At 43.3% G+C, this 70,818-nt stretch overlaps 6 protein-coding genes and 1 long non-coding RNA gene across 8 annotated transcripts; all 7 read left to right on the top strand.

The window, feature by feature from the left end:
* The first annotated feature begins 3,238 nt into the window (after positions 1-3,238).
* LOC112199153 lies at positions 3,239-3,754 on the top strand. Its single transcript, XM_024340210.1, has one exon. It carries the CDS (start codon positions 3,239-3,241, stop codon positions 3,752-3,754), a length of 516 nt encoding a protein of 171 aa, XP_024195978.1.
* Positions 3,755-3,814: 60 nt separating this feature from the next.
* LOC112199152 lies at positions 3,815-4,183 on the top strand. The gene has a single exon (XM_024340209.1). It carries the CDS (start codon positions 3,815-3,817, stop codon positions 4,181-4,183), a length of 369 nt encoding a protein of 122 aa, XP_024195977.1.
* Positions 4,184-33,914: 29,731 nt separating this feature from the next.
* On the top strand, positions 33,915-35,644 carry LOC121052697. The gene is made up of 3 exons (XR_005809817.1): positions 33,915-34,106; positions 34,537-34,601; positions 35,508-35,644. It is a non-coding gene; the product is annotated as an uncharacterized LOC121052697 (long non-coding RNA).
* A 5,309-nt stretch (positions 35,645-40,953) lies between these two features.
* LOC112197527 (importin beta-like SAD2) lies at positions 40,954-51,471 on the top strand. Its single transcript, XM_024338252.2, has 22 exons — positions 40,954-41,280; positions 41,512-41,647; positions 41,740-41,827; positions 42,006-42,155; positions 42,816-42,978; positions 43,678-43,862; positions 43,950-44,123; positions 44,995-45,140; positions 45,219-45,342; positions 45,427-45,607; positions 46,164-46,323; positions 46,396-46,437; positions 46,518-46,636; positions 46,723-46,921; positions 47,564-47,695; positions 48,077-48,180; positions 48,370-48,549; positions 49,190-49,329; positions 49,398-49,537; positions 50,096-50,256; positions 50,398-50,524; positions 50,620-51,471. The coding sequence occupies exons 1-22, from the start codon at positions 41,191-41,193 to the stop codon at positions 50,778-50,780; spliced, it is 3,102 nt and encodes a 1,033-aa protein (XP_024194020.1). The 5' UTR covers positions 40,954-41,190; the 3' UTR covers positions 50,781-51,471.
* Positions 51,472-55,601: 4,130 nt separating this feature from the next.
* Positions 55,602-61,350, top strand: LOC112197607 (NKAP-like protein). 2 transcript variants are annotated; one of them, XM_024338343.2, is made up of 3 exons: positions 55,602-57,179; positions 58,489-59,293; positions 61,069-61,350. In XM_024338343.2, the coding sequence occupies exon 1, from the start codon at positions 55,671-55,673 to the stop codon at positions 57,171-57,173; it is 1,503 nt and encodes a 500-aa protein (XP_024194111.1). In that variant the 5' UTR covers positions 55,602-55,670; the 3' UTR covers positions 57,174-57,179; positions 58,489-59,293; positions 61,069-61,350. The 2 variants fall into 2 exon arrangements, with proteins under 2 accessions (XP_024194111.1, XP_040374129.1); XM_040518195.1 differs by lacking the exon at positions 61,069-61,350 and having other exon boundaries at positions 58,489-58,547; positions 59,154-59,168.
* On the top strand, positions 59,454-60,377 carry LOC112197608 (pentatricopeptide repeat-containing protein At1g12620-like). The gene has a single exon (XM_040518728.1). It carries the CDS (start codon positions 59,454-59,456, stop codon positions 60,375-60,377), a length of 924 nt encoding a protein of 307 aa, XP_040374662.1.
* Positions 61,351-62,380: 1,030 nt separating the features above from the next.
* LOC112200714 (MDIS1-interacting receptor like kinase 2) lies at positions 62,381-64,979 on the top strand. The gene is made up of 2 exons (XM_024341722.2): positions 62,381-64,702; positions 64,786-64,979. The coding sequence occupies exon 1, from the start codon at positions 63,737-63,739 to the stop codon at positions 64,460-64,462; it is 726 nt and encodes a 241-aa protein (XP_024197490.1). The 5' UTR covers positions 62,381-63,736; the 3' UTR covers positions 64,463-64,702; positions 64,786-64,979.
* Positions 64,980-70,818: the final 5,839 nt, after the last annotated feature.

The following is a 70,818-nucleotide window of genomic DNA, read 5'->3' as shown; positions in this document are numbered from 1 at the left end:
AAAATTTTCAACCTATAAGATCACTATTATCTTCTGAAAGTACTATTATCTTCACAACATCTACATACTATTTACTAAATGTGACAATACTATAAAGAATGTGGAATAAGGATAATTAAGCGATATTACACATTTGGATTGATTAAGCAAAGTCTTATTGTAGAATTTGGAATAGGAAGATGGCTTTAAGCTACATTGTATTTTCTTTTGTTATTCATTGCTTTTCATGTAAGTTCTAATGTCATATAGCTCTTAATTTTGAATGACTAAAAAAGAATGTTATCAAAAAGAATACCTAATCCAAGTGATGATGAGCTAATGAGATATTTTTCGATATGGGAAGATAAAATATTTTAGTCCTAGTGTGGGAACATAGGGATGGAGAAAGAACATTACGTTAGACTTGATGAAATGTACACGTATAACCGAGTGTGGCAAAGTGTGGCATTGTAGTCCACCAAAACATATCCAATGTGTCACTAATAAAACTCGATCACATTTTCTCCAATTAAACTATAAGCATCTGATCCTAAATCTCAATTATGGTACGTAATATGAGGACAAATCATATGGTTTTATAGTCTTCTCTAATGCCTTAAAGGCTACTAGAACTCTATCACCAGAAATCTTCAAACGAACACGTTTCGTCTTTAAATAGAAAAACATCTCTCTTAGTGTTCTTGGAACTATATTTAGTGGTATTGTGGTAATTAATCTCCACATACTCTTATAATTTTTCACAACTTGAATAGGAATGTCATCTTCATCTTGTTCACGACATCATGAACTCACATCTTACATCCTCTCAAGTAATCTTTTCCTAGCCTCAAAGTATTATTTTCATATCCTTCAAGTTTCCTAATCCTACAAGGTTTCCTATAAGTAAACTCTTAAAACCAACAACACCAACGTAGGAATTAATATTCTAAAAGTGCATTCAATAATTCAAACTGGAACTGTGCAAGCCTTTAGTTCCCTCTATAAGATTTCATTTTGTAGTTCTATAATCACATACATGTCCTAACTATCAGTTTTCTCCTAACTTCATATCCATATTGTTCATTACATTTTCAGAAGTGATTTGTGTTTGTTAAAAAATTAGATATTTAATTAGTTGGGTTATAATTAGCGGTCAATGTTTACAGTTATCTCATAAATAAGATTCAGATATGATCAACTAGCAGCAGCTTAGTGATGTAGCAATTGAGTTAAGATTAGATTCTTTATCTTTTATTTTTTTAAATAAACATGCACCATAGCATGCAGATAATAAAAAAAAAACTAGCAGAGCCCACGCACTATGTGTGTGGAGAGAAGTTAAAGATAGTGGAGAAACTTCTCGTACAACTACCACATTTATTGTTTTTTTTTTATTCTTTTGTTTTCTATTATACAATTTACCATATTATTTTTATTGATTAATTAGATGAATCTAAAACTGAAATTTTTTACCAATTTAACTTTAAATGAGATAAATTTCGACTATTTTTAATAAATCTATACTATAATATTCTCTATTCTCTTAATAATAGTATAAATTTATAGATGAATATTATAAGACTTTAAATGAAGCTAAAATTTCGATTTAAACAAATTTGTAAGTATCTAATAATACATATTGTCTGTTAATCAATAGTAGTTCATATCAAAATTTAACGAGGGAGTCTGGCAAAGAATATGGAGGTGGGCATGGAGCAAGTACAACGTGGCAAATATTATCAGAGAGAATACTTAATCCAAGTGATGATAAGCCAACAAAATATTTTCCAATATGGGAAGATAAAATATTTTTAATTGCTTGTGCATTTGGTGTCCTCCTTAATTCTTTTGTCAGCTACATTCCTATAATTGTTGAGTATAAATTGTGTTTCCAATGCGACGTGACATTGATGTGGATATATGTTGCTTTACGATTAGCCATTGATATGTTTTATACCATGAATATTTTTATTTTTTACTTGACGAATTTTTGGCAAACGGGATGCAAATATGATAGTTAGGGCACGCATGTTTCAGTGGTTACCTACTATGTCGCGCATTTATCTCATTCTTCCCATTACACAGGTATGTAGAAGTCTTTCTAGCTCAATTTCGTATTTGATTTTATTATAATCTTCCAAAGTTAGTATATATTTGACAAGTTATGTGAAATTTGTAAACTTCAAGTCATAAAGTTAAATAATTCAAAATTTTCAACCTATAAAATCACTATTATCTTCTAAAAGTACTATTATCTTCACAACCTCTACATACCATTTACTAAATGTGACAATACTATAAAGAAGATGGAATAAGGATGATTAAGTGATATTGCACATTTGAATTGATTAAGCAAAGTCTTAACATAGAATTTGGAATAAAAAGATGGCTTTAAGCTATATTGGACTTTCTTCCATTATTCATTGCTTCTCACATAAGGTCTAATCTCATATATAGCTCTTAATTTTGAAAGACACAAAAAGAAATTAGAAGGAAAACAAAAAATATGTTTCAATCTTCACCTTGCTAGTGCTTTTGGCACAGCTGCGAGAGAGAGCATGGCTGAAGATGAGAGTTTATACCTAGGGTGGATGACAGTGTCGTAAAAACTAAAATAATGAGGGCAAAACCGTCTTTTTCGATATCAGCTCCGCTTAACCATCACTGTTAGAGCATCTCCAACCATTTAGTCATAAGCCAAAGCCATATGCAAAATTTGACTCCCCTAGTGTCATCACTATTCATTCAATTTTTCCATCTCCAACCATGTTTAGTCAAAAGCCAAAGTCATTTAATAAATTAATCATTTTAGAGAATTAATTAACTACAATATGAATTTATTTATCATACATAATTATGTTATATAATATATCGTCATTAATTGATTAAAAAAATTATTTATTTATTTTTGGGAATCTATATATTCGTGCCACGTGTCAATGCTATTCGGATTCGATATCTTATCTCTATCTCGGTTGAGATTTTATTTATCACGTGATAAGATAAGATTTTCTAGCTCAACTTTATTACCGATTCTAATGCCACGTGTCAGTCATTGAAAGGCTGGTTAGATTGCGTTTTTGATTTTTATCTGCCACGTGTCGTATCCTATCTTCAGATATCCTTTTCCAACCCTCCATAAATACGGAGTCATTCACTCCATCATAGCTCACCAATTCACAAACACATCTCTTCTCATATCAGAAGCTTAGAAATTCTGAACTTCGTTTTCATTTTATATTTTTGGTTCCTTGTTGCAATGAATAGGTTACGGAAATTACTTATGCAAGAGGAAGAAGATGCCATTACAAGAAATCGTCAAAGAGCCCTGGTGTTGCAGGCAGCTTCCTCTCATATCTTGAGGATCCAAGAGGAAGAATCACAGTGGGGTGGTTCACAGCCCGGGCGCCAGTACATCGCAAGAGATCGAGAAGCTATGGATCGACGATTGAAAGCTCTATACTTCACTTCGCCGTGCAGGTTCCAGGGCGATATATTTCGCAGAAGGTACAGAATGCGACCTCATGTGTTTGACCAAATGATGCATGATGTCGCCAACCATGATCCGTACTTCGTGCAAACTGATGATGCCTCCGGCAGAGTTAGTTTGTCTACCGAACAAAAGCTGACTTGTGCTATGAGGATGCTTGCTTACGGGCTTCCGGCTGACCTGTGTGATGAGTTTCTAGAAGTAGCTGAATCTACAGTTTTGGAGATCTTGTCACACTTTACTAGAGCAATCTGGAATGTGTACCACGATCAATACCTTCGTTGACCAACTCCGGCAGATTTGCAGCGGTTGCTCAATGTTGCAGAAAAAAGGGGGTTCCCCGGAATGGTGAGAAGTCTCGATTGTATGCACTGGCAGTGGAAAAACTGCCCAACCTCATGGCAAGGGCACTTCACTGGTTATAAGGGAAAACCCACAATCATTCTGGAGGCTGTGGCATCATATGATGCTTGGATTTGGCACGCCTATTTCGGACTTCCAGGTTTCCTTAATGATATTAATGTACTTGGAATGTCTCCATTATTCAACGAAATATGCACAAGTGAGGCTCCTCAAGTTTCTTACTATGTAGGTGATAGAGAATATGGCCAATGCTACTACCTAGTCGATGGGATCTACCCTAAATGGGGATCTTTTGTGAAAGCAATTAAAAATCTAATTACTCCAGAGCAAGCTCATTTTACAAAGATGTAGGAGTCATACAGAAAAGACGTGGAGAGGGCTTTTGGCATTCTCCAAGCTCGTTTTGCAATAGTAAGAGGACCCGCCCGTGGATGGGATAGGGAGGATCTATCATACATCATGATGACCTGCATTATTTTGCACAACATGATTGTCGATGATGAGCGTGAAGAAGATGAAGAGTCGCCTTTTGACCCCGATGATATCCCCACCAGACCAAGGAAAGCACAAATATATGAGAGGTATGAGGATGATCATGAGGTTGAGCGCAACCGTCCTGAACTTGAGGAGTTCATGACCCGTTACCAGGGGGTTAGATGCCCAATTGTGCATAGAGTCCTTCAAGGAGATTTGGTTAATCACCTCTGGAACATGAAGCTGCAAGCAGAGTGGAACCGCAGATGAAGAGATTGTATTTTCACGCTTTCAATAATTGGCAATGTGGCCATTGTGTGGTTTGATTGTTTGTGTGTTTATGCTTTGTAATGTTGTGTGGTTTTATTTTATTGTTAGTGTGTTTATGCTTTTGTAATGCAGTGTGTTTTATTGTTATGAATAAAAGTGAGATAAAAACAAGTTTTTGTTTTTATTTGTTAACTATAAAATATAGCAACAATTTTATTTCATAATTGAAAAACATAAGTGAAAAAGTACAACCAATAAAATATTTCTAATTTCTCCCCATCCATTGAGTCTCTTGAACTGGCACGTAGAGGTCCAAGTTAGAGTCATCTTCACTATGTGGTTTATATTCTTCTAGAGAAAAGGAGGGTTGACGAAATGCACCAGCACTAGAGCTTTGTTCCTCCCTCTCAATAATCTGTGCTTGCTTCCTCTCCCAATAACTCCTTTTTTTGGGTGTGAAAATTGACGGATCCACTTTCATTGTGCGAGCATCATCCGCGTGCTGCTCAGCTAATTTAGTCTCCTCCCTGAGTCGCAGCCTATATTCGAGATCGCGCTCTCCTTGGTCTGCAATCCTTTGCATTTGCAATAAGAGTTCACCTGTTTCGTCTTGCCTGGATTTTTTCTTAGCAGCCTTTTGAGCTTTTTGACCTGGGGGGCGTGCATGCACATTTGAAGAGCTTGGGGAGTCACTCGCGGGAGTGCCGTCATCCTCTAAGTTGATAGAGGTAGGAAAACTTGAGCTACCGACATTCATGCCCGGAGAATTGCTAAACTTTTTTGTATCCTTTAATATTGGCCAACAATGCTCAAACACAAACTCCTCTCCTTTAGCTAAGGTACGATAGATTGACTTAGCTTGTAATACCTATAAATAAGAAGATATTAATCATGTACTATATATATTTATACGAAAGTCAATATACATAACATGCTAAAATAACGGTAAAATTAATTTTAAAAATAAGAATAAAACGTTAAGAATAAGGATGATTACCTCGTCGGTGGCGTTATCACCACTTCCTCGAAGAAATGCCGCTTTGTTAAGAGCTTGACGCCATCTTTGGCATGCCGGTCTAATCTTTTTCCAACGACCGTCACACCCTCCTCCCAATCTAACCACACCTCCGGCAGGCTTGCAAGTCTCGTATACTTCATGTATACGCTCCCACAAATTTTTTTTCTCTTGACTAGTACCCTTAGAGCTGTCTTCACCAACGGTAACTACAGCTATGCACAAGGCTATATCTTCGGCGTCCTTCCAACACTCTTGTCTTGGGTTAGGCATCTTCTAAAAAAATTGAAAGCTAGCTAGATGAAGAACAAAGGTGAAAAAGAATGAAGTTTGGAGGAGATTGGAGATGTTTTGGAGTGAAAAATTATGAAGAAGAGGGTTGGTATTTATAGAATTTGTTAAAGTTACTGTTCCAACGGGCAAAAAACATTTTTCTGATTTTTTAGAAAATTTTCTTTTATTTTTTCAATTTTTTTTTGGTTTAAAACACATTTACTTTATTATTAACCGTTGATTTTAATCCACACAGTTTTTTGAACCGTCAGATTAGATATTCCCTAAATTTATATTTACTTTTTGATTTTTAGAACCAATTAATCTCAGCCTTTCATTTTAAATTGAATTAATGAATCATGAATCTCAACCGTTGGTTTTCAGTACCGTTGGAAGCCCCAACGGCTTCTGTCACTGGCGGGGCCCAGTGTCGGCCAAAGTCTTGCGCGTGTATGGCGCGTTTCTCCCCCTCCAGCTGTTATTTTGTCCTTTTGCGCGTTTGAGGGATTCAGACTCCCCTCTGCGCGTTGTCTCTGTGTTCCACAGAAAACCCATGTGTAGCTGGGGCCCAGCCGATTCCTTCCTCATCCAATATGGCTTTCGTTCCAGCTCCCTTCGTCAAAATGACTCCCATTTTGACTAATAAGCCAAAATGGCTAAACTGAGTGAGTTGTTGGAGATGGCTTCCGGAAAAGCCAAAGCCATTTTGGCTTTTGACTACAACCGTTGGAGATGCCCTTACTAAGCAAGAATTGTTCCTACGCTATAGTAGCAAACCTTTAAATAGTATATATATATAATTTTGAATTCAAAAGATGTGTAAATTTAACTAATTACACAGTATACAAATAGATTGATTAAGCAATGTTCTAACGTAGAATTTGGAATAAGAAAATGACTTTAAACTACATTGGACTTGCTTCTATTATTCATTGCCTCTCATGTAAGTTTCAATCTTATATAGCCCTTAATTTTGAATGACACAAAAAGAAATTGAAAGGAACAAAAAATGCTTTTCAATCTTCACCTTATATTTATCTTTATTTTGTATTCAAAAGATGTGTAAGTTTAATTGATTGCATAGTATAGACAAACATATATGATGACATATTGGTCTATTCTAGGAGTGAGAGGGAGCATGCATAACACTTGACAAGGGTATTGCAGATCTTGAGGGAAAAGCAGTTGTTTGCTGTACCTACATGTACGTTTGCAAGCATAATTAGCTATAATGAGCCACGCTCATTGTACCGCCAGAGGTACCGACTCTCACCAAGGGGGCGACATGTGGAGACACGGCCAGGCGGGCTACCGCCCGAGCCCGTGGTCGCCCCCAGATCACTGCTGACGCGCCGCACCAAGGTAGCATCAGAAGCTCCAGATGCTGGGAATTGAAGCACAGCAGTCCCACATCGAAAACAAGAAAAAGATCAACATTCTCCTCACCTATAAAAGATTCTCTCCTCTCTCCTCATTAATTACGCATTTACTACTCATTTATTGTTATGCTGCCTATATGCGTTGACTGACTTAGGCCTCGGAGAAGTGAAGACCACCCAACGCGGTCTCCCTCTGACGCCCTGTCTCTCGTGTGACAGCTAGCGGAGGCCATCAAATCCTCATAGTAGTGGTCCGCCCACCGGACCCGCGTTAAACTAAAGATCGGCTACCGCCGGACTTTGAGCATTAACATTGGCGCCGTCTGTGGGAAGTCTTGAACAAAAGATCATCCCGCCACAATCACCATGACTAACGATAGCGAGGGAAACGCTGAAGAGCAGGCAGACCAGTCAGCCATTCCCCAACATACCCACCCGGCGGTAAACATCAACCGCGCACTATTCAGCACCCCGGTAAACCCTGGAGGTGAGACAAACCCAGGTAGCAGCCGCCCACCAAGCCAAGACCTCACCTCCCTATATGAGCTAGCATTGGCGGATCTTCATACGGCAAACAGAGAACGTGAACAAGAGCGCAAAGAAAAGGCCGAGGCCCAAAAGCAGGTGGCCACGTTAGTATCACGTTTTGATGAACTAAGAAGAACACTGGAGGCAACCGCCAACCCTGCACGGAGTGAACAGTCACGGAGCACCAAGCACAGCCGACCGAGTACAGGCGCATTGATACCAACACCAGTCGTACATATGCAGGTCCCGCTGAACCCACCAGAGCTATTGGGAATGGGGCCGCCCCCCGCGCCCCAGTTAATGTTAGAGCAGGAGGCAGAATCATCTCTGCAACCCCACAACTCGAGACCAGGGGCAAGAATCGAGGGAAACCCACCGGTCCCCAGGCGAGGATCAGTCCAGCGGAGTGCACGGCCGAACCCCGCTAGCTATACAACCGCTCAAATACTGGAAAGGATGCAGCAGTTGGAGCAAAGGTTAATCCGAGCGGAGTCAGGTACCCCAGCGCCAATTACAAATCTACTTTTCGCGTCCAGGCCAGGACCATTCACTGCTGCAATACTGCAGGCTGTAAGACCGGCCTAAGCAAAGACTCCAAAAATGTCACATTACAGCGGTAAGACTGACCCCTTCGTCCATATGGACACCTTCAAGAAGGTCACCAACAACAAAGGATTCGATGACGCCACCCTATGCCACTTGTTCAGCGAAACGCTGGACAATGAGACAATGAATTGGTTCTTCGAATGCCCGCCGGGATCCATTGACTCATTCCAGGCATTGTCACACGCTTTCCTTTCTCGGTTCATCCTACTGTCCGCCGGGCACCACAATACAAGCCAACTGTTCAACGTTAAGCATGGTACAGAGGAAACACTAAAGGCATTCGTCACAAGGTGGCGGGCGGCAGCATCTCAATGCCGTGATCTTAATAAAACAATGGCTTCGGTGGCTTTTAAGCAGGGACTCCTCAAAGGGCCATTCCTCTATCACCTCAACTACAATCATCTAAATGCGGTATACGACCACCTCATGAGTGAGGCGGTCATTCATGCCCAAGCAGAATTCATCACATATGGAGAAACCCCACCGCCACCAGCAGCACTAGCAAAGTCGACACAACCCTCATCCAGTCAGCAGGGGACTCAAAACCTCCAACACACCGCCAACTGATAAAAAGAGGGAGTGGCAGCAGGGCCAGTACCAGAACAAGCTACAGAAGGACCAACACTACAAGGGAAACCGCCCATCCCATGGGGACAACCGCAACAAACATACGGAGTCCTCTTAGCGGTATGCAGTATTTACGGTCCTCACAGCCTCGTATGAGGAAATATACAATCAGTGCAAAGATCAGATCCCAGCGCCGCCCCCTGGAAGATACCCAAAGGCGGGCAAACCAAGGAACACAGGCAGGTGGTGCAAATACCACGAGGACAGTGGTCACAACACCAACAGCTGCAATGCTCTCAAAACGGCCATTGAGACCTTGTACCGTGATGGCAAGATGGAGCAATTCAAGGTGCGCCAACCACCACCTATGATCGCCGACATTGAACCCTTAGGCCGCATCAACACCATCAACAGGGGTGCTCCAATCACCAACATGTCTCACAGGGCAAGAAAGCGTTATGCGCGAGCTAATCACCCAAAGGAAGTCTGCAACATCCGCTACGAAAGATCCGCAAAACTCCCAAAGTCTGGTTGGGAGCCCATTACCTTCTCAGAGGAGGAGGAACGCGGAGTGCATCTGCCACATGACAACCCATTCTTGATCGACGCCATTCTCGGCAAAATGTCAGTCGGAAGGATTCTGGTAGATAGCGGATCCGCTGTCAACGTCATATTCAGCGGTTGTTATAACAACCTTAAGCGAAACAGAAAACTACTCCAAGACCATGAACCACTGCTCAGTTTCTCCGGTGATGTCACGCAACCGCTGGGTTCTGACTATATGCGGCTAGTTATCGGTACTAGTCCATGTATGGCGGAGATACATACGGAGTTCATAATTGTCGATTGTTTCAGCTTATATAACGCCATCATTGGTCGGCCAGCACTCAACAAACTCAAGTGCATCATCGCCGGATACATGCTGCTCATGAAGTTCCCCACACCCAACGGCACAGGCTGTGTCAGGGGAAGTCAGCAGTTGGCACGCGAATGTTATTCGACTACTATAGCACGATCAACCCGCTGCCATGAGATCCTAGCAGTAGGGAGTCTGGTACCGCCACCAAATATCTTTGAAGACCCCAGGGATGAAGAAAAGAAGTACGTAAAGAAGGAGCCGGTCAACCCGGAAACATCATTGAGGGTTGTCAGCATCTTTGACGAGCACCCTGAGCGGACAGTCCGCATAGGCGCTCAATTAGACCCAGAGCTGGCGGCGGAACTAACTCAGTTCCTACGTGACAACGCTACGGTCTTCGCCTGGTCATATGCAGACATGCCAGGTATCTCCCCTGAAATCATCACGCACAAGTTGAGCATCAAACCATCCTTCTACCCTATCAAGCAGAAGTGCAGAGCCTTCGACGAAGAGAAATACCGTGCTATAGGAGAAGAGGTTGCCAAGCTGCGAAGCATTGGATTCATCCTCCAAGTCATCTATCCTCAGTGGATTTCCAACCTGGTTATGGTCAAAAAGGCTAGCGGCAGGTGGCGGATGTGTGTCGACTTCAAAAATCTTAACAAGGCATGCCCCAAAGATAGTTTCCCACTACCCCGCATTGATCAACTTGTTGATGCAACCGCTGGACACGAGCTCCTCAGCATGATGGATGCTTTCTCCGGCTATAATCAGATCAGGATGCATCCTGACGACCGAGAATGCACCACCTTCACCACCGACAAAGGCCTGTATTGTTATAATGTTATGCCTTTCGGTCTGAAGAACGCAGGAGCAACTTATCAGCGACTGTTGAACGCCATGTTCGCGGAACATCTGGGCAAGATAATCGAGGTCTACGTAGACGACATGTTGGTCAAGAGTATAAAAGCCAGCGGACATGTGGCAAACCTAAAAATCATAATAACCATCCTCTTGGCCTGCGGTATGCGCCTCAACCCAGAAAAATGTTTCTTTGGCATCACCGCCAGCAAATTTCTGGGTTATATTGTCCGTGAACGGGGCATCGAGGCCAACCCTGACAAGGTGCAAGCCATCCTCGACTTAAAGGACCCAGAATGGAAAGTGCACGTCCAATGCCTCCAGGGTAAGCTAACCGCCCTATCTCGATTCATCTCCAGACTGACCGAAAGGTGCGCCCCATTTTTCAAAGTCCTTGAAACAACCCACAAGAAGGTCATCGATTGGAACCCAGAGTGCTAGGCGGCGTTCCAGGGCCTGAAGGAGTACCTGGCGGCAGTTCCACTACTTTCCATTCCTGTGCAAGGCGAGACACTATACATATACCTAGCCGTATCGCAATCAGCGGTAAGCTGTGCCATCGTCCGGTGGGAGAACCAAGACGAACTCCCAGTGTTCTATGCCGGCCGAGGCATGAATGGAGCGGAAACACGGTATCCTCCCTTGGAGCAACTTGCTCTCGCACTCATCGTTGCCGCCAGACGCCTCCGCTAGTACTTCCAAGCCCACACAATCCATGTGCTAACCAATCAACCATTGAGACAAGTAATGCAGAACCCTGAACACTCGGGGCGCCTCAGCAAGTGGGCCATTGAGCTCAGCGAGTTTGACATCGATTACAAACCAAGAACCGCCATGAAGGGCCAGGCGGTGGCAGACTTCATTGCTGAGCTTACCGAGTGTCAATCCAAAACTGATGCACAACCCGCAACAAAAATGATGACCACTGAAAATCCAGCTCCCCAGCAGTCAGACTGGAACCTGCATGTGGATGGCTCCGCTAGCGCCAAGGCCAGCAGCGCCGGGGTCATCTTGACAGGTCCTGGGGGGCTAAAAGCGGAGTACGCGTTGAAATTCAACTTCAAGGCTTCCAACAATATGGCGAAGTACGAAGCACTCATTGCCGGCCTACTCTTGGCCATCGATTCAGGGGCCGACAGTGTCAACATATTCAGTGACTCTCAGTTAGTCGTTAACCAGGTCAACGACAGCTTTCAGGCCAAGGACCGGCAGTTGGCAGCATTCTTAGGGTACGTCAGGACACTGCTTAAAAAATTCAAATTTCACACCATCACACAAATCCCCAGGGAAAAGAACGCCAAGGCTGATTCACTAGCAAGACTGCCAACAGCCCAGCCACACCAAAGTCCAGCGGACACAAGAGTAGAGTGTCTCGACAGGCCAAGTATCACGAAAACCCTAGCGGAGATCTTCAACATTGAGGTCAATCCTAGCTGGATGGACGAGATTATCAAATACAAGCACAACGGGACATTGCCAGAGGACAAAGTCAACGCACAACAACTCAAGCGGAGAGCAACCCGCTACAACATCCAAAACGATAAACTTTACCGCCAGGGGTTCACTCACCCTAACCTCCGCTGTCTAACCCCAGAGGAAGGCAAGGTCGTGCTGGCAACAATACATGGCGGAGAATGTGGAAACCACTCGGGCTCCAGATCCTTGGCCAATCGCACAATGCAACAGGGCTACTTCTGGCCTACACTCGGTGACGACGCCCGACAAATATCGAAATCTTGTCACAAATGCCAACAATATGCTGATCTTCCACATGCCCCGGCGGAACCACTATCGATCATCATCGGTCCATGGATTCACTCCACGTGGGGCCTTGACCTAATGGGCAAATTCCAAACCGCAAAGGGCCAGTTCAAATACATCATTGTTGCTATCGACTACAACAGCAAATGGATAGAGGCGGAGCCCCTGACGGCAATAACTACTGCCAAAGTAATTCACTTCCTCTGGAAGAACATCTACTGTCGCTACGGTATCCCGCATACAATCATCATAGACAACGACACACAGTTTAATAACAAGGAACTCATATCTTTCGCCGCCAACCTGGGTACCAATAAGATGCGTTTTGCATTTGTCGCTCACCCCCAAACCAACTGCCAGGTCGAAGCGGCAAATAAGATAATCAAGAAGCTGTTACAGAAGAAACTCGACGAGGCCAAGGGTTTGTGGGCGGAGAAACTCCCGGAAGTTCTATGGGCCATCAGAACGACCCCAACTTCCGCCACTGGTGAAACCCCCTTTTGTATGATGTTCGGAACTGAGGCCGTCCTGCCCATCGAGGTAACTCAACCAACCGCTAGGGTCGAAGGCTACCGCCCCGAGAACAACAGCGACGGCGTCAACCTTGACAGGGATTTCCTAGAGGAAAAACTACATAAAGCCCATCTGCACAACCTCCAGAACAAGCAACGGGTATCGCGTTTCTACAACGCCAGGGTCAAAGCCCGCAACCTTCAACTGGGGGAGTGGGTAATGAAGGAAGTCATACCACCGCCAACGAAACTCCGCCCAACTTGGGAAGGTCCATACAAAATTGCAGAAGTCGTTAGCCCAGGCACCTTCTACTTAATGGACAAGGATGGCGTCACAACGACACACCCTTGGAATACCGAACACCTTCGATATTACTACAAATAGTCATACCGCTACCCAAGAGCATCTTGACTTAGCTAAATTTTTGTTAAATATTTAGTTAAGGGAAGCTACCCAACGGGTACGACCCCGCTTTTGTAAACGTTGTTCAGGCAGCTATCAATGAAACGAGGAATTATTCAAACCATTGTTACCAAGTCTAGCACTAGAGGCAACTGGCAACGCCAGTCAGCGGACCATGTCCGCTACATTGTGCACTTAGACCAATTTTAATTCCTTTAATGTTTCATTTGTTGGCAAAAGCAAAACTGTCAAAAACTCTAGCGGTACAGACATCATCACAAAAAAAAAAGAGCCTAAATTCCAAAACTTCATATATTTAGGGCTGGGCTCCCCTACCCAAAGAGAGTTAATTACATCAAAAGTTACGCCTCAGCGGCTACAAAATTTTTTCTAACTTCCATTTCAGGGATTGGCGGGGTTGGCTCCACCACCTTCAGCATCTCCACCTGCGGCTTGCGGCAGATGTGAACGGCTTGTTTGGTCGGACCCTCTGGCTGTAGGACTGGGGATCTCTATTGTACCATCCGCCCGGGTGTGGGCTCTAAGAACCCAGCACGGGACACCTCAGACTGGGTAGGAGTCCGCTGAGAGTCGCCCTCCGGGAGTCCGCCACTCTCCCCACTACCCGAGCAGGCACCTTCAACCTGACCAGGGGCGGTAGCAGGGGTAGTACTTGTTGTTGGCGGAGCTTCCTTCGCTGGCGGCACGACCAGCATCGACGCATTCGCCCAGTCAATGGCACCCTTCTGCTGCAGTATTTCCACGTTGGCTAGGGCACCGGCCTTCGCCGCTTCGGTCAGCGCCTTCTTATATTCCGCCGACTGCTTGTATGACTCCACAGCGGCGGCCGCAGCACGGCTCATCTCAGCTCCCGGCCGAGCGACTTCACCCTCCAACCGTTTAACCTCAGCCAGCCTAGCGGCAGACTCCCGCTGAAGGATCTCAACCTTCTTATCTTTGGCGGCCACCCGATCTTGCAGCAGGGACATATCTTGCCCCAATTGGGCGAATTGTTCGTTCTGTGCCAGGTCCCGCTCAATGGCAACAACCAACTTGCCACGGGCATCTGCTGCATCACAGTCGGCCTTTGTCAAGCGTCGCTCCACATTAGCCAACCTTTCCTAAGCCTCCCCCAAGTCCCTCTGCAGGCCCGCCACCTACTCCCTGAGTTCCCGCTCAACCAAGGGCTGCTTCGACGCCGCCAGGAACATCTCATGCAGCCCAACGGAGATGTGCCCAAATGCCGTGCTAAAGGGCGATTGGTTAACGGCGGTCGACCGTACAATCCCCTCCAAGCCACCGAACCCCAGCCGCTGGCAGAGGTGATAAAGGAACTCCTGCTCACCGTCATTTAGGAACTCGGCGTACGCGGAAAATGAGTCCAGGTCGCTCATGGCCGCCGCTTTCGCCACGTCCGCAGGAGCCTCGGACGGAGCCTGCCTTGCCTTCTTCTGCTCGCGGGCCCCAGTAATCTCCACGGCATCCTCCTCTTCCCCGCCGGAGTAAGGTTGACGGTGTTTTCGCTGCAGGTGCTTCCAGCGAGGGCAGGCCTCGAACCCCTCGTCGGCGGCTCCAACCCCGCTATAGTGACACCCTCCGCTGGGCGCACTGTTTTCTTTTGCACACCGCGCCGGGTGGCAGGCGCTCTCTCTTTCTGCGGCATCGCCTCACTTACCATGCCGGTCCCCTCCTGACCAGCAGGCAGCCCGTCACTGCCAAGATGGGAGTGGTGCGGCATTGATAGCACCACAGGAACCTCGGACGGGCTCAGCGCCAGCGTCTCTGGGTTCACCACCGTCTTCTGAGCTGCCAGCCCGGAAGCATACATGGTCTCCAAGAAGTTGTCAATCTCAGCGCGGTCCATGGCTTTCGCAAAGGCGTCACGGCTCGCTTTGTTTCCCGGCGGAGTTTCTACAAAAAGCAACAAAACAGTCAGCATGGAACAATCTCTTTAAAGGTGCGGTATGGCAGAGAGTGCTTACCAACGGCACGAGTCAATTGTTGATCGACCAACAACTCCCAGCCCGTAAGGAGACGAAAATCCAGCAAGTTGCGATTCCGCCAGCAACCTCTGATACGTGCCACGCAGCACTCTTCTTCGCGAGTCAGGTTATACCACAACCCCGCTGCACAAAAAAGGTCATTATCAGTACAGAATACAAGGCTGTGAAAAAAAAAAAAAAAAAAACCGCCAGTCATGTTCGGCGGAGGCCGACAAACAACCTCTGATAGGCTTAAACTCCGACTTAATCCTAAACGTCGTCTCCCCCTCGTTGGACCCCGCCTGGTATTCCCACCCCGTCGTGGCAACACAGAAGGTCCCCCGCCAATACGACATTGAATCCCTCAGGTTCTCGATCAGCTTTGGCTCTTCCTGGTAGTGACTCAGGTTTACCTGCCCTCTGCAACCTTGGCACTTCACATACACCAGTTCGTAGAAGTGCAGCACCTCCGCTACAGTCGGTCCCTCGCAACCCGACAACGGCCATAGCGAGTTCAACGCCAGCATCAATCTCCACATGTTGGGGCAGATCTGCCCAAAGGCAACGCCAAACTTGCACACCAAAATTTGAAGGTTGGGCACCAGCGGGAAGGTCACTCCCTGGCGGAATATCGCCTCGTGCACGGCGGCAAAGCCCGCTGGCAGGATCGAGGCCTTCTCCTCCACCGTTGGCGGGCGTAACTTCACTACGCCGGGCAACCGGAACATTCGCTTCAGCCGGTTGACTGCAACAATAGTCATCCGACCTCCCGCCTCGTCGACGGGGGTGCCGTCCTGGATGACCCACGTCGACTCAGCATCCTCTCCCGCTACATCTCCCCCGTCCGCAGAACCACTGGCGGCACTATTGCTTGCTAACCGCTCTTCACGCATATTGTGGGCGGCGGCAGCCTCCCCTGCCCTAGAACTCTCTGGACGCGAGGCACGACCCATAACTACTTCCCACGGTATGGTTTGTAGCGGCTCAACCTCTAGTGGTTCTAGCAGTGAGCTTCCTGCACGGGCAGACGGACTCAACGAGTCAATAAAAATTCTATCCGCCGCGCCGAATGACACTTCAGATCCCGAATCCTCACTGCTTGAAATCTCTATGACGTCGGCCATCCCAAAACCCTAAAACCCAAATCAATTAGCTCACACAAGATCTAACCTATCCCTATATCAGTTAGTGCCCAAGAACATCAAGAACAGTCACCTAGAAAATACCAAAACAAGAACAAACACACTCAACCCAGATGAGACCATCTAGCAAATCCCTAAAAGCCCCAACTCTGTCAAACACAGTAACCCATCCCCAAACCCACTCTCACACCTTCACAACATGTCAACGAAGAACATATCAACAAGATAACCCAAAACCCAGAAACTGGCCGTGCTAGACAACCAATGAAACAGGGATACAGAGTGCTAACCTTGGTGATGGAATCTCTGGTGAGATCGTGAGAGCTTTATCCTCGAGGCAGGAGATCGTCGTCCCTCCGGGTATGATAACTCCACCAGGTCATCGCGGTTTTTTCCTCTCGAATCTCAGACGAATAGAGCTTGAAGACGAAGAATGCAGTTTGAAGCTTTAGCAAAGTGTCACATCTCGCTCACTTCCCCTCCCTTTTATGTCAACGTCAAACAGTTCTACGCCGTCCACTGAAAAACGACATCACATACCACCTGTACACGTGTCCCACGATTCCACTTACTCTCCGGATTAACCGAGGCGTCGCCTCAGTTACGAGATCCATCATTAGTTAGCATTAATGGCAGGGAGACGGCTAGGTGGAGGAGACACGCCTCCGCACGCTAACCCTCTAGGGGTTCGCCACGTGTCAACCACTATCAGACGAAGCGTCTAATGGAAGCCACCACTTTTGGGAAGAAAGCGCCAATCGTTGGCATTATCCGTTGAGGGAACCCCACTAGCAGAACTTCTCACTTGTCACCTTCCAAGTGTCAAAGTCCGCTGAGCGAAACCCCGCTAGCGGAACTTCTTGCTTGTCACCTTCCAAGTGTCGAAGTCCGCTGAGCGAAACCCCGCTAGCGGAACTTCTCACTTGGCACCTTCCAAGTGTCGAAGTCTCCGCTGAGCGAATCCCCGTTAGCGGAACTTCCACTCATCAACTTGCAACAGGCAGCCTCTGCTACACGCAACACTGCAGGCACAGCTCCCTCCATCTTGAAAACCCCGTGCTTTGCTGAGTGCAACACCGCTCAATAACTACCGCTAAACAAGTCTACGCGACGCTGTTTCCTGCTACAACCAGCGGGGGCGGATCACTCTGAGAACGACCGCCACGCGACGTTACTGTCAGATCGTCCCTACGGGATACGGGGACTTGTCAACAGTCTATGACGACCCTGATCAGGTACGCTGACCCCCGTCACTTGGGTACTAAGATTGGGCTCGCTACCCAACACCCTCTGCTCCATGCAGCTCCCTTTCAACAAACAATTTGCCTACCATCCGGAGGTCCATCTTGGCTAGGGAGTGGGGGACTCCTTGGCGGGCCTAGCAGGGGCCCACCCGAAAGGGTATAAAGCGTTCGCTCAGTAAATCTATGGTTGACAACGCACTGACGCTAATTATGCTTTTGTAAGTCTAAGCGGAGATAACGCTTCACACCGCCGATCAACTCCCCAACCAAGATTGCCCTCCTTGACGGGGACTTGGGGGACTTATACCTACATGTACGTTTGCAAGCATAATTAACTATAATGAGCCACGCTCATTGTACCGCCAGAGGTACTGACTCTCACCAAGGGGGCGACATGCCGAGACACAACCAGGAGGGCTACCGCCCGAGCCCGGGGTCGCCCCCAGATCACTGCGGACGCGCCGCCACGCGCCGCACCAAGGTAGCATCAGAAGCTCCAGACGCTGGGAATCGAAGCACAACAGTCCCACATCGAAAACAAGAAGAAGATCAACCTTCTCCTCACCTATAAAAGGTTCTCTCCTCTCTCTTCATTAATTACGCATTTACTACTCATTTATTATTATGCTACCTATATGCGTTGACTGACTTAGGCATCGGAGAAGTGAAGACCGCCCAACGCGGTCCCCCTCTGACACCCTGTCTCTCGTGTGACAGCTAGCAGAGGCCATCAAATCCTCAGAGTAGCAGTTTGCCCACCGGACCCTCTTTAAACGAAAGATCGGCTACCGCTTGACTTTGAGCATTAACATTTGCCAAGTTCAGTAAGTGTGAGTTTTGGTTAGATAAGGTGGCATTCTTGGGGCATGTGATCTCAGCGGATGGAGTCCTTGTTGATCCACATAAAGTTGAAGTAGTGGTTAGGTAGGAGAAGCCTACTAGTGTTATGGAGGTTAGGAGTTTCCTCGACTTTGCTGGATATTATCATCGCTTTGTTGATGGATTTTCTAGAATAGTAGGACCTCTCACTCACTTAACTAGGATAGGCGTTAGATTTATGTGGTCAGAGGAGTGTGAACAAAACTTTCAAGAGCTTAAGAAGCATTTAACTTCTGCTCTAGTGTTGACCCTTCCAGATGATAGTGGTGAGTTTGTCATTTATAGTGATGCATCTCTACGAGGTTTGGGTTGTGCATTGATGCAACATGGTAAAGTCATATCTTATGCTTCTAGGCAACTCAAGACACATGAATTAAACTATCTGTTGATGTCTAAAAGTCCAGCGGTAGCTGGATCTTAGCTAACGCTGATCCGGTGGGCGGATCGATACTTGTGTTGTTCTCGAGGTTCCCGTTACCTGTCAAGTAAAATACAATGGGCGTCAGAGGGAGACCGCGCCGGGCGGTCTTCAACTCTCCGATGCCTAAGTTAGTTAATGTATTTATGTTGACATGATAACAGTATGTAAGTATTGAATGCGTAATTAATGAGGAGAGAGGAGAGAACCTTTTATAGGTGAGGAAGAGGTTGATCTTCTCTTTGTTTTCGATGTGGGACTGATATGCTTCAGTTCCCAGTTTCAGAAGCTTCTGATGCCATCTTGGCGTGGCGCGTGGCGGCGCGTCGACGGTGATCTGGAGATGGTCCGACGCTGAGGCTGTAGCCTGCCTGGTGGTGTGTCTGCGTGTCATTCCTTTAGTTGGAATTAGTACCTTCGGCGGTACAATGAGCGTGGCCCATTATAGCTAATTATGTTTGCAAATGTACATGTATGTACAAGTCCCCCAAGTCCCCAGTCAAGGAGGGCAATCTTGGTTGGGGAGTTGTTCGGCGGTTTGAAGCGTTTTCTTCCGCTAGACTTGCAAGAGCATAATTAGCGTCAGTGCGTTGTCAACCGTTGGTTTTACTGAGCAAACGCTTTATACCCTTTCGGGCGGGCCCCTGCTGGGCCCCCCAGGGAGTCCCCCACTCCCCGGCGAAGATAGACCTCCGGACGGTCGGCAAATTGTTTGTTGAGGGGGAGCTGCACGGAGCAGAGGGTGTTGGGTAGCGAGCCCAATGTGACACCCAAATGACGGGGGTCAACGTGCCTGATCAGGGCCGTCGTAGACTGTTGACTAGTCCCCGTGTCCCGTAGGGACGGTCTGACGGTAACGCCGAGTGGCGGTCGTTGTCAGAGTGAGGCGTGGCCTCGGGATTCGCAGTTTGGCGGATATCCCCCCGCTAAATGTAGCAGGAAGTAGCGTCCTGTAGACGCTGCTGGCGGTATTTTGTTGAACGATATTGCGTTGAGTAAAGCACGCAGTTTGCAAGATGAAAGGGGTTCCGCCAGAGATGTATAGCGGAAGACACCCCGCTTGCAGGATGGCTATGGAGAAGTTCCGCTGTCGGGGTTCCGCTCAGCGGAGACTTCCTCACTTGGAAGAGGACAAGGGAGAAGTTCTGCTGGCGGGGTTTCGCTCAGCGCAGACTTCATCACTTGGAGGATGACAAGGGAGAAGTTCTACTGGCGGGGTTTCGCTCAGCGGAGACTTCGCCACTTGGAAGAGGACAAGGGAGAAGTTCTGCTAGCGGGGTTTCGCTCAGCGGAGACTTCATCACTTGGAAGAGGACAAGGGAGAAGTTCTGCTGGCGGGGTTTCGCTCAGCGGAGACTTCATCACTTGGAAGAGGACAAGGGGTTTCGCTCAGCGGAGACTTCGTCGCTTGGCGGATGACAAGGGAGAAGTTTCCACTGGCGGGGTTTCGCTCAGCGGAGACTTCGTCGCTTGGAAGAGGACCAGGGAGAAGTTCTGCTGGCGGGGTTTCGCTCAGCGCAGACTTCGTCGCTTGGCGGATGACAAGGGAGAAGTTTCCACTGGCGGGGTTTCGCTCAGCGGAGACTTCGTCGCTTGGCGGATGACAAGGGAGAAGTTTCCACTGGCGGGGTTTCGCTCAGCGGAGACTTCGTCGCTTGGAAGAGGACCAGGGAAAAGTTCTGCTGGCGGGGTTTCGCTCAGCGGAGACTCGGACGGTTGGTGAAGTTATCGCGGTGGTTACTTCCACCAGACGCTTCGTCTGGTGGTAGTAGACACGTGTCCAACCCGCAGGGGGTTAGCGTGCGGAGGCCTGTCCCCTAAGCCTGGCCGTCTTCTTGCATTTAATGACAGTAAATGTGGGTTTCGTAACCGAGGTGACGCCTCGGGTACTCCGGAGAGTGAGTAGAGGGTTACGACACGTGTACGACTGGTATGTGATTTCGTTATGGAGCGGATGGCTTAGGATGCGTTGATGTTGACATAAAAGGGGGGGGGAACTTTGAGAGATTTCATCACTCTGAAAATTTGAAAACCTAGTCATCGTCTTCAAGCTCCGTTTGTCCGAGACCGAAGAAAGAGTTTGCCGAAGCTTGGGGATACCGTTCCCGGAGAGACGACGATCTCAGCCCCCTAAGATTACCGTGCACCACCGTGTCGTAGACTTCACCACCGAGGTTGGTACCTGGATTCCTCCTCTTTTATTTTTGTTTCAGTGGGTTTGCTATTTTCTGGGTCTTGTTTGTCTTTTTTGGAATGATTGCTGGTTTTGTTGGGCGTGTTCTGAGGTGTAAAATGAGATTTTGGGGGGGGGGGGGGGGGTTGAATTGCGGTTGGCAACGCGTTAGTGGTTAGGGATTTAGATGGCCGAATCTGGGTTGAGTGCGTTTGTTAGTGTTTTGGCATTTTCTGGGTTTTTTTTTTTTTGTTCTTGATGTGCTTGGCTACAACTGATGTGAGAATAGGCTAGATCTGTGTTTGTGCTAACTGATGTGGGTTTTAGGGTTTGGGATGGCTACAGTCATAGAGATTTCGAGCAGTGAGGATTCCGGGTCTGACGTGTCGTTTAGCGCGGCGGATAGGATTTTTATTGACTCGTTGCGTTCGTCTGGCAATGTAGGAACCTCACTGCCAGAACAACTAGAAGTTGAGCCACTCCAGACCATCCCCTGGGAAGTAGCCATGGGTCATGGTTCGCGTCCAGAAAGCTCAACGGCGGGTGAGGCCGCTGCTGCCAAAGCTAGGCGCGACGAGCGTTTGGCGAGCAACAGTGCTGCTAGCAGCTCCGCTGGAGAAGGAGAAGCAGCGGGGCAAAATGCTGAGTCGGCGTGGTTCCTCTCGGATGGCACCGCCGTCGACGAGGCAGGAGGGCAGATGGACGCCGCCGGTGTTAACCGAATGAAGCAGACGATTCGGTTGCCGGGCTCCGTGAAGCTGCGCCCGCCGACAGCGGATGAGAAGGCCTCGATTCTCCCGGAGGGACTTGCTGCCGTTCACGAGGCGATATTCCGCCAAGGAGTGACATTCCCGCTGGTGCCAAATCTCCAAATCCTGGTGTGCGAATTTGGCCTTGCCTTTGGTCAGATTTGCCCCAACATGTGGCGGTTGATGTTGGCCATGAACTCGCTCTGGCGGTTGTCTGGGTGCGAGGGGCCTACTGTGGCGGAAGTGCTTCACTTCTACGAGCTGGTGTACGTGAAGCGCCAAGGTTGCAAAGGGCAAGTGAACTTGAGCCGCCGGCAGGGAGCCCCCAAGCTGATCGAAAATCTAAGGGACTCAATGTCCTACTGGCGGGGGACCTTCTGCGTCGCCACAGAGGGTTGGGAGTATCACGCCAGGTCGAACGAGGAAGGGCCGACATTTAGGATTAAGTCGGAGTTCCAACCCATTCGAGGTTGGTAACCGGTTTCCACTGAACGTAGTTGGCGGGTTTACGTATTTGCACTTGTATTGTCACTAACGATTATCGTTTTTGTGCAGCGGGACTGCGGTACACGCTAACGCGCGAAGAAGAGTGCCGCGTAGCGAGGATCAGAGGTTGCTGGCGGAACCGCAACTTGCTAGATTTCCGACTTCTGACCGGTTGGGAGTTGCTGGTCGACCAGCGGCTAACGCGTTCCATTGGTGAGAAATCTCCGCCAGACCGTTTTCTCCCTTTTTTTTTGTTAAAGTGTGATCTGGACTGACTAAATTTTTTTTTTTTTTTGTTTAGAAACTCCGCCGGGTAATAAATCAAGTCGCGACGCTTTCGAAAAGGCCATGGACCGCGCGGAGATAGACGACTTTCTGGAGGCCATGTACGCCGAGGGGCTGGCGGCTCAGCAGACGCTGGTGAACCCCGAGACACTGGCACTGAGTCAGTCCGAGGTTCCCGTGGTGCTGCCTATGCCGCATCACTCCCATCTTGGTGAGGATGGTCTGCCGGTAGTGCAGACGGGGACCCAAGCGGCTGGCGGGGAGAGGGGAAGCGTTGCGGCGGGGCAACAGAAGGAGCGGATGCCTGCTCAGAGGCGTGGCCCTCAAAAGGGGAAGGTGGTGCAACCGGCGGATCCGCCAGTGAGGGTGACGAGGACCGTCGCCGGGAACCAAAGGGCGCTGGAGAGAAAACGCCGGCAGGTTAACTCTCCTGACGAGGAAGAGGAAGAGGAGGTTGAGGTAATCGGGGCCCGCCGACAGAAGAAGGCCCGCCAAGCTCCTTCGAAAACTGTTGCGGTGGAGGGAGAGGCGCCCGCCGTTAGTGATCTGGACTCGTTTGCCGAGTACGCCGTGTTCATGACAGATGGTGAGCGGGAGTTCCTCTTCCATCTATGCGAACGGCTAGGGTTCGGCGGCCTAGCGGGTATCTCGCGCCCCACGACAATTGACCAATCGCCCTTCAGCTCGGCGTTTGGTCAAATATCGGCGGGACTGCACGACATGTTCGTGGCGGCGTCGAAGCGGCCCCTGATTGAGGGGGAGCTCAGGGATGAAATCCAAGGTCTCCAGAGGGAGTTGGCGGAGGCGAAGGAGAAGCTGGCGGAGGCGGAGCGGGGGTTTGCCAAGGCGGAATGTGACTATGCCGACGTCCGCGGTAAGCTCAACGTAGCCATTGAGCGGGACTTGGAGAGGAATGAATATGTCTCCAAGTTGGAGCAAGACATCGTCCTGCTGCAGGAGCGGATAGCCGCCAAGGATAAAAAACTCATTATTGTGCAGCGGGAGTCCGCCGAGAGAATGGCTGAAGTGAAGCGGCTGGGGGGTGAGGTTACCCGGCTGAGGGCTGAAGGGAGTACCGCTGCGGCCGCCGCCGTTGAGGCGTTCAAGCAGTCGGCGGAGTTTAAGAAGGCAATGACCGAGTCGGCGAAGGCTGGGGCCCGAGCAAATATAGATATGCTGAAGCGGAAGGGCGCCATTGACTTCGCCAAAGCGTCACAGCCTGACGCGCCGCCGGCTGAGAGTATACCGCTGGAGACAGACGTGCCTGTCCCAGCCGGAGGTGCCTGCTCGGGCAGCGGAGAAAGTGGCGCTCATCCGGCAGAAGGGTCCCAGCAGACTCCCCACCCCACCCCGTCGGAGGTGTCAGGTGCCGGATTCCTGGAGGCGCACGCCCGGGCGGATGGTACCATGGAGACCCCCAGTCCGACGGCGCGAGGGTCAGACCAAGCGAGTCGATCGATCGTGTCGCCGCCCGCCGAAGCAGAAAATGTCGAAGGCAACCCCTGAAGCCGGCCGAGGCCGCTGGAGACTTTCCTAGTTTTTTTTTTTTTTTTTTTTTTTTTTTTGGCCGCTGAGTCACGACAGCTTGTAAAGAATACTGAAAGTGAAATAAATTTCTGAATTGGTTTGCCATGATGTGTTTGCAAGTGCTAGTGTTTTCAGTTATATATATTTCTTCTGTCGATCAATGAAACATTAAAGGAATTAAGATTGGTCCAAGTGCACCACGTAGCGGACAAAGTCCACCGACGATTGCTGGTGTTGCCAGCTGCCCTCAGTGCTAGACTTGGTAACAATGGTTTGAATAATTCCTCGTTTCATTGATAGCTGACGGATCAGTGTACAACAGTGGGGTAGTACCCGTTGGGTAGCTTCCCTTAGCTAAATATTTGAACAAAAAATTTAGCTAAGTCAAGATGCTCTTGGGTAGCGGTTTGACTATTTGTAGTAATACCGAAGGTGTTCAGTATTCCAAGGGTGGGTCGATGTGACGCCGTCTTTGTCCATTAAGTAGAAGGTGCCTGGGCTAACGACTTCCACAATTTTGTACGGGCCCTCCCATGTTGGGCGGAGTTTTGTTGGTGGCGGGATGACTTCCTTCATGACCGAGTCCCCCAATTGGAGGTTCCGGGCTTTGACCCTGGCGTTGTAGAAACGCGATACCCGTTGTTTGTTTTGTAAATTGTGTAAATGGGCCTTGTGTCTTTTTTCCTCTAGGAGGTCCCTGTCCAAATTGACGCCGTTGCTGTTGGTCTCTGGGCAGTAGCCGTTGACCCTAGCGGTGGGCTGAGTTACCTCAATAGGAAGGACAGCTTCTGTGCCGAACATCATACAAAAAGGAGTTTCGCCGGTGGCGGTAGTTGGAGTTGTCCGGATGGCCCATAGGACCTCCGGAAGTTTTTCCGCCCACAAACCCTTGGCGTCGTCGAGCTTCTTTTTTAGCAGCTTCTTGATTATCTTGTTTGCTGCTTCGACCTGGCCGTTGGTTTGGGGATGGGCGACAGATGCGAAACTTAACTTGGTGCCCAGGTTGGCGGCAAATGAGATGAGTTCCTTATTGTTGAACTGTGTGCCGTTGTCTGTAATGATTGTATGCGGGACGCCATAACGGTAGTAGATATTCTTCCAAAGGAAGCGGATTACCTTTGCGGTAGTTATTGCCGTCAGTGGCTCCGCTTCTACCCACTTACTGTTGTAGTCGATGGCGACAATGATGTATTTGAACTGACCCTTGGCGGTTTGGAACTTTCCCATCAAATCAAGGCCCCACGTGGAAAGAATCCATGGGCCGATGATGACTGACAGTGGTTCCGCCGGCGCGTGGGGGAGATCTGCAAACTGTTGGCATTTGTGGCAAGACCTCGAAATCCGCCGGGCGTCATCACCAAGCGTGGGCCAGAAGTAGCCTTGTCGCATTGTGCGGTTGGCCAAGGATCTGGCGCCCTAGTGGTTTCCACATTCTCCGCCGTGGATTTCTGCTAGGACGACCTTTCCCTCCTCTGGGGTTAGGCAGCGGAGGTTGGGATGGGTGAATCCCTGGCGGTAAAGCTTGCCATCCTGGATGTTGTAGCGGGTTGCTCTGCGCCTGAGCTGTCTTGCGTGGACCTTATCCTCTGGCAAGGTGCCGTTGCGCTTATATGCCATGATCTCGTCCATCCAGCTGGGATTGACCTGAATGTTGAAAATCTCCGCCAGGGTCTTTGTGATACTTGGCTTGTCAAGGTACTCCACCCTTGTGTCCGCTGGACTCTGATGTGGTTGGGCGGTTGCCAGTCTCGCCAGTGAATCAGCCTTAGCGTTCTTCTCCCTGGGGATCTGTGTGATGGTGTGAAATTTGAACCTTTTTAGCAACGTTTTGACGTACCCCAAATATGCCGCCAACTGCTGGTCCTTGGCTTGGAAGCTGTCGTTGACTTGGTTAACGACTAGTTGCGAGTCGCTGAATATGTTGACGCTGTCAGCTCCTGAGTCAATGGCGAGGAGTAGGCCGGCGATAAGTGCCTCGTACTCTGCCATGTTGTTTGAAGCTTTGAAGTTGAACTTCAACGCGTACTCCGCGTTCAGTCCCCCGGGTCCTGTTAAGATGACTCCGGCGCCGCTGGCCTTGGCGCAGGCGGAGCCGTCCACATGCAGGTTCCAATCCGATTGTGGGGGAGTTGCCTCTTCACCGTTTACTATTTCTGTTCCGGGCTCCGTTTGAGTACCGGGTTCCGGCTGACGCTCAGTAAGTTCAGCGATGAAGTCCGCCACTGCCTGGCCCTTCATGGCGGTTCTTGGCTTGTATTCTATGTCGAATTCGCTGAGCTCAATGGCCCACTTACTGAGGCGCCCCGAGTGTTCAGGGTTCTGCATCACTTGCCTCAGCGGTTGATTGGTTAACACATGGATCGTGTGAGCCTGGAAGTATTGCCGAAGGCGTCTGGCGGCAATGATAAGTGCGAGGGCCAGTTATTCCAACGGTGAATATCTTGTTTCTGCTCCGTTCATGCCTCTGCCGGCGTAGAATACTGGGAGCTCATCCTGGCCTTCCCGCCGGACAATGGCGCAACTTATCGCCGTTGATGAGACCGCTAGATATATGAATAGTGTTTCGCCTTGCACAGGGACAGAAAGGAGAGGGACTGCCGCCAGGTATTCCTTTAGGCTCTGGAATGCCGCCTGACACTCTGGGTTCCAGTCAATGACCTTCTTGTGAGTTGTTTTGAGGAGTTTGAAGAATGGGGAACACTTATCAGTGAGTCGAGAGATGAATCGAGAAAGGGCGGTTAACTTGCCCTGGAGGCACTGGACGTCCACCTTATACTCGGGGTTCGCCAGGTTAAGGATGGCCTGTACCTTCTCCGGGTTAGCCTCGATACCTCGCTCGCTGACGATGTAGCCGAGAAATTTGCTAGCGGTGACTGCAAAGAAACATTTTTCTGGGTTGAGGCGCATATTATAGGCCAGGAGGATGGTTACTATGATCCTGAGGTTTGCCACATGTCCACTGGCCTTTATGCTCTTAACTAGCATGTCGTCCACGTAGACCTCGATGATTTTTCCCAGATGCTCAGCGAACATGGCGTTCATCAACCGTTGGTACGTTGCGCCGGCGTTCTTCAGACCGAAAGGCATGACATTGTAGCAGTAGAGGCCTTTATCGGCGGTGAAGGTAGTGCATTCCTGGTCGCTAGGGTGCATCTTGATCTGATTGTATCCGGAGAAAGCGTCCATCATGCTGAGGAGCTCGTGTCCGGCAGTTGAATCAACTAGCTGATCGATACGAGGTAGCGGGAAGCTATCCTTTGGGCATGCCTTGTTGAGATTTTTGAAGTCGACGCACATCCGCCACTTGCCGCTGGGCTTTTTGACCATTACCAAATTTGAGATCCACTGGGGATAGATGACTTGGCGGATGAATCCAATGTTCCGTAGTTTGGCGACCTCCTCTCCGATTGCCCGGTATTTTTCCTCATCAAAGGCCCTCCGCTTCTGCTTAATAGGATAAAAGGAGGGCTTGATGGTCAGTTTATGAGTGATAATTTCAGGGGAGATACCTGGCATGTCCGCGTAGGACCATGCAAAGACGGCGGCGTTATCACGTAGGAACTGAGTGAGTTCTGCCTCCACCTCTGGATCTAGTTGGGCGCCTATGCGGACTGTCCGCTCAGGGTGCTCGTCTGAGATGCAGACAACCTTCAACGACGTGTCCGGGTTGACCGGCTCCTTCTTTACATATTTCTTCTCCTCATCTCTAGGATCCTCAAAGATGTTTGGTGGTGGTGCCTCGTTACCCACCGTCAGGATTTCATGGCGGCATGTTGACCGCGCTATAGTCGTTGAATAACATTCTCGTGCCAGCTGCTGGCTTCCCCTCACACAGCCCGTGCCGTTGGGCGTGGGGAACTTCATGAGAAGCATGTACCCAGCAATGATGCACTTGAGCTTGTTAAGCGCTGGTCGACCAATGATGGCGTTGTACGAACTGAAACAGTCGACAATAATGAACTCTGTATGCACCTCCGCCATGCACGGACTAGTGCCAATAACCAAGCGCATGTAATCCGACCCTAACGGTTGTGTGACGTCACCGGAAAAGCTGAGCAGTGGCTCGTGATCCTGGAGTAGTTTTTTGTTCCGCTTGAGATGGTCGTAGCAGCCGCTGAAGATGACGTTGACAGCGGACCCGCTATCCACCAAGATTCTCCCCACTGAGAATTTGCCAAGAATGGCATCGACCAAGAATGGGTCGTCATGGGGTAAATGGACTCCGCGCTCCTCCTCCTCTGAGAAGGTAATGGGTTCCCAACCTGATCTTGGGAGTTTGGCGGATCTTTCGTAGCTGATGTTGCAGACTTCCTTCGGATGATTAGAGCGTGCATAGCGCTTTCTTGCCCTGTGGGACGTTGGTGATTGGAGCACCGCCATCGATGGTGTTGATGCGGCCCAAGGTCTCGACGTTGGCAATTACTGGTGGTGGTTGGCGCACCCTAAACTATTCCATCTTGCCGTCGCGGTACAAGGTCTCAACGGCTGTTTTGAGAGCATTGCAGCTATTGGTATTGTGGCCGCTGTCCTCGTGGTACTTGCACCACTTGCCGGTGTTCCTGGGTTTACCCGTTTTTGGGTACTTTGGAGGGGGTGGCGGTGGAATCAGATCCTTGCACTGATTATAGATGTCTTCATACGAGGCCGTTAAGACCGTGAAAACTGCATACCGCTGCTAGGACTCCGCCTGCCTGTTGCGGTTATCCCCATGGGTTGGGCGGTTTCCCCTGTTGTAATGCTGATCCTTCTGCTTCTTGTTCTGGTGGTGGCCCTGCTGCCACTCTCTTTTCTTGTCAGTTGGTGGTGCTGAGGGGTTCTTGTTAGCGGTTTCCTGGTGACTGGAGGATGGCTGTATTGACTTTGTTGGCGCTGCTGGTGGTGGTGGGGTTTCTCCATATGTGATGAATTCCGCCTGAGCGTGAATGACCGACTCACTCATGACGTGGTCATACGTCGCATTGGGATGATTGTAGTTGAGGTGATAGAGGAACGGTCCCTTGAGAAGTCCCTTCCTGAAGGCCGCTGATGCCATAATTTTGTCTAGGTCGCGGCACTGAGACGCTGCCGCTCGCCACCTTGTGACGAAGGCCTTTAGTGATTCGTCCTCCCCCTGCTTAACGCTGAATAGCTGACTCGTGTTGTGATGACCGGCGGACAATAAGATGAAACGGGAGAGGAAAGCGTGTGATAGTGCATGAAATGAGCTGACAGACCCCGGCGGACACTCAAAGAACCAGTTCATTGCCTCGCCATCCAACGTTTCGCTGAACAAGTGGCACAAGGTGGCGTCGTCGAACCCCTTGTTGTTGGTGACCTTCTTGAAGGTGTCCATGTGGACGAAGGGATCAGACATTCCGCCGTAATGCGACATCTTTGGGGTTTTTGCATGTGCCGGTCTGACAGCCCGCAGAATTGCAGCGGAGAAGGGCCCCGGTCTGGAAGTGAAGAGCCGATTCCGAGTTGGTGCTGGGACGCCCGATTCCGCCCGGATCAACCTCTGCTCCAGTTGGTGCATCCTTTCCAATATCTGGGCGGTTGCATCGCCGGCGGAATCAGCCTGAATGTCCTGCTGGGATGGCCTGCGCCTTGGCACAGGCAGATTGCCTTCAGTCCTTGCCCTGGCTCCCGAGCGGTTGGTGTGCGGGAGTGATTCCGCCACTTGCTCCAGCAATAGTTGAGGTATGGGCGGTGGTCCCAACAACTCAGGTGGGTTCAACGGTACCTGCATCTGTATGGCCGGCCCTGGTACCAATGTGCCGGTGCTGGGTCGACTATGCCTGGTGCTATGTGACTGCCCGCTCTGTGCTGGGCGGGCGGTGGCCGCCAGCGTCCTTTTCAGTTCCTCAAAACGTTCCATAAGCGTAGCCACCTGTCTTTGGGCCTCGGCCTTTTCCTTGCGCTCCTCCTCAGGTTTTCTATTTGCCTTATGGAGATCCGCTAGTGCTAGCTCGTACATAGTGACGAGGTCTTGGCCCGGCGGGCGACTGCCGCTTGGATCTACCTCACCACCGGGGTTGACCGGGGTTGTGAATAGTGCGCGGTTAACGCCCACCGCTGGGTCGGAGGATTGGGGGATGGAGGGATGGTCTGCCTGCTCTTCAGCGTTTCCCCCGCTACCGTTAGTCATGGTGAGTGTGGTGGGATGGCCTTTTGTTCAAGGATTCCCACAGACGGCGCCAATGTTGATGTCTAAAAGTCCAGCGGTAGCTGGATCTTAGCTAACGCTGATCCGGTGGGCGGATCGATACTTGTGTTGTTCTCGAGGTTCCCGTTACCTGTTAAGTAAAATACAATGGGCGTCAGAGGGAGACCGCGCCGGGCGGTCTTCAACTCTCCGATGCCTAAGTTAGTTAATGTATTTATGTTGACATGATAACCGTAGGTAAGTATTGAATGCGTAATTAATGAGGAGAGAGGAGAGAACCTTTTATAGGTGAGGAAGAGGTTGATCTTCTCTTTGTTTTCGATGTGGGACTGATATGCTTCAGTTCCCAGTTTCAGAAGCTTCTGATGCCATCTTGGCGTGGCGCGTGGCGGAGCGTCGACGGTGATCTGGAGATGGTCCGACGCTGAGGTTGTAGCCTGCCTGGTGGTGTGTCTGCGTGTCATTCCTTTAGTTGGAATTAGTACCTTCAGCGGTACAATGAGCGTGGCCCATTATAGCTAATTATGTTTGCAAATGTACATGTATGTACACTATCCTACCCACAATTTGGAGCTTGCTGCAGTGGTCTTTGCACTAAAGATTTGGAGGCATTATCTATATGGGGCCACTTGTCAGATTTTCACAGATCACAAAAGCCTCAAATATATTTTCTCCCAAAAAGAATTGAATTTGAGACAAAGGAGATGGATGGAGTTGATTAAAGACAATGATTGCACCATTGAGTACCATCCTGGAAAAGCTAATGTTGTTGCTGATGCTCTTAGCAGGAGGGTAACAACATATGGTTCCTTGGCACATATGTAGGTGCATCACTTGCCTCTTTTAGTTGAGTTTAGAAAGTCAGGAGTTAGCCTTTCGGTGAATCATTCGGGTGCGTTATTAGCTAGCTTCCAAGTAAGGCCTATGTTAATTGATCAAGTGAAAGAAGCACAACAACATGATCCTTTACTAATGAAGCTATGGGAAGAAGCGAGTAATGATGCAAGGGTGGACTATACAATTAGAGATGATGGAGCTTCGATTATGGGTACTAGATTGTGTGTTCCAAATGATCAGGTACTTAAACGAGAGATTCTTGAGGAAGCTCATAGTTCGACTTATGCTATGCACCCAGGAAGTACCAAGATGTACCATACACTCAAGGAGCATTATTGGTGGTCGGGTATGAAGAGGGAAATTGCCGATTTTGTGAACAAGTGTTTAGTGTGCCAGCAAGTCAAAGCTCAACGTCAACAACCTGTTGGTTACTTGCAGCCATTGCCCATTCCGGAATGGAAGTGGGAACATATTACCATGGACTTCTTGTTCAAGCTTCCTCGTACTTAGAGTGGTCATGATGGAATTTGGGTGATTGTTGACTGACTCACTAAATCTGCATATTTCTTGCCAATCGTAGAGACATACTCTCTAGAGAAACTGGCGAAGTTGTTTGTTGATGAGACATATTTCTTGCCAATCGTAGAGACATGCATGGTGCTCCTGTAAGTATTGTGTCAGATAGGGATTCTCGGTTCACCTCTAGATTTTGGGATAGTTTGTCGGATGCTTTGGGGACTAAGTCAAAGTTTAGTACTGCATTTCACCCACAAACAGATGGACAATCTGAGAGGACTATTCAGACATTGGAGGACATGTTGATATCGTGTGTTCTCCATTTCAAGGGAACTTGAGATGTTCATCTGCCCTTGATGGAGTTTGCTTACAACAACAGTTACCACTCAAGTATTAGAATGGCTCCCTATGAAGCTTTGTATGGGAAACAGTGTAGAACCCAAGTGTGTTGGAATGAGGTTGGTGAGAGAAGACTTTTGGGACCTGAGTATGTACAAATGACTACAGACAAAATCCATCTTATTAGAGAGAGACATAAGACAACTCAAAGTAAGCAAAAGAGTTATGCAGATGTTCGAAGGAGGGATCTTAAGTTTAGTGTGGGTGATCAAGTCTTCTTGAAGTTGTCTCCTTGGAAAGGAATTGTGCGGTTCGAAAAGCGGGGAAAGTTGAGCCCTCGTTTCATTGGTCCTTACAAGATTACAGAGGAAGTTGGTCCTATAGCTTATCGCTTAGACTTACCTCCTCACCTTTCTAGGATCCGCGATGTTTTCCATGTGTCCATGCTTTGGATGTATATAGCAGACCCTTCTCATGTTATGGAATCACAACCAATTCCGTTAGAGGAGGATTTGACTTATGAGGAGCAGCTGCTCTGTTGTAGATCTTGGATCGAAGGGATCAAGTACTTCGTACTAAGACCATCCCTTTGGTGAAAGTATTATGGAGGAACCATGCAGTGGAAGAAGCCACTTGGGAACCCGAGGAGCAAATGCGGTTTGGTCTGCACACGGATTATGTTGGATCGGTTTTGACTCTAAACCTTTTCTATACTAAAGTAAGCGGTTTAAGCATTTTGGACAACCGGTCATTAAAAAAAAAAAAGCTTAACTTGATCCAATCCAATTCAATTAAAGATGGTTTGGTTCGGTCGGTTAGGCAGTTTTAACCTATATTATATAAACATACTATTTATGAAAAAAAATTCTAGTAAAATTCAATCTAACTAATAAAATTATATTAAATAAGCGTAATCTAAATTTAAAAATACAATAATCAAATCCAAAACTAAAATTTAGAATAGATTCAAAGTGATTGACTTATTTGATGGCTTAGCTATAAATACTAGCTTAATAAGTTAATATGGTAGTATTAAAGGTTGGAGAATGAGAGATTGAGATGTGAAATGAGAGGGTCAAATTAATCGTAGCGACTATATATTAGACTTCTAGGCCTTTGGGCATTGGATTCGATATGGTAGTATATCATTTGAGAATAAAGTTATAATTGGATATTAAGAACTTACTGAGAATAACTGGACAAATAAATACATATATATATATATATATAAATATAAAAAAATTTCTTATTACATTTTAAACATACTGGTCAGTTTGGTTTCTGCGGTTTATGCAAAAGAGAAACCAAACCAACCCAATTTATAAATGGTTTGGTTCGGTATTGAACCGGCTTTCAATTTTTAAAGTTAAAAAACCTTAACCAAACCATATTTACCGGTCGGTTTTGATCGGTTTGTACCGTGTTTTGCACACCCTTAAATACGGGCTCAATACCCACATCTCTTCTGATGTTCAAGTATTAAATTTCAAGGACGAAATTTCTTTAAGGAGGGTAGGTTGTAACACCCTGTACCCGGAAATACTATCCCTTAATATATTTGCATTGCATTTAGATATTTCAAGTCATCATATCGTTAAATTAGCCGTCCTAATAGGAATATATTTTTATGGAGTTTCAAAAACTATTTTCTTAGCATGGAATAATAGAGCACAACAACACGAGAGTGTAGGCGCAAACGGTTCGTTAAACGGATTTGTAACGAGAAAGTTATGAGTATTTTCGTGTGAGGGGCATTTTGATCATTTCATCTTACCCCTAGCTTAATTATATCAGATCCTCCCCCACCCCCAAAACCATTTTCACGCTAAAAACAGAAGGAGAGAGAGAGAGAGAACACCTTAGCCTTGCCGCCACCAAACTTCATTCACCGGCGCCAAATCCGGTGATAATTTTTACACCATTCTCTTCCTCTCTTCACGGGCTTTCTATTGATATATGTTTCAAGACTTATCATCAAGTATGCGCGATGAATCAAAGGAGAGAAGATTGAGTGATTTTCCGGAGAATTTGGAGAAACCCTAAGGTATAAAGTTGTTATTTACCTCATGGGTTTTCTTTTGAGTATAATATTGGATATATATTTGTGGAGTTTGGAAATTGAAATTCCGACCAACATGAGCCACCGCGGCTTTGCCGCCTCCGGCGGCCTTTCATGGCCATTTTGAGTGTTACTATGCTTCCTAGGATGTGTTAGTACTAGCTTAAGTAAAATTGTTGAATTTTGGATGAGGAATTAGAATTTGGTGTTGGGATTAAATTGGGAAAGATTATTTTTGGAGGTGTTGGAGTTGGGGGAAAGCTAGTAGAAGAGGCTTGAGATGATTATTTGAAGATAAGAAGACTTGGGTGACTTTACATCGAGGAGAGGATACGGTTTCCTAGGATGCATTCACGTTTCTTTACTTAGTTTATCGGGATTGAGCTTAATTTATTTATAAATTATTATTGGCTAGGTAATCCGGTTGAGCAAGCTTCTGAAGACATTCCCGAGACGGGACTCACTTAGTCACCCTTCATTGTAAGTTGGACTTTGTTTTAAAGAAATGCATGCAATTATTTCGATTCTTTGATATTTGATTTCCTTAATTACCTATTTATTATTCAAGAAGTTTATTGTGATCTCTCGTAAATTAATTGTTGTGGACATTATGCAATTTTATAATTTATGTTTTGAAGTAAATTGCTTATTTTTGGGAAAGGAAGAAACTTTTCAAATGATCTATTAGATATGAAGTTTTAAATGTTGTCACGTGTACGAAAAGAAAGAACCTTTTATTTTGGCAAAATAAATTGGATTTCTACTTATCTTACGAGTACCCAACCCCAGCAAGATACAGCGTACTTCATCAGTTTTCCAGTTACATGCACTTATACCCTCACGCTTTGCTTGTGTACTGGTGGATGCACAAGTGTATGACCAGTTCCCCCCGCTTTGCCTGATGCGCACAGGTGTACGACCAGTTCTTCCCCCTCCCCTCCTCATGTTGAGTTCGCTCAACAAGGGTGCATGACCAGTTGTTCGTCACACTTTGCCTATTATGATTTAGATCATTGTAGGTGTATGACTAGTTTTTGGGTATAAGTTTGGTAATGCTTTTTGGTTTTGAAAGTTATGCAAAATGCTTTTAGACTGAGTCACCTTTGCAAGCAAGTATCGAGTTTATTCTCCAGTTATACCTTTAGTTTTCTTATGAGACCTTTTAAAAGCAAAGTGCTTATTTTGTTACAAGTTTACCTTATAATTTGGTATGTGAAAGTATTCATGATTTGAACTTGTCTTTTTACCGTAAGTGGTTAATTGCATGCCAAAGGTTTACGGAAGAGAAATGGCTTTAAAAAAATAAGATTTATCAAAGTGGTTTTAAATATTAAATTATTTTTGTCCTCTCACTGAGTTTGTCTCACATTTTCTATGTTTTCTCAGGGCTCTTTGGATTTCCGTTTTGCCCAGGTAGTAGATTTCGCAGAGGTCAGACCGCACTACGTTGAGGCATTCTCCTTATCCACCGTCATCCATCTTGACTTGTAGGATTTGTTTCCTTTCGTACTTTTATATTTCTTACTTAATTAGACCATGTAACTTATGCTCTGATGTAACCATAAATTGACTATTGGGTTCCTAAGATGTAATTGTTGGGTTAGAACCCCTTGCTTTGGTTGGTGGTGGATGTTTTTTGTGAAGGACATGAGGTCCTAATTGGAAGTTATTGGAGATTTATGATTTTGGAAGTGTATTATTGGATTTACAGGTTCTTGGGTAGTCCATTTTTGGGTAAGGTTATATCGAATTTTCGATAAAAATCTTTCTCTAACTTGGTCTATACAGATCCACCTTAGATTCCACCGTGGAATTCGGGAGTGGGTCTGTCACGTCCCCTCAACTCTGACGGTTAGCATACTTGAGGATTAAAGGGAGAGAACAGGACATGTGTCATGATCATGCGGTTGGCAACTCTTTGTGTTCTACGATTAAGATTCACCCTGGCTAGAATTTAAGAGGGAAAACTGATACTCCGCTTCACTTTTAGTGAGTTCTCAAAAAAACACTCTTGAAATTCTAGCGCTTGCTTCTGTTGCTGTGCATTTGGAGAGGAGAGACGAAAGACTGAGGCTATTTGGAAAAGCTTGGGGGGAGCGAGCGACTGCAGTAGAGAAAGGTAAGAAGATCTGATTTCCCTCTTATGGGGAGTTGCTCGGTTTTCCTTGGTATTTTGTTTTGCATCTTTCTGGGTTTGTGCTTGTTTGTGTGTGTGAGAATTTCTTTTCTTCGAATTGTGTTTGATGCTGAAACTATGTATGTCCTAACATGAATTGGATGCGAAAGTGGGTAGAAATCCTTGAAACAATGATTTGGGTATAATAGTATTTTTTATATATATATTTTTTTGGGTTTCTGGGTTTTGAAGTTGGAGTGGGGAGTGATCCACACTTCAATGGATCCCTAGATACGTGATTCTAGGCTGATTCTAGATACACTAGACACCTAGGCTAGATACCCGTAGGATTTCTTTTAGGATGGAATTATAAACAAGAGCTACCGTTGGGGAAGAAGGATCATCTTACAGAACGTCTGCGAGGCAAGCGGAGCAAGCTATTGATAGCTATTTGGCTAGCAGCGGTACCCGGGGTGGGTACCAGGCTGAGGAAACAATGTCCTCGACAGGGTTGGTTTCGGAAAGTTCATGGAGTGAGGAAGTCAGCGAAAGCGAAGGGCATTCGGGGTCCGGGGACGATGTAACTGTTGCTATTCTCGAAGGTATACCCATACGTAGGTACACGCTGGTTGACAGGACGATATGAGACAAGCCTGGTAGGAGAATGATGATGAAGGAGATCAGTTCCCTCAGACGATGGTGGGTAATACCGGATGAAGTGGAACTTAGGCTGCTGGGTCCCGGTGAGATGACCTGCAACCCTTCGCTTGGGTGGGTGGCGCTCCACGAGAACTAATTTAACCATGGGCTCTCATTGCCGTTACCGAGACCTGTGCAATATATGCTTAGGATGCTAAATTTGTCACTGGGATAATTAACTCCCAATGCATGGAGGCAGCTCCTGAGTATGATGGCCATGTGGGACTTGTGCGAGCAAGGTTGGTTGATAATAAATGAGTTTCGGGCCATGTATAGAGCTATGTACTTGAAGAAGAAGAAGTGCGAAAGTACAGTTGCGTTCACCGCTCGGGACTACGAGCCCCTCGTGACCGACTTACCTACTTCGCAAAGCAAGAAATGGAAGAACAAGGTGTTCCTTGCTTGAGGGCGGTGGCAGATAAGGAATAGGAAGTGGCAGCTGACCAGTACCTTTCAGGCCATCAGGGACCAGACGTACACTCTAACTGACATAGAGAAGAAACACATAGCAAGGGTGTACGCCTTATGGACTGATCCGGAAGAGAGGAGTTCATATAGGTTCATCCGACATTATATACTTGATAGGTTAGGACTTGGAAGAGTACCTGGTGAGATGGCTTATGAGGAGTAATTTTTTTTTTTTTTTGCAATAACGGCTCTTAACTGTGATATACTACTCTTCTTGCAGCCAAAGTATCGAAGAGGAAACCGAGGAAGGGAAAAGAAGAGGATAGGATGGACGACCTGAAGCTGATGGATAGGTTGATAAGCCAAGGGGAGGATGCTGTCAAGATCGATGTTGATCTTGCGGGCAAGAAGACTAGGCCTTCGATTGAAGACATTCTGTTAGTAATACCGGATGAAGGATATGAAGAACCAGACCCTAATGCTCAGATATAGAAGAGGGAAGATCCAGCCAGGACTGCCGTCACTGTAGTGGACCTAGAGAAGTCCCATGCCTTCCTCTCCAGCGGGTCCCTAGGTAGTGAGGGGCTAATGCTTCCTGGGAAGAAAAGGAAGAGGGTTCACTGGCACCGTCACCACAGTGGTGATAAGAAGGATGTGAGGATTGAAGTGAAGAAGGCCAAGAAGGGCCCTCAAGTATTTCCGGAGTCCACCCAGTCTATGGGCCTGTTGTCTCCGATAGTGTCGCTGATCCTGAATAAGCTAATGAAGCAGCTGCTTTCTGAATATGGGATGGCAGACGAGAATTCTGTGCGATCCATGTTGGTAGACTTAAAAGATATCGACCTCGACCGGGTATGCGCAAAGGACAACACCCCGCAAGAAAACAAGCTGCTGGCTCGGGAATCGATGATGCTGGTACGTTTACTCTAATGCTGTGAACTATTTTTTTTTGTGTTTTTTTTTTTAATACGTAGTGCTAATGACTGGTTGTACAGACGTTGTATAATGTCTATGCCATCGATGCTAGCGAAGAGGACACCAAGCTGAAGGAGGAAGTAAATAGTCTGTCCGGGCAGGTGAAGTATCTCCACGAGGAGAAAGGGAAGATGGAGAAAGAGCGGGACTCGCTGAAACAGAATGTCGCCTCTTTGTCTGCCAAGGTTGAGAAGCTAGAGGAGGTTTAAGAGCGAGTCTCCGAGCTGGAAGGGATGGTGGGTGAGCTGAAGAAAGAGCTTAAGCCTCTTCGTGATGATGAGGAGAAGGAAAACAGTTGGAGAGCCAAAGCCAAGTTCTTGGAGGGTCATGTTCCTGAAGAGCGTCGGGAGGCAGTTGAGGAGTACAAAACTTCCGCCAAGTTGAAAGACATGCTCCTTGGTGCCCAGGACAGGGCTGTGATCCTCAAGTTTCGGGAGTGGGTTGATGCCGGGTACCTGGACGAGGCAAAGTTCAAGCAGGCATAGCTTGAAAAGAAGAAGAAGCAACAACAGGAGGCTGAATAGAACGCAGCAGAGCTGGCTGGAGCTAAGGGTGATGCCGGTGGGAGTCAATCTGAGGCCCAAGGATGAGAAACCTTGTATATTTTTTGTTTTAGTTTCCCTTATTTTGAACAATGGCTATTTAGCCAATACCTAGGTATCTGTTTAAATATTTCCCTTTTCTTAGAAAGGCAAGTTTTTTTTTTGTTGTTGGCTGTGATTTTTGCTACTTGAATGGGAATATTGAAAGGGATTAAGATTGCTTGTATTTTATGCCTTGTCAAAGCTTGTATGCTTAAACTACTTATTACCGGAATAGAGTAATTAACAGTATAATTGATTCTGGAAGCAATGGTTTGAATAATTCATTTTTCCATTCAAGCACCACATGGTGACCCATACAAAAATAAGTACCCGGTGGGTAGCTTGCCATAGTTGGATGATCAAAAGCTAAGGTAAGATGCTCTGGGAGCTATTTGTAATAGTACTAGAGACGTTGTGTGTTCCATAGATGTCGGGAGGTTACTCCGTCCATGTCCCGGATGTAGAAAGTAGTTGGACCCACTTCCTCAACGATTTCATAGGGACCTGTCAAAGAAGGGTCCAGTCCTTTTAGCTCCAGGTACACTTGTTTCATGACCCAGTCCCCCAGTTTTAGCCTCTGGGATTGTACTTTGGCGTCGTAGTAGTGGGTTATTCTCCTTTTGTTTGCGAGATTATGTATGTGCGCTACATCCCGTAGTTCCTCCAGTATGTCGGCATCTAGCCAAAGGCCCTTCGCATTGGTACCCGAGTCAAAGTACTCGATCCTTATGCTTTGGATTTGTGTCTCGATGGGTAGGATTGCCTCTGTTCCAAAAGCCATATATATAGAAAGGAGTTTCTCCGATAGCCTCCGTTACTGTTGTTCTGATAGCCCACAGAACCTCTTGGAGCTTGGAGGTCCAAAGGCCCTTGGCGTCGTCCAGCTTCTTCTTAAGAATCTTCTTGATTATTTTGTTGACAGCTTCCACTTGGCTATTAGTTTGTGGGTGTGCCGGCGAGGCGTACAGGATCTTAGTGCCCGTGTTCTCAGTGTATGCCCTTAACTCATCATTATCAAATTGGGCCCCGTTGTTCGTGACAATAGTGTCCGGGACTCCGAATCTGCAATATATATTATTCCACAAGAAATTCTTCACTTTTTCTGTCGGGATGGCCACGAGCGGTTCTGCCTCTACCCACTTTGTCTGATAGTCCATCGCCACAACGGCGTACTTGAACTGTCCTACCGCCGTAGGGAGCTTACCAATTAAGTCCAAGCCCCACTGGCATAAAAACAAAATGCATTTCCGGTACCAAGTTATTTAGCTTTGTCGGGGCATTTTAGGTTTCCTTATATCTTAAGGGTTTGGATATGATGATCGGAGTTTGTGTGCTATCGCTAACTAGATGATGAGGTGTAGTTACTCAAGTAATGGCTTTTTGTTGTATTTGTAATCTTTCTAATAAAATGAAGTCATCGTTTTCCGCTTAAAAGAAAAAAAAAAAAGAATGTTGAAGTGACCTAGTAATGATTGGTTTGGTGGTTGTAAGCGTCTCATTTGTAAATTACTCTTCCAAAATCCTGACTCGTCTTTTGAGTATTAAAGATAAATCTTCCATACAAACTCAGCATGTTTGAGCAATCCCTAAAGTTGGTGCATGTCAAAGGTGCATGTCAAAGAGGAAAGACAACAAACCTGCTCAGTCACACAAATCGAACCCACATATCATTCAACGCATTAGTTAAGGCTCGCAAAGCCAATGATGATTCAATTGATTGTTTCCAATTTTTGCAGCTCATCTCAACGATCGTCCTACCAACCAAACTCCAGTAGCGTCAAGAAGACCGACACTTTTAGTGTAACCAAACTCCAGTAGCGTCAAGAAGGCCGACCCTTTTAGTGTCGGTGAGAATCAAACTTAGACAACCATAATCTCGGCCAAACCAAGTAATCAACCTAAAAGAGTAAAAGAATTAAAAAAAAAGAAAGAAGAAGTTTTAACAAAAAGAAAAGAAAAAAAATGTAATATAAAAAAGTAAATTTGTGAACGTGCAATTGGTTTCTTTCATAGGGCCCTGGAATGATTAGTTTTGAGTTAGAAGCGTAAACCCTAGTGGCTTTAAATAGCAGCACACTCAACAGAGTTGTATCTCTGTGCAAAAAGCCTTGTCTAAACCCTAGTGGTGACAACCTACTCTTATCCCCCTCGCCTTTCTGGTTTCGCCCCATCATCCCCTTTCTTCAATTTCACCTAGGGTTTAGGTTCCGATCAATTTTGATTGGCCGACCTCTTAATCCTATTGGAGTTTCGATTATCATCGAAATTCTGGAAAAACAAAAAAAATATGGATCTTCCTGGCCTTGCTGTTGTACTCCAAGCTGCTCTCAGCACCAATCCCGATGAGCGTAAAGCCGCCGAGCACAGCCTCAATCAGGTTCTTGTAATTTCTTGATCATCTTTTCGGTTTGATTGGATATGTGAATATGTAATCTTGACCCGTGTTGATCAGAATTGTGTAATTCGAGACTGGGTTTTGAGTTCCTTGTTTGATTTGATTCGTAGTGAATTGGTGTTATGTGGTTGGTGATGAGTTTGATTAGGGTTTTATATGTATGTGGGGGGTTTTCATCTGATGATGTTGATGTTGGGGGGTTTTGGTTTGCAGATTCAGTATACACCGCAGCATTTGGTGAGACTGTTGCAAATTATTGTGGATGGTAGCTGCGACATGGGTGTGCGTCAGGTTGCCAGCATCCATTTCAAGAACTTCATTGGGAAGAACTGGTCACCTCATGAGCCGGGTATGTAATGATTGGTTTGCGATTGTATATGAAATCCGTGGATGAGTCTAGCTGTGCTTATTCTTCTTTGCCCTGTTGATTGTTGTGTGTAGATGAGCAGAATAAGATATCACAAGCTGATAAAGAGGTGGTTAGGGAGCACGTTCTCGTGTTTGTTACACAGGTTCCCCCATTGTTGAGGTACTTTGTTTGCTGTTTCGGCTACTCTAGTTAATGTGCTTATAGCTAGATTAAACAACTGTGGGCCTGTGACTCTGCACGCACATTGTCTTTGTGTTTTGTTTCAAGTTGTTAGTTCTATATAATGTCATGAGAAATAATGTTCCTGATTCGTTGGTGATCTAATGTCATTGTACAGGGTGCAACTGGGTGAGTGCCTAAAGACAATTATTCATGCCGATTACCCTGAGCAGTGGCCACGGCTTTTAGACTGGGTGAAGCACAACTTACAAGACCAACAAGTCTATGGTGCTTTGTTTGTCTTGAGGATTCTTTCTAGAAAATACGAGTAAGTGTGTCATAATCTACTTTTCTTATGAAGTGATTCTTATATATGGCTATTGCCTGGAGTTGCACTGCCTTCTAAATGAAATTACAAGTTTAGCTACTAGTTTTCCATCTGAGGCATACTGTGTGCTTAATGTGTATTTGAACACAAGATTGTTATGGCAGTTAATGATAATTATGTTCTCTTATCCAGTGGGGATCATAGTAATGAAATATTCATCATGTGGTTTCCTGATAGCTGTATTCCATAAATTTACTGTTGTGCCTGTGGCCATCGTATATACATGTGAATGGTGTCTATGCATGTCTCTAGAGTGATGTTGACTTGCATTGTTTCATTGTCACTGGGATGATAACAGTGTGGCGTCTGATACGGTCCACTTACACATTAGAAATATTGTGATTAAAGAAGCATCACTGTTTGTGTGTTTAGGGTTTATGTCTGGGTCACAATTATTTGATTCTAAATTCAGAGAGATATCTGTCCTAACTCATCAGATTCTAGTAGTTTATATCCATTCATTTAGTATGAAATGTATATATATATATTAAATGTTAGCTAAGAATGTTGTCTGCTAGGCCTTCCATTGGTTTTTTTTTTTGCATGATGTGTACCTTAAGAATTATTTTTGAATTTGACCATGTAATTTTATTTTCTTAGGTTCAAATCTGATGAGGAGAGGACACCTGTTTATCTTATTGTTGAGGAGACATTCCCACATCTGCTAAATATATTCAACCGGCTTGTCCAGATTCCCAACCCAACACTGGAAGTAGCAGATTTGATCAAGCTTATCTGTAAAATTTTCTGGTCATCCATTTATGTATGTTCTGGACCAATTTTTTTTTGTTCTGCTTTTGTAGTGCATTTGAACCATATTGATGGGTTGATAAGTCTTCGTAAAAAGTTTGCTAATACCCACCTTAAATCACTCAACTTTTTAATGGAAATCTACAAAGTAATCATATTCCTTTTCAACATTTCATCAACTAAATAAATGTTTTATGCTTACTTGAAAGTTATTCATTCAATCTGTGAAATGATATTATTTATACACTGTGAAATGATTTGGGTACTAGTGCAATCAAGGCAGTGGTAGTATATATAACTTGAGACATTAGTGGCATAGTAACATTTCCTTCCTGTCTAAGGTAGATGTCCATGACATGTATGAATCCTGCTGTATCTTATTTTTATAGCCCTCCAACAAGTATTGGGTCCTTGCGTATGTGTATATGTATTAGTCTATGGTTAGTTCTCATGGCTAGTTGTCCTGCTTTAAAGGTTCTTTACATGGAAACTGCTTTGCCTGAAAACATGCTACAAAACAGTTTTTTTTCCCCTTCTGAGTTCCTTCAATTTATATTGATACCTGGGTGTTTGAAAGGATTGGAAATTTTTGAACCACAGCTTTTGTGCCGTTATAAGTAATAATTTATTTCATAGGACAACCCTAAGGTATCCTACTGGTAAAGTTTAGACTTGTATTATTTACATATCCTTCATTTTGAATTATTGTCAGTTGGAGATTCCAAAGCAGCTGTTTGATCCCAATGTGTTCAATGCTTGGATGATGCTTTTCCTAAATATATTGGAGAGACCAGTTCCAGTGGAAGGCCAACCTGCAGATCCTGATCTTAGAAAGGCATGGGGGTGGTGGAAGGTGAAGAAATGGACTATCCACATTTTAAACCGGTTGTACACACGGTAAGCTCTTGGATGAAATAAAATAAGAATGACCTTCGAGTGCAAAGCATTCATCTGTCATTTCATTTTTGATACCTTTGTCCACAGGTTTGGAGATTTGAAGCTCCAAAACCCAGAAAATAGGGCATTTGCTCAAATGTTTCAGAAGAGTTACGCTGGGAAGATTTTGGAGTGCCACCTGAATTTGCTGAATGTGATTCGAACGGGTGGATACTTACCTGACAGAGTTACCAATCTTGTTCTTCAATATTTAAGCAATAGGTGTGCCATTTTTTCTTCATAGATTGCATCCTCTTATTTCTTCTCATTTTTTGCGGTTAGTGAATATTAAACTCTTTATCAGAGACATAATATGTGATGTGTACAATTTCTTTAAAAAATAGCTGGCTTATTGTAAAAGTAGTTATTCCTAAATCCTACGTAAACCATTAATATTACATGGGATGCTGCCCTAAACTGTAGTCCTTAATCCTACATGGAGCTGTCCAAATCATATTTTTTTTTGACTTGTTACATAGTCCAAAATTTCATCTGAATATATTTAACACCGAGTAGTCCTGCTTAAGGGTTTGCACCTGTAGGTCAATGCTTTGATCCCAATTCTGGATTGGTTGGCCTGAGGTTTAGGACATATGATCTGAAAATTCAGTTCTTTTTTCTTGTAGTTCTATTTCTGTTCCTGTGTTATAAAATTTCTGTGAAGTTGCTGTTCAATGCTTGAACTGCCTTATGAAACTTCAAGAGGACTCGCAGAATCTACTATTTTGAATAATAATTCTTATCTATAAAAGTGAGACTATCAAGTAGAGGGTATGTATATTGTATATGCAAACGTTGTTATAAGCTGCCAAGCAGACTTGCTTCTTTTGTTACTATTCCCTAAAGTAATTTGTCTGACATTTTCAATGAAGATATTAGCAAGTTGTGGATGTCGGCTATTTATTTTGACAAAAGTACTTGATTGATTTCTTTTCTGCTCTCTTAACCCCCAAGTAGGAACTTCCTAGTGTTATAGTGCAGAGTTTAGTGTGGTGCAAGTTGAGAGCAGATTTCTTTTCTTTTCTACTTCATAGTGTGGTTAAATATAAGTGGTGTCTCCCTAACCTTCTTGTGAACTTATTTGTATATGCAGCATCTCAAAGATTAGCATGTACAATCTGCTGCAACCACGACTTAATGTTCTTCTTTTTGAGATAGTTTTTCCCCTGATGTGTTTCAATGACAATGACCAAAAGCTATGGGATGAAGACCCACATGAATATGTGAGGAAGGGCTACGGTTAGTTTTCAAGATCTTGTGTCATTGCTTGAAGATCTATGCCCTGCAGATGTGTAACGCATTGTCTTGGTTGTGCAGATATCATTGAAGACTTATACAGTCCAAGAACAGCTTCCATGGACTTTGTCAGTGAGTTGGTTAGGAAACGTGGAAAGGAAAATCTTCATACGTTCCTTCAATTCATCGTGGAAATTTTCAAGAGGTAGCTTTTCATATTCTTTTGAAAATGATACATATATTTGGTGCTTTGGTATTGATTTAGTTTTTACCTTATTGCCTGATCAAGGTATGATGAAGCCCCGATGGAATACAAACCCTATCGACAGAAAGATGGCGCGCTTCTTGCTATTGGAGCACTTTGTGACAAATTGAAACAAACGGAACCTTACAAGTCTGAACTAGAGCGTATGTTAGTGCAACATGTATTCCCCGAGTTTAGTAGTCCTGTTGGGCATCTTAGAGCTAAGGTTTGTTGCATCAAATTCCTCTTGTTTTGTTTTTTGCATTCTTCTATAGAACTTAAATTTGGTTTTTAGTTTTGCTTTTTGTTTTTGTTCCGTACATGTTGAAATGGAGGTATTATAGGGAAGTGCAACCAGCACAAAACTCCCACCTGGAATATCCCTTAATTTTATAGTATATATGAGTTTTCTTTGAGTAGGATATCGTCAATTTTTATCTGTACAGAGAACCCAACTAGATGCTCATGAAAAGCATCATGGAGATCTTCATTTGGCAACTTTAAGAAAACAAGGAGCATAATGCTAGAAAAGAGAACAAAGGATGACTTGTAGTTTTATTAGGCTAAAATCCATTATTTCTGCGATGTTCCATGGTTTTTATTTGTCATTATTCGTGAATCCACTATATTCTTTCATATGTTTAAATGTGCACTTCATGCTTCCTTGTCTTTCTGTCATTTGGTTATTTTTTTTTATTGAAGCCATCTTGGTATTTCTTCAATTTTATATTTTATTTCATATGAACTGTTATTCTTATCCATTGTTGTTCCATTGTGATTAGGCAGCATGGGTTGCAGGACAGTATGCCCATATTAACTTCTCAGAGCCGAACAACTTCCTTAAAGCATTGCATAGTGTGGTCGCAGGGATGCGAGATCCAGAACTTCCTGTTCGAGTTGATTCAGTGTTTGCTTTGCGATCCTTTGTTGAAGCTTGCAGAGGTACATACCTTAAAAAATCTCTCATAGTTGTTTTGTAATATTTGATTTACTCTTCTTTTGTTTAATATGCAGATTTGAATGAAATTCGCCCAATTCTTCCTCAGCTACTTGATGGTATGTGAGACAGAAACCTTTGCTATGCATCATTTACAATCATCATGAGACTTATCCATTTCCTACATTTTATTGTTCAGAGTTTTTCAAGCTTATGAATGAGGTTGAGAATGAAGATCTGGTTTTTACCCTGGAGACTATAGTGGACAAGTTTGGGGAGGAAATGGCACCATATGCTCTTGGTTTGTGTCAAAATCTGGTAATATTTTCTGTTCATTATGTTCAGACCACCAAAGTATCATCTTTAGCTGTTCTTGCCTAAGTCTGTTACTTTCTAATTTATAGGCAGCCGCATTCTGGAGGTGTATGAATACAGCTGAAGCTGATGATGAGGCCGATGATCCTGGTGCTTTGGCAGCTGTTGGTTGTTTGCGTGCTATTAGCACCATTTTAGAATCAGTGAGCAGGCTCCCACATCTCTTTGTCCAAGTTGAACCAACTTTGCTTCCTATAATGCGTAGAATGTTGACAACCGATGGGCAAGGTTTGTATGATACTTAACTCTGTTCCATCTTGTATACCTATAACTCATGTCAAGTGATGTTAACTCTTTGTATTCTTTTATTCTGCTTAACTGCATCCTGCTAACTTCTTTAATTCTGTATGCGATATCTTTTTATTTTTTTATTTTTTTAAATTTAAAGGAATGGAAATGACTGTGGTTTCTGTATGTGCAACATAAATATGTTTGTCTAAAACTTATTGTGCTTCTGGTATGTCAAAACTAGCAGATATTCTAGTGAAAGTTAAAAGAGCATAAGCCTAGTGGCCATATGGATGCCATGTCCGGAAAGATCTTTATAGGTCATTAAGAGATTCTAACATATCTAAGTGGAAATTATCCTTTTGCTACCTCAGTTCAGAAAGTTCTGTGGTTCTTTGTTATATCACTTTCCACCCGATATATGGTTTGACTAGCATTATCAACACATTGAAATAATGGCAAAAGCTTTTGAAATAAGCATAATCTATAACTCACCTTGTAAAAGAATCATTTATTCACTATGGGTTCTCACAAGTGGACGTTGTTCGTGTTATTATTCAGTTTGTTGTCAACACTACAGATGCATCCCTTTTCATTTATTTGGTTTGAACGTATGCCCTTCTAATAAATTTTCTTATGCAGAGGTCTTTGAAGAGGTGTTGGAAATTGTATCGTATATGACATTTTTCTCTCCAACAATATCTTTGGATATGTGGAGTCTTTGGCCATTGATGATGGAAGCTTTAGCCGATTGGGCTATAGATTTCTTTCCAAGTGAGTTGAATTTTTGTAATCCTTTTTTCAGAGGGTTTTTTGTTCTATCATTTTCTAAACATTATAATAGTCTCATATGTATTAATTTTATCTATTGATGAGGACTTTATGACGTATTATGACGTTACTGCTTATCTTGGGTATTCAAGAATAATGCATTATCAGTTGGTTTTAATGGGACAAAACTTTCCTCTTCTGACCGAAGATTTTCCATTTGAACCCTGCCCTTCTCCATATGATAATATAAAATTGATTGATGGTGAAAGACAGCAAAAGTGTTAATGTGACTTAGAAGACTAAGGATTTATGTAATCAAATTTGGACATATATGCATTTATGTACTTTTGTTAGGTTCTTATCAGACAATATGTTTCCTCCCAGATATTCTGGTTCCTTTGGATAACTACATATCGAGGGGGACTGCACACTTTTTATCTTGTAAAGAACCAGACTACCAGCAAAGCCTTTGGAATATGATTTCATCTGTGAGTTCCCTCTTCTCTAAACTTCTTGAATGATACCATGCATTCAATACTAGAACTACTAACCTATTGCATGGTGGATATAGAATCCAAAATAACATTTGACTTTAGTAATTGCTGCACTTGTTGATTAGGTTGATGACATTTATGTTCTTGTTTATTTATTTATTACCTTTTTTATGTCCATTTCAGATCCTGGCAGATAGGAATATGGAAGATGGTGATATAGAGCCTGCTCCTAAGCTCATTCAAGTACTTTTTCAGAATTGCAGAGGGCAGGTTGATCAGTGGGTTGAGCCATATATTAGAATTACATTTGAACGGTTACGTCGAGCTGAAAAATCATACTTGAAATGTCTGCTTGTTCAAGTGGTAAGATACAGATAACTACTCTTGTGTGCTATTGTATTGTTCCGGTATTTGTTTCATCTTTAATTAAACAATTTTGTCCAGATAACTACTTGTGTGTTATTGTATTGTTCCAGTATTTGTTTCATCTTTAAATAAACAATTTTGCCCAGTTCTTCTGAGTCTTGAATATCAGGAATTGTGCTTCATATATGTTAGATAATTCATTCCCCCCCTCCCCCCGATTCGTTTCTTGTATGGGTTGGTGTGGTTTGGCACAGTGAAATAGGCTTTTTCATACACTATTTGGTTAGGTATCCCTTACTGAGTTTAACTTATCAGAAATAAGGAGTTCTTAGTAATTCGAGTTCGAGCTTGTCATAGTTTGCCATTAATCTGGTGAGGTGAGTGGAATATTTCTAAAGAAAGAGGTTTCTGAAATCCCAGAAGCAGTGGTGATATGCCAGAATAGTGGTACCACTAACCTTGCTGAGTTGCAATTGTCAGTGATGAAATTAGCGTTGACCGTAAAATGTCATTGTTTGGTATCAATTGTGTTTCCAATATATTTATTTATCGCTACTCCTGATGCAACCCTACTTGGCATCATTTCAGGATTACTTTTGACATGCTGAAATTTATGCGGTTTTTTGTCTGTTTGAAGATTGCAGATGCTCTTTACTACAATGCAGCTTTGACACTCAACATATTGCAAAAGCTGGGTATAGCGACAGATCTATTTAATCTTTGGTTCCAGATGTTGCAAGAGGTTAAGAAAAGTGGCGTACGTGTGCATTTTAAAAGGTAATCCACTGATTAATTTTATTGTTATTGCGACTAGATCATTGGTAGTAATTTAGAATTTAATGCAGGGAACATGATAAAAAAGTTTGCTGCTTGGGCTTGACATCATTACTGACACTCCCAGCTGGACAATTACCTGCGGAGGCTTTGGGCCGTGTTTTCAGGGCCACCCTTGATCTCTTAGTTGCATACAAGGATCAAGTTGCAGGTATCTTTCTGTCTTTTCATCTATACCAATTATTCGCCACTCATGTTATAGGCTAGCACTAGGCCCCCAATTTTTTGCCTCGTGGTCATTTTCATGTTCAGATATGGATCCAATAGTAGATTTGATCTTTTTCTTTTCTCCTCAACTTGGGCAAAATTAATCTTTCTTTTTTCTCTGCATAGGCTAATGAAGTATTTTTTATTTTTTTTTCAGTTATATATATATATAGATCCCTTCTACTAAGGGATCCCTTTTTTGGTCTATTCTAGGGATAGGGCATTAGACCAGGTTTTCGATCACATTTCGGCATCTCAACCATTCAGTTTTTAGGCCCAAAAAAGGGATCCCTCACTAGAAGGGCCCTGCATATCTATATAATATATATATTGAATATAAATTTGAAATGACAAGTTGTAGAGTTTATGTAGATTGAGAAAGGAGAATATTATTTATTTCATAAGTTATTATTCTTCTTTTTCACGGGTCACACACACAAACCTTTATATTGTAAATTCTTATGAATGCTCTGATTGTAAATTCTTATGAATGCTCTTGCAGCTGCTGCAAAGGAGGAAGAAGCTGAAGATGATGATGATATGGATGGTTTCCATACTGATGATGACGATGATGGTGGGGATGGATCAGACAAGGAAATGGGAGTTGATGCCGAGGATGGTGATGAAGCTGATAGCCTTAAATTTCAAAAGTTAGCTGCACAGGTGTGTTGTTATTTTTTCCCTCCACTCAAGCAATATTGCTGTGCTCTGCCTGCCTCTAAAGGAATTTTTTTTTTTGACAATTCTCATTGTTTTGCTTGCTATATATCCTGCGTCTCATATTATCATTTGGTGGTGTCACAGGCAAAGTGTTTCCGCCCAAGTGATGAGTTCGATGACGACTCTGATGAAGATTTCAGTGATGATGAGGAGTTACAGTCACCAATTGACGATGTGGATCCTTTTGTCTTCTTTGTAGATGCAGTCAAATGTAAGTGAAAACTACTTCCCATGTTATATGGCTTATGTCTTGATTTTATGGCATGTATGACATGTGCCTGATGTCCTCTTTTTTTGCTTTTGAAGCCGTGCAAGCATCGGATCCGCCTAGGTTTCAGAGTCTTACACAGACGCTAGACTTCCATTATCAGGCACTTGCAAATGGTGTAGCACAGCATGCTGAACAGAGGAGAGCAGAGATTGAAAAAGAAAAGATGGAGAAGGCATCAGTTGCCACAGCTTCATGATTGCTGCTTTAACTCTTTTGGTGTGGATTCAATTTTGCCTTTCTCTTCTTTGCTTATTCCATTGATGTACTGCTGGGAGTTGTTGGCTGGACTTCAGAGCCTTTGGTTGCTCTGAAGGGATTTCATGTTTGAAGTGCTTGGAAGCATATCTACTTCATGATAGCTTCAACAATATGCTAGATTTGATGTCAGGGAACATGATTGGAGGAGATCAGGGAACTCTGCAGATGGCACTTCAGTCTTGTTTTAGCTTAGTCGTTGTCTGGTTTGAGGCTATTCTAAGGTAGGATATGCCTCGACCATCCTTTTTTTTTTTTTCCTTTATCTCTATAGAGTCTTCTGTTATTTAGTCACACCATTTATCTGGTTAAGATTCCCTTCTCAGGGCATTATTGGTTTTGGATCCCTTGCTATCTTCATTGTGCATATCAGCGGGGGTTCATGCACAAAGAGTTTGTAATATTTGTTGCCATTTTTGTGGCTACTACATGAGGGTGAATGATAGAGCTGTATTGATAGGTTGCCCTCAAATTTTCACCTGTCTTTCACGTTTCATAGTATACTCCACCAGATTCACTGGTATTCGTTTATTGGGTTGGTAGTTTTGGCATTGATGCAGAGAGCCTAGGGTTGCTTTCTGCTTTTTGTAGAACATGGATGATGATTTTTATAGAGGGATTTATTGGAATGATGTTTTGTGTATATTTATTTTTGTTGTGCTTAGCTTTGATTTATTGGATGAAACACTAACTACTAACCATCGATGTCCTTCTCACGTTAAAAGAAATTTGGTCAATACTTTTGGGTAAAAGTTATAATTGGTTCATTTGTGTTGGGATGATAATCAATATAAACTACCAAGGTTTGAAAATGTTTAATTTTATCTTTGTGATTTGCAAAGTTGTTCAAAGTAGGTCCAAAAGTTAATTTTGAGACAGATGTTAATTTTATTTTTGTGATTTGTGAAGTTGATCAAAGTTGGTCTAAAGACAAAAAAAATTTCATGTGAAAGTCGTGACAAAATCTTTCTGGGGAAATGAATATATTTTCATTGATGAGCACCAATTTGTTTGATTATTTCTACTCCAGTCTTGGCCGCTCCCTACTGGTCAACGTTTCATCGACCTCAAGATCAATATTGTCATTGCGATCACACCTGCAGCCGCAGTGTGATTGTCTCTATGGCTGCGAACATGAATGAATTGATTCCTGACATTGAAGTGGGATTGATTCCTGACATTGAAGTGGGATTTCCTTTGATCATGCTAACGGGCAACTACGTGAACAAATTTTTTATAAAATACGACTTTAGATGACTTTGCCAAGGTTTGATTGTTTTAGATACAACAGTAATTATTTTTGTAAAATAAGGTTTCGACCACTTATTTTAGTAGCATTTTTTCAATAATCAAAACAGTTTTAAATTTCATTTAGAGATAATTAATATACAATATCACTCGAAATCAGCTGCATTCTTATTCCAATTTCATATGGTTAGTAAATATCGTAATGTGAATGATTCAGTTTAGTTCATTTTCTCTCCATTCAAGTTTTCCATTGATAAATATCTCAACTCCAAGTAAATGAATGACCAAATTTATTGGGTAAGGTTAACAACCCATCAAAACTTTGTTACTAGGGATATCTATCATGACAACTAGCAGAATGTGAACCGTTCATCAAAGATGTTGAACCAGTACTCCTAATGTCAAATACCTGATTTGATTTGGTGGTGTCAATCGAGAATTTCATCGAGGGTGTTTTAGAATTTCACAAGTTTCATTAAACCTGCCGTTTATTGAGAATCATTTCCAAAAGTTTTTTTTTTTTTTTGAAAGGACACAAATTTGGAAGTTTTAATAAATGTGCCAAAAGCCCATTTGGAAGTTTGGGATTGATGTGCTGTGAGAAGAAACACTTTTAGTTTTGCTGTGAGAGGAAACACTTTTGAAATTGCTGTGAGAAGAAGCAGTTGAGTGTTTGGTAAAATATTTTTAAAAGTGTTGTGAGAGCGAAAAACAATTTATAGGTGTTTGATAAGTTGTAAGTAAAAAGTGTTGTGGTTAGGTGTAATTACAAATTAAAATTTGTCTCATCACTCTCATGTATTGTACTTGCACACTAGTTCAAATTATCAATGTATCACTTTTGTCTCAATATGTATATTAATTGTAGAAATTATATAAGCAATTTAAAGTTTTTTGTTATATGCGTGAAGATTTTAGGTTTTTCGGTTATGTATTGTGAGCTCGTGAAAATTTAAGGATTTAAGATATAATTATTTAAGATTTAAATTTGTGCTCTTTATAATTTTTAAGTAAGTGAAATCTTCAATCACGGACTCATCGTAACGCGTACTTTACTATGAAATAAATAACTCAATAGTAAAGTACACTTTATGATGAGTCCGTGGTAATTTTGTGAAATTTTCGGACGTCGGAGTTATTTATTTCATACTTAAGAAGTTTCAAAATAAGGAAAATCATTTTAAATAAAAGAAAATTAGTGGTACCTTCTGGGTCGTAGATTTTAATCATCATTTAATCTCGTCCGTTGCTTTCAAGTATATAGGAGCCGAGATCGGATCAACGACCCAGATGCCTCCAAAAATTTCAGAACTTGAGACACGTTTCTGATATCCGTGACAAGACCCGATCCTCACTTCCGATTCTGGCCATCTCCAGGTGTACGAATACTGGCGTTTGGACCCCATCGCCTTTGCGACCAAACCTATGCCTTGGTTTTTCACCGATGAGCTCCGATGAAGGCGATTTGAAGCTAAGAAGCTCCGGCCTTTCCAGGGAATTTTCGGCATTTTTCGGCAACTCTGGTAATCATCGGCAATGCATGAGGTACGAAAGTGGATCTCCTCTTCATGCTCTGCCTATTAATATACATGGTTTCTACTATAGTTAGAGTTTAGGATGATTAACATTTTGGGTACAATTTGGCCACTGTGCGGGGTGGCAACTTGGTTTGCTTTGGTCCTTTTTCAATGTAAATTTTGGAAAAGGACGAGGACAAATAAGGCAGTTCAAGGACTGTAATGTCATAGCATGCATGATGCATGTGGCTTTGCAGCTCCCTAGGTCTGCGTGCCAAAAACCATGTTGCAGTAGGCGTAGGCATGGTCCCAGCCCGCAGCCAAATCATAGGGATCGGGACCGAATTAAACGGGCAGGGCCCCAACTTCACATTTCAGCCTTAGGGATCGGGAAAAGCCCGGACTGTTTAGAAACGGGCCAATACTTGAGGGACTAGGAAAGGCCCGGACCGGATAGAAACGGGCTGGTCCTTACAGAAATGGGCCTGAAAATCATTAATTGGTACTCCCATCACTAGCTAACATCTTCTGTCCTTCCTCTAAATCTACTTTACCAGGATATTGTTGGCACACATTCTCGATATGACGCCTAAAAGTTGAAGTACCATTAAAAGAGGAATTGGCTTTAAACACAGTACTACAATACTTACATTTGGCTTTGCTGCAATATCCGACTACATCTTCCTTCCCATCCTGTTCCGAGCTTGTAATTGGTTGGTCAAATTTCTTAAAATGATCCCAAACATTGGACCGACAACTACTACTTCGAGTCCGACTCGAATCCTCTCTCTTTCTCTTTGCTGTGTCCACCTGGCTTGAAGCCGCTGCACCACCATCAGTCGCCGTACCACCATCAGTCGCCTCACCGCCCTCAGTTACCGCACCGCCCTCAGCTCCTAGAGTCGCCGCCACCAGCTCACTCCTAGAAGTGACCATTTCAAACTGACGAAGTCACAAACTGGATTGTGGTTTTTGAACTCGATATAGGTAATAGGCAGATGAAAACAAACTGATCGCTTCTCAGATTGAAAGCCAACTGATCAAAACCTATTGGAAATCTAGATTGCTCATAGCCAAATTGAGGGTTTTACTGTTTTTGGGTTCGAAGAAGCGGCAGAGCGCACAACCTAAGTAGGTCGAATTGTCGAAACGAGTTGTTTAGAGAAGTGGGCTTCGGTGATCACCTGTGGTTGATCTCACACTAAGGCGTGTATAACTAGCCTATCACAGAGGGACATATGGCACTATGGTTTATACGGGCCCTTATCCGGGCTTATACACTACTGAGAACTCAGGCCCGAGACATGCCCGTTTTAATCATAAACGGTCCGAGCCTTAAAATTTTGTGTTTTTTTTTTCAAAGCCCGACCCGAACCGATTTTTCGGGTTAAAACACGCAAGCCTATGTAGCAGCATCAAATCAACTATTCAAGATTGGACCAGAGACATGCTGGGTGTTTTCAACAAGCATTAGGTGGAGGTATTTTTTATGCTTTTATGGGCAATTTGGTCAGAAAGAAACAAACTATTTTGGAATGGGGGCTTTTTCAATCCAATGAACACAGTCAGTTGGTCAATGACTCAATGCATTTGTTATTAAAATATCAACGATTGCACCCAGAGAAGGTACCGACCAATAACAATAGGTGTGTGGGGAAATGGCAGTTTCCACCTTGTGGCAGACTCAAGATGAATATAGATGGTGCCTACGGTTCAAATGGAAGTGGTGGAGTTGGGGTAATTGTTCGGGATGATACGGGAAACTTCCGTAGTGTTCTTGCAGGATGTTCTCTATATGCTTGCTTGGAATTCAGGTATTACGTCCCCCGATGCAGCAAACTAACTTATATAATAATAATATGAGCGTAGGACCGAGTCTCCCAGCATGATTGGGTTCCAAATCCCGTTCCACAAAATGCCTTTGTTCACTGAACTTAACTAATAGCCTCACTAAGCACCAGAAGCACTTTTGGACCAAAAGCAGGTGCCAAACTGGGCCGAAGCCTATACGGGGTTTATATTTTGAGTCTGATTTCCAAACCCTCCAATTAGATTTTGGTTCCCAAATGGCGAGGCCTTCTTCCACCGTTCATGCCCCCAATCGACGATTCCGTTCTGATCACGATAACGGCCGTTACTCCCCGCCGGACTATGACAACTCACCCGACGACCGCCGCCACCGTCGCAGCCCCAGCTATGAAAGGTACGACCGCCACCGAAATAGCTCTTACTCTCCTGATTACCCTAGCCCTAGGTCCAACGGAGGCCGAAGATTCGGTCGGGCCGGGAACGACCGGTCTTACTCGCCTCGACGAAGCCCTAGGTCCAACGGAGGGCCGGAGTCTTTACCCAGGAGATTCGGGCGCGCCGGGAACGATAGGGACCGGAATGGAAGGTGGCCGGAGTCGGAGGAGTCCGACGAGGAGCTGAAGGGGCTGAATCTTGAGGAGTACCGAAGGCTGAAGAGGCAGAAGCTGAGGAAGGCGTTGAGGAGTTGTATCTGGAATGTGACGCCGAGCCCGCCGAGGAATGAGAACGATGAATTCGAATTGGAGGACAAGGCTGAGGAGATTCCAGAGGTTCTTGGTGAAGAGAACAACGATTCAGGCGAGAAATTGAAGGACAAAGCCAGGAGTGAATCGGAGTCGGAATCGGAGGATTCGCGGTCGAGAAAGAGGAAGAAGAGTTCGGTTTCTAAGCGTAGGAAGAAGAGTTCGAGATACAGTGATAGCGAATCGGAGAGCGAGAGTGATGATGAGGAAGAGGATCGCAGAAGGAGAAAGAAATCTAGAACTAGGAGTAAGCGAAAGAAGAGCAGAAGAGAAAGGAGAAGAAGGAAGAGTAGGCGGAGCAGCGATTCTGATGAGAGTGAAGCAAGTGATAGTGAGGAGGGTTCAGATTCTTCTGATAGGGTAAAGTCGAAGAAGAAGAAGGGAAAGGTGAGCAGTAAGAGTAAGAAGAAGAAGTACTCTGAAACGGAGAGTGAGGATTCTGGTTCAGAGAAGAGTTTGGATTCTGAAGTTGATGCCAAGCCTAAAGCTCTAGTCGAAGTGGAGGAGCCAGAAATGGATGAGAATAGTATTGAGGCCTTGAAATTGAAGGAAATCCTTGAGGCTCAGAGGAACCCTTCTTTGGATTTGGATAATGAACCTGTGGTTGGGCCAATGCCCTTGCCTAGAGCCGAAGGGCATATTAGTTATGGTGGAGCGCTTAGGCCTGGTGAAGGTGATGCCATTGCACAGTATGTTCAACAAGGGAAGCGTATTCCACGAAGAGGAGAAGTTGGTCTTTCTGCAGAGGAGATTCAGAAGTTTGAGGGTCTTGGCTATGTGATGAGTGGTAGTAGGCACCAGAGGATGAATGCCATTCGTATTAGAAAGGAAAACCAGGTTTATAGTGCTGAGGATAAGAGGGCATTGGCCATGTTTAACTATGAGGAGAAAGCAAAGCGTGAGCACAAGGTTATGGCTGATTTGCAGCGGCTGGTTCAGCGCCATATTGGACAGGATGTTGGTCCTACTCACGATCCCTTTTCTTCCAAGGCCTCTGAGGATCCTGATGATGATTAGTTTTATGTATGTTTTGTTGTTATTTGAGTTGTTTCTTCCTCTGCTTTCATGAACTAAATATGTTGTGAATTGATATTGAGCAGTAGCACTACTGAACTGGATGCTATGGTGATGGTTACTATGTTCTGGTTGGATGCTCTATGTTCACTAATATAACAGCTTTCTTCATTTGTAATGTGAGTAATGGAATTTCAAAAAGATAACTAAATAATAATTCTGAAAATGGATTTCTAATTTGATTGTTGAGTTTTAATCAAATTAGAGTTTCGATAATCATTGAAATTCTGAAAATGGATCTTCCTGGCCTTGCTGTTAATTCTGAAAATACTGGTTTGGAAGTCTAATCTACTCTGCAGATGCATCAACTATGGAATTGATATATTCATTAAGGATAGAGTAGATCCTGCTTTGTTGCCTTTGTAGAAAAATTCATTGTAAAGTTAATTTGAATGTATATTTGAAACAGAACTTTCTCGGTTCAACAAGAAAGCTTAAAAATGCTGCTCTTTGTGAATGTTTAAGTTTTTGTTTACAAAAGAAGAATCATGATAACAATCATCAGTGAATGATTCGAAAACACAATGCTATTGCTTGGTTGTGTTCCAACTTTTGCAGTTTAGTTTTGTCATATCCTTACCTATATAAATCAAAATTCCATTACTTGAAAAGGTACTAGTTGAATTGGCTGGCCAGGAATTTGTCTGAAAAAAAAAAGTGTAAGCTGCCAATTATATAGTGCTATACTAATATCAATTAGTAGATAGGTCTATGGCGATTTGACTATCCCTATCTGTATAATTTATCTCTGCATGGATGTGTCTTGTGTGTCTGTGCTTCCCCAGTATGGCTTGAAAATACTTTTTAAACTCGTGCCATATCTCTCTTAGAATGTGTTGCATGCTCTGTAGTTTACTTTCTCACCTGATTTGATTGATTTATCGGCATAATGAATTTTACCTTGGCTTGTTCATTTACATATATAGATGTGATGAACTGAATATTTAAGTCAGTATGTCTGAAGAATTATCTCTTACTCATTTGGCAACTGATTGTTAATTATTCCTGATCGAAGTAAGTTTGTCTCTAATTTTTTTATGCCTTGAAGGCAGCAGTTTCTTCAAGCTAGTGTAATTCTTGTTTGATTGTAGTTTGTCAGCAATTCTGATGGTTAACCTCAGTTTGTAAAAAGAATATCCAAAAAATTCTTTATTCAATAAAGACCTGTATTCGAACTTGAGCTTTGTGCTAACCCCAGATATATTGCTAATCTTTGCGAGAAAAGATATTGATAACTCTTACCTTTTGCAAAGCTCAGGTGTCCTGATGAGTGCTTAATCTGAAGGATGTTCTGCCGTATTATATTATCTATAACAGGTATCCATGTTACTTGATCATTGCTTTGATTATGATTATTCCTCAGTTTGGTCATCATGGAATTCTGTTAGCATTGCAGATGTATATATCCCTTTAGCTTATATTGGATTAGAAATGTGGATCACAGGAAGATTGGTGTGTGATTTTTCTTCTGTAAGAACATGAACATGTGGTGTCTAGCTTCCTTTCCATCTGTACGTGTTTAAATTTTCTGCAGTTGGCCCGTGAAGCTTTTTTTTTAGGCTTTTAAATCTTGGCACCTAGGCATTAATTCCATATGCCTAGGTTCTCTCTGATAATTAAAATGACATATGGGTAAGTTTTATAATCTTTGTTACTTTCAGAAATACAGTTAAAAAATTGGGTTTAGGTAATTGTTCTAGTCATTGAAGCAAAAATTGTAAAATCTGCTGCTTTAAGCTTTTTGCTGAAAGCAGCATATTTTTTATTGTTGATTCTGAGGTTAACCATAGGAGAAGTCATTCCTTTATTGGAAATGGGTCAGGAGCTGAATAATGAAACAATGATCACTGAGGAGTGAGGATTCCACTTGTTGGAGGTTCTGAATCTTTCTGGTTTTGTTTAATAATCTGATGATGGATGTAGCTTTGCTTTTGAGACCGTTAGAGCAACCGAAGCTAAATCCGGTAGCCACGATGTCAAACTCACTGGAGGACATTGATCTTGGAGGAATCAAACTCACTGGAAAGCATGAGATGATGCAATGGCTGTTTCATCCAAGTATGGTATGTTATCTATATTTGCAAGATGAATCATGAACCATGCTATTGTTTTTATTAGTTCGTTGTGTATAATTCTGCTCTCCAAAATTTTTTCTTATGATGACTGGATTTGGCACAAAAGTGTGGTTGACATGATGATTTTCCACAACCATCCCTTATAGAAATGTGCTTCAGTGTCTTGGTTGATATATTCTGTAAGGAAGGGATGGTTGTGGAAGCCAAAAGTGTGGTTGACATGATGATTCAAAGAGGAATTGAACCTAATGCGATTACATACAGTTCCCTTATGGATGGTTACTGTTTGCGAGGAGAAATGGACGAGGCGAAACTAGTCTTTGATATGATGATTAGCAAGGGATTCATGGTTAATGTTTGGAGTTGTAACATATTAATTAATGGATATTGCAAGGGTAAAAAGATCGATCAGGCTAACAAAATTTTCATGGGAATGCGTCGTTTGGAACTTGTTCCTGATATCGTTACTTATAACACTCTTATTGATGGTCTTTGCAAAGCGGGGAGAATTCAAGAAGCAGAAGAGTTGTTCTCTGAGATGCAAGGTTGTGGCCAACTTCCAAATGGTCAAACTTACGCTGTGATACTTGATGGCCTGTGTAACAATCAGCAACTTTCTACGGCAATAGAATTGCTTAAAGAGATGGAAGCCAACAAATTGGAGCTTGATATAGTAGTTTACAATGTTGTCATTGAAGGTTTGTGCAAAGCTGAAAAAATTGAACCTGCAAGAGATGTCTTCTCTTGCTTATCAGCAAAAGGAGTTCAGCCTAATGTGAGAACATACACTATAATGATTCAGGGCCTTTGTCATCATGGCTTAATAATTGAAGCAGAAAAGTTGCTGAGAGAAATGGGAGGGAAAGGATGTTCTCCAAATGGTTGCACCTATAACACCATTATCCAAGGTTTTATCAATAACAAGGAGACATCAAGGGCTACGAGACTTATTCAAGAAATGCTTGAGAGGGGTTTCTCTGCAGATGCATCAACTATGGAAATGACTGTTGATTTATTGTCGAAGGATACAGTAGATCCTGGTTTATTAGCATTGCTTAAAGATTCAGTCTGAAGTTATTTGAATATTTGAAATAAATCTTTCTCAATATCACTAGGAAATTTGGAAATTCAAAACTGCGCTGCCCCTTTAGCAACCTTGGATGTTTTGTCGATCTGATTTATAAATCCATCACAATGGCATTTCCTTGTTGCACTCCAAATTTAGCACTTATTTTTTCTATGATATTGTGTGTGTGTCTCCAGTTGTTGTTGTAGTATAATCTGAAGGATGTTCTGTCGTATTACTTTTTTCATAGTTCAGGTGTCCTGATGAGAGCTTGTGTGTGTGTGTGTCTCCAGTCGTTGTAGTATAATCTGAACTCTGAAGGATGTTCTGTCATATTATATTATCTAGTGCAGGTATGCATGTTACTTGATCATTGCTTGGATTATGAAGATTCCTCAGTTGGGTCATCATGGAGTTCTGTTAGTATTGCGGATGTATATATCACTTCAGCTTATATTGGATTAGAAATTTGGATCTTGGATCACATGAAGATTGGTTTTATAACTAGAATGTAGTTGGATTAAAGATTATTAACACAAATGGAATGGACTTGAAATTCAGATGTTTACAAAATAGAAAGCCCCCATTACCAACTATAGCTTGTACTTGGTTACTTTCTTTTGTTGTTGTAGACAGCTTTTGCGTAATTGCTTTGTTGTTTACCACCCTGATTTTAACAATTACTGTATGCTTTTAGGTTTTTGAGAATTGATTGCATTGGACTACTTGGCGTTGGAATGGGTGTTGGGGAGGCGAGCCCCCATTTGGACTCATCATCTAGGACAGTAGCATCACTTACTAGCAGTCATTCTGAATCAAGCTTGGGCGAGAAGCCCTTGGAAATTGTTGAGTGTTCTTAGGGTAATTCAAGAACTGTATACAGCTTTTTTAGCTAGAAAGTAAATGTTGGTTTGACTGAAATCTTTAATTTTTTGGAAGTTTGTTGCTTAGAAGATAAAGCTGTTGAACTCGGGTATTTGGGATTATTCCATGTCAGTAGATGCAGCTTGACATGGGGAACATGGCTTACATTGCTTATGTACATAGCATGCAACATTTTGACTAACAAATGCCCACAGATATTACACTTAAATTAAAAAGCAAGAACCAAACAAATAAAATTGTTCTCAAATGAACATTTCAACATCGTGGAATCCAAGAAATGAATAAGTTCAAAAGGGGTACATGGAATTAAATTTGTGAGTATCTAAAGCTCATATAGGTACTAACAGCACAGTAAAGAGTTCGCTGCAAAATTTTGATAATTGTAGAGTGAGAAGATGAGTTTTTTTTTTAGTAGAGTTAGAAGATGAGTCACAGAGGAAGGGAGGGAGATTTTCAAATGCCAAATTCCAGCTTCACCGACTTTTATATTCATTACTTTGTTAACTCTGTTTTATTGTTCATATATCTATTTGTCTGCATTTATGTACATGTGAGGCCAATGAATATTTAGTGTGGATACATGTCTGTACTTATACAAATATTTCAAATATGGATTCTCATTTTATTTATCAAGACTGAAATTTGCTTTCTATTATTTCAGTGAAACAATGCAGAGAGTTAGAGAATTAGTTCAGTTTGGGGCATCTTCAAGAAGCGAAGAGACTTAGCTTTGAAAATTTCAGTTCTTCCTTTTGCCTCATTGTATACTGGGGATAATACTAACCAAAGTGGGGATGTATATTGGAATTGGAATGCTGAACAAAACTAACCACTCGTGCCGACGTTATTTCGTTGGCAGGAGGTCATTTCACCAATTGAAAAAAAAAAAAAAAAGAGGCCAGAGCACAACACTATACTATCCAGCTCAGTCCATCTTAACTACGGTAAAATTATAAAATCAACAACACAATACATCAGTATCTACATCAAGGCCAGAAATGACAATTTCTCATTTTCTTCTAGAATTTCTTCAGCAAATGCAGACCTAAAAAATACGTTCAATGAAGTAGCATATATAGCATTTGAAACTAGAAAGATTGAGCCTTGGTATAATTATGAGAAAATGATATAATTGTTTACATTCAAAAGTCATAAGATATAGGCGCAGACTTTAACTAAGATTCCAAATTCCCCACTATACAGACTGTTTCACACCTTTATAAATTTCATAATGTCAACAAACAATAAATTAGAGGTTTCATGGCTCTTGATTCAGCATAAAGGATTATGATCAAGGGTTTTGTGTATAATGCCTGTCTAATTCATCAGAGTTCAGAATTGAAACTTAGAGGCACTTCTCAAATGGAAAGCCAGCTTTCTGAATCAAACCGGGAATAACAATCTCACCTCGTGGAAACTTGGAAAATCTAATTGTGTTGTACTAAGCCTACAACAACCTTTCTGGTTCTATCCCTTCAGAAATAGGAAAGATGAAGTCTCTTGTGCAACTGAGCATTCAATCAAACAATCTTTCTGGTTCAATTCCGGCATCCATAGGTGATCTGCCAAATCTTACCCTTCTTTATCTCTATTCAAACAAACTTTCTGGCAGTATTCCTAATAGGGAACTTGAGATCTATGGTGGATCTACAGTTGAGCCAGAATCAACTAAATGGCTCGGTTCCAACTTCCTTGGGTGACTGGGAAAACTTAGTAAGCTTGTTCCTCCGTGATAACCAACTTTCTGGCTCCATCCCCCAAGAGATAGGAAATCTCACAAAGATGACAATTGTGCAATTTGATACCAACCGATTTTCTGCTTATTTGCCCCAAAACATTTGCAGAGGTGGATTGCTTCAAAACTTCACAGCATACAACAATGATTTGATAGGTCCAATCCCCGAGAGCTTGAAAAATTGCCAGAGCTTATTCAGAGTACGTCTTGAAGGGAACCAATTGACTGGCAATGTATCTCAAGACTTTGAAGTGTATCCAAATCTTGATTATATAAATCTAAGCAACAATAAGTTATATGGTGAAATCTCACAAAACTGGGGACAATGCCCACAGTTAACGAGCCTCCTACTTGCGGGTAACAACCTTATCGGTAGCATACCACCAGAGCTTAGCAATGCAACTCAAATTCAGTTGCTTGATCTCTCTTCCAATCATTTAGTTGGTGTGATTCCAGAAGATCTTGGGAGGCTAAGTTTGTTGAATCTGAAGTTGGGTGATAATCAACTTTCTGGTCCTATACCCTCCACATTTGCATCTCTGACTGACCTTGAATATATAGACCTGTCCACCAACAAAATTAACGAGTCAATTCCAAGCTTTATAGGTGACATGTTGAAACTAATCTACTTGAATCTGAGCAACAACAAGTTCAGTCAGGAGATTCCATTACAGTTGGGAACTTTTTTCAACTGTCCCAGCTAGATTTAAGTTGTAACTCACTGGAGGGTAACATACCATCACAAATGAGCAAGCTGCAGAGCTTGGAGGATCTGAATCTATCCCGCAACAATCTTTCCGGTGTCATTCCAACATCTTTTGGTGAAATGCCTGGCTTGTTGCACATTGACATGTCCTACAATCAGTCGCAGGGCGCCATCCCTGACAGCAAAGCATTTCAAAATGGTTCCTTGGAAGGGAATAATGGATTGTGTGGCAATGTTGTAGGACTGCAACCCTGCAATCCTTCTGCAGGAAATAAAAGTACCTCAAATAAGGACAGAAAGCTAGTGTTTTTAATCGTGTTCCCTGTTTTGGGAGTACTTTTACTTGCTTTACTTGGAATTGCCTTAATTAGAAGAAGAAGAAAGAAACACCAACACACAGAAGAGAGCTATGTGCAAAATGAAGTCTTTGCAATAGCCCATTTTGATGGAAGAAAAATGTATGGAGAAATCATGGAAGCAACCAACAATTTTGACACTGCATGTTGCATTGGGAAGGGTGGCTATGGAACTGTCTACAAGGGAAAGCTACCATCTGGCAGCATAGTTGCCGTGAAGAAACTCTATCCAGTACATGATAGTGAAGAGGCATCTCAGAAGGAGTTTTTCAATGAAATAAGGGCACTACTGGAGATACGACACCGAAACATTGTGAAACTTCTTGGTTTTTGTTCAAATGTGCATCACTCCTTGGTGTATGAGTATCTAGAAAAGGGAAGCCTCTCTGCAAACTTGAGCAATGATTAGAAGCAAAGAAATTGAACTGGAGTACAAGGGTGAATATAGTTAAAGGCGTGGCTCACGCCTTATCTTATATGCATCATGATTGTGTGCTACCTATTGTGCATCGAGACACATCAAGCAGCAACATTTTGCTCAATGACGACTGTGAGCCCTGTGTTGCAGACTTTGGCACTGCCAAGCTTTTAAATCCAGACTCATCAAATTGGACAACCCCGGCAGGAACATATGGATATGTAGCCCCAGGTACACTAACTAGATGTGTTTTCTAAATTTTCATTCAAGTATAGTTATCAATTGGTTTATGTTCGTTTCTTTTCTTTTCGCAGAGCTCGCTTTCACTATGAAGGTAACTGAGAAATGTGAGTGCTGGCACTGGAAGTCCTAATGGGGAAGCATCTGGGTGATTTGGTCTCCTCATTTCCGAATCCTTCAGCAAATGAAAACATGTCACTGATGGATTTGTTGGACCAACGGCTTCCCCCTCCGACACCTGATGTTGAGGATGAACTGATTACCATTGCAAGACTGCAATCGAGTGCAGATATTCCCATCCACAATCAAGGTCAACAATGCAAATGGTTTCTCAGGTGCTATCATCCCAAAATGCATATTCCTACAGACAGCAGGACATTGCACTTGAATCAATCATTAAGAACTGATCTGTGCATTTGTTTCCATACGACTCGTAGTAGTAAAAATAGATGATCTTGTTTATATCATATTTAGGGAATTATGCATTCCTATTCAAATGTAGCTATCCATGTATATTGTTTTCTGAAAGATTAAAGTCTTGCACTACTCTTTTATACAATGTCTGCATTTTGAGGGTTTCTTTTGCAGCAAGTTATGACCCATCACCAAACAGTAGCAAAAATTTGAATATATACATTGCCATGAGGACCTCATTATGTTGGTTCAATGAGGACCAATGAAGCAAGTATAGAGATAGATAATATCACAACATATCTATCCATCTATTATTTGATGTCCCAAATAAAATCAAACCCATGTTTTATCAAGAAGTACCTAAAATTTGAGTGTCAAAAGAACTTTGAGTTGAGGGTATCTTATTTCCTGACGTAAGTAGTTGAATCAAAATCTACAAAGGAAGAAGAGGAAAGGGAATGTAATAATTTGATGAATAATTGGAAGTACGAACCTCAGCCACAGGTTGCAGTGAAAGTGAGTGCAAAATGTGGAGAAATATTGAACCAGTGGAGAGGAGCTGCCCTGCTGCTCTCAGTGCTCTGAGATTTCTATGCTTCTTCATAGCTTAAGGTCCCAAACACCTATTACTAGTCTCAGAAATTTCCAAACGATCCCATTTTTTATTCTTTGGGTTTGATAAAGAGATTCTTAAAGCCCAGTAATTGCAAGCAGGCTCAATAAGGCAGCCCAGCCACAAATATTACAGGAGAAAACAAACTTCAATCTCACTAGTAGCTTGCCATCGAAAAAAAAATCTCACTAATAGCTGTCACCTTGATTATCGAATAATATTATTTTTGGAGAAAAAGTCACCTACAGTTCCTGAACTTTCAGCTAATCAACAGTTTAGTACCTCATTTTGTAAAATTATCATAACTATACATATTCTAAAGTAGAATGGGAAAGTTACTAAAAATATTAGCAACATATACAGAAAACAAGCCTGAATTTGATTCAAACTGGACAATACTCATCCTAAATCTTAATCCTGAGACATTTTTGTATATTCTTATTAGTTACAATACACAATATATAGCGTAAATCGAGGGAAAATTAGTATGAAAAAAGATGCAAATGAATCGATGAGTAGCCAAATTTCATGAACAGCTCAATGGAATCAAACTAAATTGAAGATTTTACGATTAACAAGACCATAAACCTCACGTAACTAGAGAAATAATATGATGAATAATTGGAAGAACAAACGAGTGGCTCATTGGCTTGGAGATTTTTTCACTCTTTTCCTTCTTTCCTACCTTCTTCGAAGCTAGGTCACTGGCCCAAGCTGTACTCAGGAGTTTCTTTCCTGTTGTTGGCTCACTAGCTTTGGGTAACGACTATGGGCTCAGGCCCAAGTTTTGGGTTCCTTCAAGAATCAGCTACTTGTCCACTGCGTGTCATGGTTCGTTGAACTTCATTCCATTAACTCATTAGTCATTACACACACACCCCAACGTTTGACTATAATTAAGGATTAGGCCAAATATTGTGAAATTAAATTGTTGAGAATTTCATAGAGGGCGGCGCTACTATCCTTTCACCCTCTCTCTTTCTAGTCATAATGGTGCACTATTAATATTCTTGGTAGAGAAGATAGGACTTCGCCCACTCTCTTTCTAGTCATAATGGGAAGATGGGACTTCCCTCCTCTCTCTTTCTGGTCATAATGATGGTGCTACCACTCTTGGTAGAGAAGATGAGACTTGCCCCTTCTCCCTTTCGAGTCATAATGGTGACGAAAGTTTTCATCGACGTGAGTTCTGTAATGGTGAGACTTTGTTCTGACATTATGCTTTTTCGCACTAGTCTTCTTCTCTAAAGTCCCTTGGTTTTGAGGATTAAAAATATTATTTGTACCATTTATGCAACTATTATTGCTTTTATGCAGCCAAGACAAGTATGAACATACTTACTTGAGATCAATGCAACCAGATAAAAAAGACTCGATGCTCAGCTTAGCTTGACTTCACTTGTATAAAAAATTGATAGACTCAGTCATAGTAGAATAGTCACAAAATTTGTTGGCAAAATCTAGCTAGCTGCTATAACTCCAGTTAAACAATTAATGGCAGGTACCATACATTGCAACTTGCTGTCTGAAACAAAAATTCTAAAATACAAGAGATAAAGACTTTAGACTTGGACACAAAGACTTTCAACTTCCCACAATTAAGCACCATGATGTGAAAAAACCGTAATGTAAGACTTACTTATTTGTCCGTCGGTACCTGGAAAGACTAGAGGAAGTAATTGGGCACGGCATGTAGGAAAATAAGTAATGCAGGGAGCTAAATAATTAAGAAACAGAAAAACTCTCAAATGTTGCTTCTGCTATCTAATGACGGGTTGACATCAGGTACTAACTACCGTTTTGGATGGTTGGTTTGTTTCTTCTTATATATACTAGTGTAATTGTAACATTAAGTTGTATTTTCTCTGTACTATTTTTAGTTCAGCTTGTAATTTTTCATGGCAAGGTATTGGCATAGCTCCTCTTGCTATGCATCTTTTCTTTATTTATCAATAAATTCAGGTAAGAGTGCTGAACTAGCTCTTATTCTGCTTCCTTAAATACATAAATAAATAGATAAATAAAAATTGGCACAACAAAAGCCAGAAGAGGGAAATTCGGACTGAAGCCCTAAAACTCATTGATTTTTCCACACATAGTATGTGCAATTGTGCCTGTACCAGCTTATGAAAATGACAATCAAGTGGAGTCCCTTAAATCTTATTTTGATTGTGTCCGGTGGTAGATGCTCCAATCACTAGAGCTACCGATGACCGCCAACTACATGTCCTTTTGAGTCGTCTTATGATCTGTTCATCATGCAATAGGCAAAACAATTAATTTCACTCGTATACATCTCAACCGTCCTGTCTAAAAAATAAATTCTCAAAAGACTTTCATTTTGAAGTTCGCACAACCACCATGATTGAGAAAGAACATTAAAGGAGAGGAAATTGGAAACACCTATTAATTGCTAGTCACTTTCTTGAAGACAAGTGAAAGTATTGAGCAGAGCAAGTAGGAAAATAGCTCATGGTACTGGGAACTAGAGGCCATCCAACAAGCAAATTAGTATCAGTATTGCTTCTATTATACAATGTCAAGTGGATTATGAGGAAAATTAAGCAAATATATAATAGGGGCTAAATATAAATTACTACCCTGTGGTTTATGTCCAAAATCAATTCAGTTCCTGAACTTCTAATTTCATCAAAAACACCCCTGCACTTTAAATTTTGATCTAATAGGTCCAATTTGTTAGTTTTCCTATAATTGAGTTATTTAACTTGTTAATGTGGCTCATATATGGCCTATGTTTTATGATGTGGTGTTGAGGTGGTCTGTATAGTCAATTTAGGAGTGAGTCCTACTATTAAAAATAAATAGTTTTTCAACAAATAATCCAACTATAACTTGAACCCATAACAGAATATTAACGTGGACCTATTAGATCAAAATTGAAAGTGCAGGGGTGTTTTTGATGAAATTAGAAGTCCAGGGACTGAATTGATTTTGAACCTAAACCACAGGGTACTAACTAGTATTTAGCCCTATATAATATCATAATGTGGCCAAATAGAATCCCTTGAATCATCTTCATCTGTTGAAATCCGGTCTTAAGCGGTAAATGCTCTCTATTACTAGTTCTTCAAATTCGTACATGACCTTTTGAGTCATCTTCATCATCTGTTCATCAACAATAGGCAAAACAATTACTGCCGGTACTATAAAATAGGGAAAATCGTCCGTACGGTGCCAGAAGTTTGCTTCCTTATAACTTTTGATACCTGAACTTCAAAAAATATCAATACGGTACTGAGGTTCTTTACCCGACCGAGGATTGGTACATATGGCCGTTACCTCCGTTACGGAGCTTGCCAGTTGGCAATTTTAAACTTAAAATGATCAATTTACCCTTTACTCTTTTTTTATATTTTATTTATTCTTTTTTATATAATAAAAAAAAATGATTTACCAAAAAGGTTATCTAAGCTCCATGCGGAGCTGTCCACTTTATTTGGATTATGCGGACAACAGAAAAACACGGAGCAGGAGTCATTATCAAAATAAACATTAAAATTGTTATTTATTTTGAAATTGCCACCGTTTATATTAAGGGGTCTTCGATCAACAGTATACCTTTCGTAAGTCTTAAACCAAATTACCAGTTAGTATTATTTGTTTCCAGAAAATGATCGAACTCTAACTTCTCAGTTTTCACTTCTCACAATATTAAAATCTCAGTACCAATAAGATATGACTACTGACCTCAATAGCAAATAAGACCTCCATATTGAACCTCAGTAATATGACTACCAACCATAAATAGAAGATCAGGTATGCCTTACTGGCTCACAAAATGAATATGATATGCCTATTGACCCTCAATAGCAAACATATATGATAGGACTACTAATCATCAATAGAAAATATGACATGGGTTACTAGCTCACAAAAAAGAAAACGATATGGCTATTGATCGTCAATAGCACACATGATATGTATATTGAACCTCAGTAGCCTTAGTGGCAAATAGAATAGGACTAATGGCCGCCAATAGCAAATAAGGTAGATTCACAGCTGGTACTGATCTTCAGTAACAAACGATTAGTGAAATCAAACTCCATAAAAAATTGATTTCATAATGCGTGGATGGATTTAAAATGAGTTTGCTGTCAATACCTATTCAATACAATTAACTAAATTAAAACATAAGAGAAAATTTCAGCCCATGTTCTAAACTGTGCTGCCAAGGCCAGTTTGATATCCGAACTCTTAAAAGTATCAATGTGATACCCATAGACCTATATTGGCATCAATGTGATACTTATGTCAAAAATATCTAAAGGCGCCGTCTGTTTGCTGACGTGGCAAGCATGTGGGCCCCAAAAAAAGTGAAATGATCAATTTACCCTTTTTTTTGTTAATTCATTTTTTTTCTTTTCATTTCTTTTTCTCCTTGTCTTCTTCTTCTTCTTCTTCTGGGATTTTGTTCTAGCCAAACCGCCGCAAGCTCCGCTCCTTCTCGTCCGCCCAAGAAATCAAACAAAAATGGCTTATGTTTCTTCTTCAACCTCAGTCTTCTTCTTCTTCTCTCTCTTCTCTCCTTCTCCTCTGCCTAAACCATCACCAATGCTGCTATCATCCTCTCTAATTCAACATCGACGTGAACCGCCTCTCCAGCGTCAGCCACAGGTCCCTGGACGTGTCGAAGCTGATGATGTGCGGCAGCGCCAACGAGGACAGCGTGGCGTTGATGACGAAGGAACCAAATGCACCTGGTGGCAACGGATCAAAATCCAAGCCCAGTATTGGCCCATCCTCCCTGAATGGATCCCCCAACTGCGCCTCCACAAAAGCAACAGCTCGAGCCTCTATTACCAACTGCTGCAGCGGCGGCAGCGCGCCGCTCACTCCCCGCCATTTCCTCAGAAACCACCTCCAGTTGTTCCAGCTAGAGAGTCCTTCCTCTGCTACTTCCCGGTCTTTGGCGTCAGCTTACGGTCCTTCAATCTCCAGTGGCAAAACCAGACTTGTAGTTGCCAATCGGAAAGATCCAATTTCATCGACAGCTTAGCTCTCACCGACTCCGACGGGTATTGCTCAGCTAAATCAAAATCCAAAACACACACACACACGC

The sequence above is a fragment of the Rosa chinensis genome, chromosome 4 (genome assembly GCF_002994745.2).
Source record: "Rosa chinensis cultivar Old Blush chromosome 4, RchiOBHm-V2, whole genome shotgun sequence".
Classification (NCBI taxonomy): Eukaryota; Viridiplantae; Streptophyta; class Magnoliopsida; order Rosales; family Rosaceae; genus Rosa; species Rosa chinensis.
Note: the sequence above shows the minus strand (reverse complement) of the source record. Positions and strands in the feature narration are given on the sequence as shown.

What these genes read in the sequence shown, in the direction of transcription:
- LOC112197608 (XM_040518728.1), top strand. Translation starts at nt 59,454, where the DNA reads ATGTGCTTCAGTGTCTTGGTTGATATATTCTGTAAGGAAGGGATGGTT.
- LOC112197527 (XM_024338252.2), top strand. Translation starts at nt 41,191, where the DNA reads ATGGATCTTCCTGGCCTTGCTGTTGTACTCCAAGCTGCTCTCAGCACC. An exon ending in TCTTCCTCAGCTACTTGATG is followed by an intron (nt 46,438 to 46,517) that starts GTATGTGAGACA and finishes TTTATTGTTCAG; the next exon opens with AGTTTTTCAAGCTTATGAAT. An exon ending in CTTTGTAGATGCAGTCAAAT is followed by an intron (nt 50,525 to 50,619) that starts GTAAGTGAAAAC and finishes TTGCTTTTGAAG; the next exon opens with CCGTGCAAGCATCGGATCCG.
- LOC112199152 (XM_024340209.1), top strand. Translation starts at nt 3,815, where the DNA reads ATGGTGAGAAGTCTCGATTGTATGCACTGGCAGTGGAAAAACTGCCCA.
- LOC112200714 (XM_024341722.2), top strand. Translation starts at nt 63,737, where the DNA reads ATGAGCAAGCTGCAGAGCTTGGAGGATCTGAATCTATCCCGCAACAAT.
- LOC112197607 (XM_024338343.2), top strand. Translation starts at nt 55,671, where the DNA reads ATGGCGAGGCCTTCTTCCACCGTTCATGCCCCCAATCGACGATTCCGT.
- LOC112199153 (XM_024340210.1), top strand. Translation starts at nt 3,239, where the DNA reads ATGAATAGGTTACGGAAATTACTTATGCAAGAGGAAGAAGATGCCATT.